General features: G+C 33.2%; 2 protein-coding genes and 1 pseudogene across 2 annotated transcripts; 1 reads left to right on the top strand and 2 right to left on the bottom strand.

Moving 5' to 3' along the window:
* Nucleotides 1–7,428: 7,428 nt before the first annotated feature.
* Nucleotides 7,429–8,805, bottom strand: LOC120201015. The gene is made up of 4 exons (XM_039201714.1): nucleotides 8,673–8,805; nucleotides 8,449–8,563; nucleotides 8,060–8,294; nucleotides 7,429–7,540 (listed from the first exon to the last, which is right to left on the bottom strand). The coding sequence occupies exons 1-4, from the start codon at nucleotides 8,789–8,791 to the stop codon at nucleotides 7,503–7,505; spliced, it is 507 nt and encodes a 168-aa protein (XP_039057645.1). The 5' UTR covers nucleotides 8,792–8,805; the 3' UTR covers nucleotides 7,429–7,502.
* A 10,679-nt stretch (nucleotides 8,806–19,484) lies between these two features.
* On the bottom strand, nucleotides 19,485–21,658 carry LOC120201041 (F-box protein PP2-B11-like). The gene is made up of 3 exons (XM_039201734.1): nucleotides 21,312–21,658; nucleotides 20,081–20,199; nucleotides 19,485–19,956 (listed from the first exon to the last, which is right to left on the bottom strand). The coding sequence occupies exons 1-3, from the start codon at nucleotides 21,585–21,587 to the stop codon at nucleotides 19,554–19,556; spliced, it is 798 nt and encodes a 265-aa protein (XP_039057665.1). The 5' UTR covers nucleotides 21,588–21,658; the 3' UTR covers nucleotides 19,485–19,553.
* A 2,542-nt stretch (nucleotides 21,659–24,200) lies between these two features.
* LOC120201040 lies at nucleotides 24,201–27,943 on the top strand (annotated as a pseudogene).
* Nucleotides 27,944–52,919: the final 24,976 nt, after the last annotated feature.

Here is a 52,919-nt window from a genome sequence, read left to right as displayed (position 1 = left end):
GTTTCATAATAAATACAGCATATTGAAGAAGAAAAAAAAAGGCTAATGGAGCTGAGCAGGGGCAAAATCTAGTACACAAATGATCTGGTTGATTTGGTGGAGTAGGGTACTTGAAAAATACATTGATTAAGGTATTGCTTTAATTATTTTTCGAGATAATGTTAATGTTATAATAATAAGAAGATTGTAAGAAGTATAGTGTGATTTTTTTAGGGAAGACGCCAAGAACATCCTCTGTTTTCGGAAAGTTGTCGAATTCAGATTAGATCAAAACAACAACAATACAATGGGGTAGGGATAGGGTAGTAGGTTGGTCCAACGCCAGGTTACGAGCAGCTTCCGTGGAAGACCTCTGACATTTAGAATATTACAAATAAAGATAAAATGCAATGCATGTATAAATAAATAAATAAATAAATACATAGTTGAAACAGTCTTCATATGAGTGTACATATGTGCGTCTGTAATGGGAATTAATCCCTGCAAATAAATCCCTGCGTAAAAAGCTGACAGAAACGTAAGATCCGACTAAAATTAAAAAGAAGAAACAATAAGAGAAAGATACACAGAAGTCAACGATAGCAAGCAACGAGAAGAAAATAAGGGCAAATGGGTTAAAACCTAAATTATGGCAACACTTCTCCGCTATCCTAGTTCTAAGCCTTCATAAATTCCAATGACAGAAACATATAAAAAAGTAGAAGTCATGGGAATTTTTACAAAGGCATTAAAAGAAGACAAATATGATACACCCTATAGATGTGACCCGCACTAATCGGTTACCCTGGTCTTAAGTCTCCATACTTTCCTATCTGAGGTCAAGTCCTCGGTAAGGGCTAAATCCTTCAAATCAGTTCTCAAGCAGTCTTCCCACTTCCGCCTTGGTCGTCCTCTCCTTCTGGCACCGTCGACTGTAATCGACTCTACCCTCCTGACCGCATCCGACGGTTGTCGCCTAAGGACATGCCCAAACCACCGTAGTCTTCCCTCCCTCAATTTTTCGGCTACAGGCACAACCCCCAAGGACATCCTAATAGCAGAGTTTGATGTCATGTCCCACAGAGTCCTACCACATGCCCATCTAAGCATTCTCATTTCTGCAGCTTCCATCCTCCTTACATGATCCTTCTTGATTGCCCAACATTCTGATCCATATACTAGCGCTGGTCTTATTGTCATTCTATAAAATTTTCCCTTAAGTTTTAGAGGCACCTTCTTGTCACACAAAACTCTGGTAGCAACCCTCCACTTTAGTAATCCCGCATTTACACGATGTGTAACGTCATCATCCACACCCCCATCTTTATGTATCATAGACCCTAGGTACTTGAAACAATCTTTTGAGGGAAGAACGTGTCCTTCTATGCATACCTATACATCTTCATCGTTTTGGTTCCCATTGAAGTTTGAACATAAATACTCTGTCTTTGCAATATTGATCCTTAGACCTTTTTCTTCCAAAGCAATCTTCCAGGTAGCCAGTCTACTATTTAGCTCAGTTTTTGTTTCTGCAACTAGTACAATGTCGTCAACGAAAAACATACACCATGGAACACCGTCTGGTGTCGCACCAAATATGTCGTCCATAATCAAGGCGAAGATGTAAGGGCTAAGAGCCGACCCTTGGTGGAGTCCGATTTTCACCGGGAATGCTTCAGTATCGCCAATTGTAGTCCTGACGTATGTAGTAGATCTAGAGTACATATTACGAATCACTCGGATATAAGCAGTTGGGATCCGTCTCGTTTCCAAGGTCTTCCAGATCGTATCTCGGGGAACGCTATCATACGCCTTCTCAAGGTCAATGAACGCCATGTGTAGATCTCTATTTTTTCCCTATATTTCTCCATAAGCTGTCGAAGTAGATGAATCACCTCCGTAGTAGACCTGCCTGTCATAAAGCCAAATTGGTTTTCCGAAACCCTAGTAACATGTCTCAACCTAGCTTCTATCACCCTTTCCCATAGCTTCATGGTATGACTGAGTAGTTTAATACCTCTGTAGTTGCCACAACGTTGGGGATCTCCTTTATTCTTATATATTGGTATCACCGTAGACTCTCTCCACTCCTCTGGCATCTTGGCAGTCTCTAAATTAATATTAAAGATATTGGTCAACCACTTTACTCCCTCTTCTCCTACGGCCAACCACACAGTGATAGGAATTTGATCTGGTCCAACAGCTTTGTCCCTCCCTATCTTTCTAAGAGCCATTTTGACTTCCTCAAACCCAATCCTACTTGTAAGGCATTCATTGGACGTAGTATGATGGCCGGCTGACCCATCAACGGTAATATCTCTACAGGGAGATGCATCGTCATTAAATAAGCCAAAGAAGTAACTACCCCAAACCCTCTTAATATCATGATCTTTCACTAAAAGAACACCATTGTTGTCCTTAATAAACCTAATGCTACCTAGATCCTTTTTCCTATTCTCTCTGAATTTTGCTAGCCTAAAGATGTCGTTTTGTCCTTCCTTGGTGTCTAATTTCTTGTATTTTTTCTCGTATGCCTTATCCTTTGCTTTAGCCACCGTTTTTCATAACACTGTAGAAACAATTCAGCTCAAATGATATGTTTTTATAGAATAATGTTTGATTGAGTCTCATGATTATTAAAAGTTATAAATTAATTTTTCGACTATTAGGCATTATTTTATTAAGTCATTCGATTATTAAAAATAACAAAATTATCATTCAACTATTCATTATTTTAAACTCATCCTTTTTGTTGGAATTACTAAAGCTCTAATGAACAATCGAAAATGTGCCAAAAGGGATAAATTAGCCTTTTAAAAACTTAGGTGTAGAAAGAACAAAGATAAAAAAAAATTACGCAACGATCTATAATAGTTCAACTTTTATATCTATTATTTTAACTTCACACTAAAGATTTTTTAAAATTTTTTGTTAATTTATTCTTTTTTTATACTCATGTATAATCTTTACAAATCTCCATCTCTTCGAAGGATAAAAAACATGTAAACAATAAATTCTAATAAGATGTGTTTACAAAAATTTAACTCACAAAATTTTTCAATTTTCTTTTAAGTTTTTACTAAAATTTTTATATATTAATTTACTTCTTTTAACTATTTGATTTAATGGGTTTGACTCAACAAATATTAACATCAATTTATCATTAGTTGATCATTAAATAAATATATTTGAAATTTTTTAAAGCTTCAAGATTTAAATTATCAAAAAAAAAATTAAAAGTGTAATTGAGATCTAATATTATTTATGAAAAAATTTAAAATTAAACAAGAAAATAATAGGAAAAACAAATGAGAAGATCTAGAATATTGATATCACGTGTAATTGTTTTAATGCTAGCATGTATAGGCTTCTTGCGTAACTCGTTTTTCATATCCCTTCTTTTTCGTAGAAAAACAATAGTAGACCACTTGCCTTTTCTTTCATTTATATGTATATATATATGGTTTAGGGTTGAGGTGGGAGATTTTACCATTTTTTTAAACCAAATGTCGAGTCTTTGATCTACTCATTAGTTTTTAACGGATTAAATAAGGATTGAAAATATTTTTTTATTAGTTTAGAGTGAATATAAGATGGTATCTATTTAAAGATTCAATTATTTGATATTGAACGCTCCTATCATTATGGTACTTGAACTTAAGACCTAAAATAGTAATAATAATTCCTCAACAACTGAGGTCGCTTGGTTCGTGCAGGATTGAAAATATATATATATATATTTGAGTAATTCTTACCTAGGGGAGAGGAAGAATAATTTTTGCTCCAAATGGATATTGAACTTACAATCATGGATGTGTCAACTGAGAGTATTTAACCGCATGATCTAGAGATTTTTGACAATTGAAAATATTTTAAATAAAATATTTTTTTAATAATTTATATCTAAGGGAAGGAGGAATGAGAACTTTACTCTTAATGAGCATTGAACCACAACTTAAAATAGATAAAAAAATTCAATTGAGAACATTTTTTTAAAATGAAAGATGCAATAAGAGTAGTATGGTGTGGCAAAAGGACGTTCATATCATTTGGTCCGATGGGAATTAAATACAAAAGAAGAAAGTTGAGGCTTGAGAGTGACCATTCTTTATTACCCAATCTACCACTACCAAAGGATAATTTAAATACTATATATGAGATCATGAGAGAGATGGGAACCGACTTAATATTCACAGAGATGGGTTTTCACCAACAACGCAACATGAATTGCTTCTCCTTTTAAATAAAATATTAAATAAATATTTCAGATAAAATACTATTTAAGTCACTAAATTTAAAATTGTATTAATTAAGTTTTTGACTAATGAAATCTTTCTGAATTCACTTGTGTGGCTCCAACTATATGATAATAATAATTGATTCCGCCAACCATTTGAACTTAAAGATTTGGATCTACAAAGATTATTGAGAAATTTCAAAAGAGTGTGACTATCACAAGACTTGAATTAAAAGTTACTTCAGTAATATCAATATAAGTATCTTGGTGCTTAAAGTATCTTGTATCTAATAAAGCAAATTTTCCTACAACTATTTTCCTTTTCGTGTAATGATAATTTAGAGCTATTCTGATAGCTCTATAATGAATACGAGAATAATATGTTTCAACCCATTTGATTGGGAAATCAGGAGGAATTTCCATTGATGCGTTTCATTTCTAGCCAAGTGTCATAGGTCTTTCTTCGTTTCTTCTTTTGTTAGAGGTCAATCAATTGATCTCACCATGTTAAAGTATAATAAATTAATTCAATTACTGTCAATTTTATCCTTTTTTTTATTCGGAATAATTGCGGCAATCGAAAATATGATCTACTCTATTTTCCCAATTGAGATATGCCTCTGGATTCATCAAATTTCTAAGGGGGCCTTATTGTACTCTGACCTTAGAATTTTTATCCGACTTGCGTCATGTAATGTCGACTAAAGATATTTGTGTTGAGTCACATAAGATAGTGGTCATTTTGGAATAAAAGCAATCTAAGAATGTTTTTGAAATTTATAGTTTCTTAGGATTAATTAGGTACTATTATAGATTCATGGAGGATTTTTCCATTTAAGATTAGGGAGGTTTTTTTAATGAGGAACTTGAGGTGGTGTACTTTGTTATGTCCTTAATACAAAGTATCCTATTTCAAAAAAAAAAAGTTATTAAGAAAGAATGCACCTCTGAAATAGATTGAAAAGCAATTAACATTCGAGAAGCTAAAATCTATATTAAATAACTTATTTATTTTAATCAGAGTCGGAGAAAGATTATGTTATATACAATGATGCTTCTCACACTGATCTCAATTGCGTGTCAATGTAGAATGATAAGGTGGTTGCATATGCATCTAAACAGCTGAAACCATATGAGTGTAATTCTCACACGCATAATTTGAAACTAATAATCGTATTGTTTGTACTTAAGATCCAGTGAGAAATGTTATAACTACACTGATAATAAGAGTTTCAAGATTATATAAAAATATTGGGAAAAGTAAGAAAAACAAAAATATCATTATAATAATATATTTTTAATATTTAAAAGAATGGTTTTTCAATATATTTTCAATTAAGTTGATGTCCAATTAATCGGTGACACTAATTTTATCGAGCTAACGAGAAGGTTATACATATATATATATTACTTTGATAAAATGTCAAATGGGCGTTGAGTTGTGGTAAATGATTTAAATTAATTTTGAGTTGATTGTTGCTTATAAATATTGGATTTAGGCATTTAAAAATAGCATATAAAGTGAAAATAATTTGGACTTTTTACATGAAGAAAATAGATCAAGGTATTGAGTTTAATGGTTTTTAAAAATTCAATTTATCCCGTTTAAATTCAAATTATACCAATTAATCTGATTTAATTAAAATTTCAAATCAATTAAATGTAAATAAATCAATTCGATGCAATTTAATTTTATTATACCAAAATCTTAGAAGGCTGGAAGCCCAAACATTACAAAATATCAATTGAAAATCTTAAGGTATAATTATATTATTTTTTACATCAGATCAAGTATTTTTTTTATTTTAAATTCAAACACAATCCAACTCGAATGTATCTTATAAAAATTTAGACTCAATAGGATAGAATTGAATCAGAACTCGTAAAGTTTGAATCCCGTACCTAGGGATGCACAAAAAATCCGAATATCCGATTTTGCGAAAAAAATATCCGAAACCGGATTTGGGAAAAACCGGTTTTTTTTAACCGGATCGGATTTTTTTAAACCGGTTATTTTAACCAGTTTGGAAAAAAAAACCTAGACCGGTTTTTTTACCGGATAAAAAACCAGTTTTTATCCGAAAAAAACCGGTCTGGATTTAAAAAACTAGCCGTTAATATAGCCATTGGGGGTTTTGTGACCGTTTTTGCTTTAAAAAATTACATTTTACCACCCTAAACATGTATAAATAAGTTGGAGTTTTTAAACTTTATTTCAATTATCGTAAACTTTGTTTCAATTATCGAACTTGAAGTTTTTAAGTATTTCAATTTATCGAACTTAGAAGTTTTTAAGTATTTGAATTTATCAAACTTGGAAGTATTTAAGTATTTCAATTATCGTAAACTTTGTTGCAATTGATGACGATGTAATTTTAATAATATTAAAATCGGTTTTTTATAACCGTTTTTTTAAAAAAACCGGTTTTTTAAAAACCGAAACTAGTTACACCGGTTAGGATATCCGGCCCTCCAAACCGGTTAGAAACCGAGCCGGTTATTTTATAAACCGGTTTTTTTTCTTTAAGAAAAAACCGGATCGAATAAAAACCGATCCGGATCGGATTGAAATCCGACTTTTGTGCAACCCTACCCGTACCCATCCTTAATATATGCACAAACTCAAAATGCCTTAAACAAGTTATATGGACGAGGAATCTTAGAACGCAACCTCATCAGACAAAGGACGTCCACCAACCAATCACTATAAGGTTACGTAAAAGGAGAAGTTATACATACTGATAATATAAACATAGAAAAGATTGAGACTCTAATCATCATTAACAAAGCAGTAAACATTTGTTAACATCAGTTGACATCATCATCAATGCCAATCTACTATTCCGCCGAAAGTCGTCGAGCCGACCCCTTCCCATACTTCGCCATATCCAACTTCCTCACTGTCCACACCTTCCATCTCACAGTCCCACCACCCACTCCCATTTGCATCTGTCACCACATTCCACAACTTTTACAAACAAGCAAACCTTTCTAGGACTCGACACCTCATGTCTAATGGGAATGCCAAAATGAATATGAAAATAAACCTCTCCTAAGGTCCTCTAATTACACGTCCAAACATAGAAAAAGTTAAACATAAACCTATATGCAATACTCAACATGCGTCGGCAAAGGCTCTATCTGATTAATTGAATAAAATTTAGAACATTGGAGCATACTTATTACTTACAGTGATTATAATGGGGTTTTGATTCCTTGTTGCTTGTAGAACACTCCTTTTTTCCTCTTTTCTTCATGTTTTGTGGATTGTCTTCCTCTCCTAGAACTAGAAAAGGCTTCGTGCTCTGGGTTTTTCATCTATACCTGGTAATCCACACAGTTTCATCTATACATCATTAAAACTCTTCATTTTATAATTGTCTAACAATTTTGTTAGAAACATATTCGAGCATAAGTGTAAACTATAATACTTCGTATATATGAAAAACAGAAAAATATTGATCAGATCAAGATCAAATATCTAACACTCAAGGATAGACGCAAAATTTTAGGTTAGAAAGAAAACAAATTACCAATAGAAAATATAAAAAAATAACATTTAAATTACATGATAATTTAAAACTTTTAGTAATATAATTGTCTCCGCGAATCCCCCTCTCTATCCCTGCTAACACTAATTTTCGAGTCTAGATAACACGGTCATATTCCAGCAAGAATAATCAAATAATAAACTCACGAGTAAGTGACATCTTAAGCTAATTAACCTATCCTTGTTAAAAAAATTTCAAGCTCTAGATTTGTTCATGTCCATTTCACTAGCAAATGAAAATCAAAGGTTGTTCTCTAAGAAACAAGAAAAAGGAAGAACACATCATTGAATACCTTCAAATGGATTCCGTCTTTTTCTTGAATTCTCTGGATTTTCTTCTTCACCAATAACACTTGAACTTAATGTAGAACCTATTTTCTGAGAGTTATCTTGCTTGAACTGCTCGAAAACAACTTTATTAATAGCATCATCTTTCTCTGCTTCATCTTCTTTCCTTCTTCCATTCTGCTTATCAATGGATTTCCCTTCATTTGGGGACAATAACGATGAAAAGGGTCTTGATTTCTCCTACCAAAATTTGGGCATTATAATAAGTTTGAACTAATTACTCCATAGATGTTCCAAGTCTTGGTCATCAAGAAATTCGATATAATCAAGAAAATTTAAAAAAAAATCCATTTTCTGGGAAACCCAAATTAAGAAAATAAAAGGGGAAAAATACCTGAACAGTTTTGGGAACACCAGAACGTGTGGGTAGCTTTTGGTTTAGAAAATCTGATAATGACGCAAGCTTGTGCGAAGCTTTGTGACCCAGATCTTTTTTTGCTTCCTTAGAACTAATTTTATATACAATTTTTACCCCAAAACGAAAAATGGGGTAAATTAATCTCAAACTTAAAAAATATATATTAGAGAGAGATAGGACTGGTTTTGAGTTGTGCTTACGGATGGGAAGAACGTGAGAGAAATGATGAAGCAATAGAGTACTGTCCAAAACCCCGTGTTGGAGTTTGCTTTGATTTCATTTTTTCTTCGCTTCTTCTTCTTCTTCCTTCTTTTCCCATGTTTAATTGCTAGAATTTTTGAATTTGATCTCTCATAGTTGTGGTCGGTAAATTATCTGATTTTCTTTTTCTGGGTTTTAGCGCCCAAAATTTTAAACTTTTTCATTCCCGGTAAAAAAAAAATTTGTAGAGTAATGCTAAAAAAAAATTGGATTATAATTTTCAGCTAATTTACGGCGTGATCGGTTTAACAATTATCTGGTTTTAATTTAAAATATTATTTAATTCTAATTTAAAATTTATATAGTCGATAAAAAGGGAAATTGTGTTATAAAATTGTTTAATTTAAGGTTAAGAAACGATAGAAAATGAGTGCAACTGAAAATGTAATAAAAAGTATAACAATTTTATTGCAACTTAAAATGTTAATTTTTTCTATCATTTTTTGTTCAACCAAAAATATTAGGAAAAATTAATATTTCGGTTCATCCTTTATATGGTATTGTGTATAGGTTGAGTGTTTGAGCTCCGTGACCCAAGCCTCATCCTTCTTGTTGTATTTTGAATGGAATTGTGAGGTGGATATGCATGAGATAGATGGTTGTAGATATGCATGAGATAGATGGCTAGATAACATTGATGACATTGGTGATATTGCTTCTTTGACATACTCATTGGCATGCTAATGTTATGAATGCATGTAGTATAATATAGATATTGTGCGGTGGGAAACTTGCGAGCTTAGCATTCAGAATGTGTTTATATTCGCAAATTACATGTTATGAGGAGTGTGATGTGACAACAAATCATCAGATTAGTCTCAATGGAGTACCATAGTAGTAACATCCTCAATATCGGGTTAGTGACTAAATTGTAAAACTTTAGAATTTGGTGACTAAAGTATAATAATTAAATAGTTTAAGGACTTATATGGGAAAGGTTGTATAGGATCAAATTGTAAAGAATGAGGAATAGAAGGGCACAAAGGTCATTTGATAGCAAGATAATTATTGGGTTAGGGTGTTAAATTAACCCACGTGGAAGTGAAGGAACCAAAAACAAGTTTCCAGAGTTCTCATCTTCTTCATCTTTCTTTATACGTGAGAACCAAGCCAAATGTGAGATTTCTTGTTATTTAATTTCTTGTTGAATTTAAGGTTGGTTTATGATCATTAGATGACACTTAAGCTTAAGGAAAGTTTAATTTGTCTTAAAATGACAAGATGAAGGGTGTAGGAAGGATTAAAGATGAGGGGTTCTTAAATGGAATTTTGGTAGAGAAGTAGTAATTATATTTCAAGATCAAATTTAACTTTTCATCAACCCAATTAAGAGATATGAAGTGTTAGAATTGAATTTAGAACAAGTAGAAAATTTGGTAGGAATCTTGAATTTCATATGGAGGATGAGAATTTGAGGATAAAGATGTATTAAGTTATTAGAAATTTGTATATATATGTATACCTGAGTTAAGTGGGTGAAAGGGGTTCAAACATAAAGTGTTTGAGTTGGAATAAAGTAATTTTCGTGCTTAAAATGTGATTTTGGGCAAGGGGGTATCGATACCCATTCAACAGGTATCGATACCTCAATAGTAAAATTAAAGAAGAAATTCAAGGGGTACCGATACCTTGAAGAACAATATCGATACCCTCTTTGAACGACAATTTATCGAATATAATTTAGGTACTGATACCTTAAGGGAGGTATCGATACCTGGGTGATATCAAATGTAAATTCGGGGTATCGGTACCCTCAGCTAGGGTAGTACCGATACTCTATAGCAGGTATCGATACCTCTTCAAATGGAAATTGAAAATATATTTTTCCTTTAGTATAAGAAATTAAAGATTAGAGTATAACAGTTAGAATACTGATTTATATATCAATGTATGATTATGTAGATATTGAACGTAGCCCTATTCCGGAACAATCGAAGAATTAGTGTAACATCCTCAATACCGGGTTAGTGATCAAATTGTAAAGTTTCAAAATTTGGTGACTAGAGTAGAACCATGGATTAGTTCAATGATTTATTTGGAAATAAATTATTAAAGTTGTTGGTAATTATTAAATGAAGTAAAGGGTAAAATGGTCAATTGACAAGGAAAGATATTTTCTCCCCTTTATTAGGAGATTAACACGTGGGGGAGAGGAAGATAAAAACTCTCTTCTTCTTCACTTGCTTTCTTCTTCTCCAACGTGCCCAAGCTAGGCAAAGGTGAGTTTCTTTATTTGTTGATTATTAGCTGAAATTTAAGGTTGAGTTTTGATTATTAGGTGATAATTAAGCATAAAAAGAGCTTAAATTATCTTGAAATAATAAGATGAAGAGAATAGAGGGGATTAAAGAAAAGAGAGGAATAAGTGAAATCTTGAAAGAGGGTTTTTTAATGAGGTTTTAGAGTGAATTTGACTTGTCATCAATCTAATTAACATGTATGAAGTAACATGTTAAAATTTGGGTATGATTCTTGAATTTTTTAAGGAGAATAGGATATGGAGGTTAAAGAAGTGATTATTGAGTATAAATGAGGGCAAATATGTATATGTAAGTAAAGAATATGAAAGGGGATGAAATATGAAGCATTTGAGTTGAATTAAATGGATTTTCGGGCTTAAAATGCAAATTATGTGCAAGGTGTATCGATGCACATTCAATGTGCATCGATGCACTCTTTAAAAAAGAAACATCGAATGCAAATGGTGCATCGATGCATAAGGAGTGCATCGATGCATCCCTTTAAAATGAAAACATCGAAGGTAATTTGTGTATCGATGCATGGGTAGTGCATCGATGCACATGTTAAAGAATGCATCGATGCACTGTAGCATGCATCAATGCACTTCAAGGGGAAATTGAAATAGACATTTCTTCTGGTCTAAGAAATGATAGATTAGATTATAACAATGGGATACTGATATGTATCAATGTAAAATTATGTAGATATCGAACACGAACAAGTTTCGGGTTGTGTATCAAGTTAAGATTCAATCGAAAGAGAAGAAATCATAAAGTGGATTGAAACTTAGTGAGGCCAAGGTGAGTGCACATTATTTAGTATATGATGTTAAATGGAAAATAAGACTTATGATAAGTCTATTTCCAATAGTAAAATGCATGAATTAATAGAGGTATGTGTTTGTTATGATTTATATGTGTGCATGAGTATATGTGTTATTGATATGATTATATGATCATAGGATGTAAACTATGTGATAAGTGACTATATGGAATTATATGAGAACAAGAGACGACAATGATTTACATGTCATATGAAAACCAGAGAAGTGTTATAAGCAAAGTGACATATATGTGATAAATGAATTATATGAAAAGTGAGATAAACAAAGTATGGTCGATATAGGGTAATATAAGAATAGCTCATATGTTATATGATAAATATGGAACCATATAGGAACATTAATTGGGTACTTGATAATAAGTCATAAGGTTATATGCATAGGTAATATAAGTTATAAGATGAGAATATATATGACATCAAATAAGTTATGAGATAAGTTATATGACATTGATATATAGGGATGGCAACTCAACCCGAATCCGACGGGTTCCGACCCGACCCGACCCGATCGGGTCGGATTTTTTTAAAAAAATTTCGGGTTCGGGTCGGGTCGGGTTTAGGGTGAAAAAAATCCGACCCGACCCGAAAAATATATATAATTTTATCCTATATATTTAGGGATAATTACAATAATGTCCCTCCATATATAATTTTTTTCAATTAAGTCACTGTTTTCATTGAATAATTTTTTTTATTATTATTTCGGGTCGGGTCGGGTCGGGTTTTAAGTCATATATTCGGGTCGGGTCGGGTCGGGTGAAACCTTAATTTCGTCGGGTCGGGTCACGGGTGAAAAACCCTTTCTTCTCGGGTCGGTCGGGTGGCCCAAAAACCCGACCCGACCCATTGCCATCCCTATTGATATATAGGCTAAATGAAAGTATACACATGAATACATATATAAGTTTATATGTTATTTTATATGCTATGGGATATACCCATGAACATATGTGATGTGATATATGTTATGAGAAATGACCCATGTGACTAAGTGTGAATTGATATAAGTATGTGATATGAAGTTATGGGTATATGTGTTATATGTTATTATATGTGACATGATATATATAAGTTTATGTGATATAAAAGTGTATATGTGAAATAACATGATAGGTGATAAAACCGTGAGCCTATATGATTATGTGTTATATGTTACATGTTATGACATGCAAGTTACATGAACAAATGAGAAATGATATAAGTCATATGAAACGATCTACGTGAATACATGCACTTGTGATACATGTGATATGATATGAGATATATGGTTACACATACATGTGGTATGTGACAGAAGAGAAATAACAAGTGATATGAAATGTTATAAATGATAATGCTCATGTTATATGATATGAGAGCTAGGGGTATAGTTGGCATGCCAAGAGTCGAGGGTTTACCTATGTCTTTCGAGACATATGGACAGTTTACCGAGGATCTTTATGACCTCTGGATAGTTACCGAGGATCTTTATGACCTCTGGATAGTTACCGAGGATCTTTGTGACCTCTGGATAGGTCATTCAGGACATTTATACAAGCTGTGGTGACAGCATAGTGGTGCACAACCTCAATAGACTCACGTATCTACAGTTCTCACATGTGTACCATGGGCTAATAAAGAGATAATATTAATAAACTGGATATGATGATATGTTTGTTTCCTTATAAAATGTTATGTGTGATATATGATGGTACAAATGGTAATTATAAGATTATATGATAAAAGGAATCAATGATAGTGATAAGAATGAAGATGATGATATAGTTGCTTGTGTGTTTGATTTACGATAGTATATATGTTTTGCATAACATGATATATATATATATATATATATATTATATGGTATACGTGAGTACATGTTAAGGTATATGTGAATGAGTATAATTGATTGACATGATGATATAATAATAAGTCTATCAGATATATAATATGGACATAAAAGATCATAGGAACATGAGATAAGAGATATGAATGATAATGACATATATGTATGTATGTGTTTGTTACATATAACAGTATATGAGTTGTAAGAAATGATTACTAGTAAATGTTTAAATTATATGTTTATTGCCTCACTAAGTCATAGACTTAGCGTGTGATTGTTTCACACGTAGGTTACAGAAGTGAGAAGAGTAAAGAGAAATATGGAGCAAGACATGTCAGTTCTCCTTACCGAAGGTCAGATCAGAAGAAATATGAATAATATGTATGTTAACAACTAAAGTTTTAGTTGGCATGTATTCAAAATAATGTATTGTATAAGCTCTGAATAGTTTTGTAAATGTTTTGAATAAGTTATGTGTTATAAAAGTTTTAAATTATTCACTAATTTTGTACAAGCAAAAGTTTTGAAAAGTCAATGTGATACCTCGGACTCGGATCCGGGTCGGATATGGGTTGGGGGTGTTACAATTAGAACGGTTGAGAGATAGAGAAAGTGCTAGAATCAAGCAAGGCTAAGGTGAGTGCATACCCTAGATAGAGTTGTATGGAGACAAGACTTGCGATAAGTCTATCTCTTATAGTTGAATTTATGATTTTATATTCATGTACATGTACATGCATATATATATATATATATATATATTATGGTTATAATGATTTCATGCATAATTCATCCATGCCTTAATATGATATTATATAAATAAATTTCGTTATAAGAGAAATAATCTAGGTATGTGAAATAATGAAAGTGATCATATGTGTGTATATGAAGTGAATTATGTGCTTATATGAGAAGTGATAAAAGAGATATGAAAATGAGAAATGTATTCATAATTAAGCCCATGTTATATGATATGAGAGCTGTAGGTATAATTGGCATGCCAAGAGTCGAGGGATTATCAATGGTCCTTCGGGACATAGTGGTCGTTCGGGACAAATATTTAGTGCCCCTAGTGGGAATTTATTCGAGCTATGGTGACAACATTCGTGCATAACCTCAGTGTACTCATGTGCCTTCTGTTCTCAATAATATACATGGGCATCTAAAGATAAATTGAATGAAAATTATTATAAGAAGTTAAAGTTCAATTATGCAAATCATAATTATATATATGTCATAGTTTATTAAATACATGCACATTGCAACATTATTATGGATTGATAGTATTGCATGTTCATGAATCTATTGTTATATGTTCATTTTATGCCTCATTAAGTCTGTGACTTAGCGTGTAAGTGATTTACACGTAGGTACCAAGAAACCAGAAGATCAGAATTAGGAGTGGCAAGGACAACATCACTACTAGAAGATCAGATCAGAAGTAATTAGCAAAGTATGTGTTTTGTTGTATTTAATATGTTGGCATGTAAACAATTTGTTAATTACGAATGCTCTGATCGATTTTGTATTGTTCTGGTCAAACTTTTGTAAGTTAACAACTTTTATTTTAATGAAAGTTCAAAATTTCCATTGATTTTCTTTAAGAGTCACAGTTTGAAAAGTCAATGTGACACCTCGGACTCGTATCCGGGTCGGGTACGAGTTGGGCTATTACAATAGTACATTGATGACAACTTAGTGGGCATGTAGAGGTTATGATTTAAAAATGGATAAATTTGTAATATTTCATTTATTTATTGAGTTTTTAAATTGAGGGTCTTGTTTTGTAAATTATAATGTTTTATACTTGATGTTAATATTAAAATGGATATGGTTTTAAAAGAAAAAATGATTAGTCATTTCGGTGATTTCGTGTGACACTCGAATTTATGGGATTGGAGTGTTACACATAACCTCTACATGCCCACTAAGTAGTCATCATTGTACTTAGGTACTCCTCAAAGACTTCTCTGATGATATTGTTATCCTATCACGCTCTATGTAACCTATAACCTATGAATAAAAACATATTCCGAACGTTGAGCTAATAAGCTCAGTTCCACATAATAACTCTATTATGTTATATGCATCCATAACATAAGTATGCTAACACATAATATTACAACAACACAAGAATGAGGTTCATGTCTTATGTGCATCAAACACTCATCTATAACACACAATAGACATCATATGTAGTCTGAGGTCACCATAGCATCACAAAACTCACACCCACTAATTAATACAAATGATCTCCTAGTCTCAACATAACTTGCGAGTATATATCATGGATAACATAAATGCATCAAGTATACAACAACATGTAAGCATCATGGTTAGTCCATGGTCAAATAATATCATGTAACTCACACCTCTCTAGCCTACAGAAAGGTACTCTAGATAAGATCTAAGTCGCACAATATCAACATCTTACATCCAAATGGCACTCACTACCAAGTACCTAGGGTAGGGGTGAGTATTCGATCGAGTTGAGTCGAGTTAAAAAATTTCGTGTTAACAAGTCATATTTTGTAACTCAAACTTAACTTGAAATTTTTTCAAGTTGAGTCGAGTTATTCGAGTTTCTATACAAATTTTATTATAATTATTTATATTATTATTGTAAGGATTAATTCTAATTTTTAAATTTTCTCTAATCATATAAGAGATATATATTTCTTCGTATTCTTTAAACAATATAATATTATTTAATATATCAAATATAATCTAAAATTATAAATATATTTACAATATTATATTTTAAAATAAGATATTTTGAGGGTAAAGTATTGTTGAGAATATAAAAGATTCAAGGAATTTATAGGAAGAAAGAATTTGCAAACAATTGCAATCAAAAGATTAAATTGAGTAAAATGCAAAGTTAAGGGGCTAAATAAGAAAGGGGGTATATTTTTTTTTTGTAAAAAATAAGAATTGAAGTTACATAGGTATTCTAGTGGTATAGGAGAATGTGATTCAAATTTGGTTAAAAATGGACTTAAAATGAATGATGAATTGAAGAAATGAAATCATGAAAAATTGAGGGACTAAATTTAAAAATAAAAAATTGTTATCAAAAAGAGAAATTGAAAGAACATATGTATTCTACGATGGTTTAGGATCACACGGTTCAAATTTGGTAAAGAATGGACTTAAGATGAATTAGATATTGAAGGAGTAAGGAAATCATGGCGTAAGTCGCAAAACTGTAAAATAGTCAACTAAAATTTCCATTATTCGAGTAACACAAAATTTACAAATTCCAACTCGACTCGAACTCGAAAACTGAATTAATAATTCGAGTTGACTTGTATAAATCGAAATTTAAAAAATTTGATTTTTCGAGTCGATTTTTGCTCACCCCTAACCTAGGGTGAGATTTAGGTCACACGGTATCAGAAACATACACCAACTAGTCTACTCCTTTAGAGTATTATGGATGTGTCTGGGTCACACAATATCAAAACGACATACGAATAGCATTTTAAATGCCTTAACACGACTCTTAGGATATCTATATAACCCTTCTAATACATCTACCATACATAATAGATGGTCGTCATAAACAAGTAACTCAGATGTTCTCGCCATTTCCCGAGTGTCAAACAAAGACATAAGTCTTATGGATTTTTACCTCATAAGATTCTTATGATTATCGTGCATAACACATTATCATCATAATAATGTTATCGAGTATTCATTATCAAGCTCTCACTATAGAGCTAAACGTCTCATCGTATATCATTAATATTCTCATTATTAGTCATTCATATTATTATTCGATGTTCATTAATATTCTCGTTATTAATCGATTATAGAAATTCTAGACTCATCACTCAAGTCTTGTTTCACTATTCAATTACATTGCTACTCAAGCTCTCACGCAAGAGTTACACGCTTGACTATACTTTAATAACCATCGCATACTACCGGGTTCTTATCATTAACTATTACTCTCAAGTTAAATGCTCGATCTCAATTGTTATTATACTTCTCGCTCTCGAGTCTATTTGACATTTCAAAGTTCACTAATCAATCCTCACAAATAATATTAATACTTCTGCACAGGTACCGATGCTAGCCTATACAATATTGATACTTCCCCTTGAGTATCGATAACTAAAATAACCTCAAAGTTCATTAAACAACCTTTAGTAATGATAACAAGCCTTTAGTATAGATACCTAATCTTTAGTATAGATATCAGTTTATCGAGTATGGATACCAAGTCCCCGATATAGATATCAGTTCATCCGGTATGAGTACCAATTCATCTACTATATATACCAAACCTCCAGTATATATACCAAGTATTCAGTATTTATGTCCCCGACTCATTTATACAATTAAACTTTTAATTTTATCAATTACAACAATGAGCTTTAATTTTACATTCAATTATATCACTCTATCGTTAAATCAGTAATAGAACGATGAAATGACTCACAATTAATGACATGTCACACCAAAACAATTTAAATACGTCATAATAAACATTTTATCAAACAAACTTGTATAATAAGTTAAAATTCAATAAAATCACGATAAAATAATTATAATTTACACAATTACACTATGGTATCCTAACACACGTTAATTCTCAAATTAACTGATTTAATATGTTAATCCAATCCATTTTTTGTTTTATTTCCGTTGTTGGAAAAAATTACTCATTACTTTTCGAGTCAGTTTTGATGGTTAAATGGAATTATTTAATTAAAATAAAATTAAAAGTTAAAAATTTGATTCTTATGTTTATATAAATATTAAATTGGTTAGTAATTAATAAAAAATATGCAATAAGAATCAAATGTTAAAAGTAATTAACAGCATGATATACTCATATACCCAAAAAATAATACAAACACAATATCAATACATGATCTTAAAAACATATAAAAGCAACAAACACGATTCAAACGACTTTATTGGTTAAGAAATTGTTGTTATTCCTTGAGGTTTCGAATTCAAATACCATTATTATTATTCCTTAAAGTTTCGGATTCAAACACTATATATGCAAGAGCATGAGCGTACAATGCCATGATTAAAAATCTTTAAAAATATACAATCTTATATTCACCTTAAATTAATTAAATTTCATAGGAAGCATACTTCCAGTGTAAGCCTGCAACTATCGCAAAGAATAACATAAAACGGCTGTAATTTTTTACCTTTGTATTTTCTGTTAATGATCTATTTTCGCTCCTAAAATTTTTATAAATTCGTCCCTCCTAAAATTTTATAAGTTCGCTTCCGCTGCGTCCGTCCCTGCATGTGATTCACTTTAAGGACCATCATAATCATTCTAGACCACACGTCATGGAAAAATAACTAAAACATGACGCAACATCAATGTCACAAGATTTATATATTACAGATTATTATCGTATCAAAATTTATAAATATAAAATACCTTCAATAGGACTCATAATACAAAATATATGAACACAACATAAATATACTATTTGCCTAGTCTCATTCTTTCATTAAAAGATTAATACTGAATTTTTGCCTACCAAGTATTAGTGGGATACTATATAATCAATCTAAAGTAAAAGAATCCATGCTCTAGCCGACCGGCTTATTTGCATCTACTGACAAGCTATCTAGTAGATAAATTGAAGGTTTCAGTTTCTCAAACAAACCCCAAACAAAAATCTCAAACTCTGAATCACCTCTATAACCATAGTATACCCTAGGTTCTCTAACATAGGCATACTATATTTTTTCCCCAAGTTTTTCCATGTGTTCAGCCATACCCAAGTTAGAATATGTGCCGGATATGGTAATTTAGGAAAAGTGAAGAGTTCGGATAACACGAATATACCACATTAGCAAATATTCCCACTAAATATGTTGTATATGTCTCAAACAATAATGTTTATCACACATAGTATGGAATTCTTTTCTATCTACTATCTTTAGGCCTAATATCGATTCCTTCGATAATGAGTCCCTTTTTAGGGGTATAATTATCAACCTCTCTTAAACTACAAGCAGCTTTCCCATCATCTCCATGTTCATTGAAGAACTCACCCAACTTAACCTCCATCCACCCATCCTCTCTCTCACGAGAAAATTGAGGAATATTTGTTGAAGGGTCTAGGAATATACGAAAAGTTCGCCCAGCATCACTTTCTCCTAACTCGACATGCAGGTCTACAGGTTTTTTCTCAAATCCATATCTTGATGATGCAAATTTATAAACAAGGTAAGCTACATAAGTTGTGTTAGGAGACAAATTTTTAGTCTCTATTGTTCCCTTCACATCTAGCCACCAAACTTCTTTGAGCACAGCCACTTCCGAGAACCTATAAACGAGTCAACATGCATTATTTATCGTGAAATAAAATTGTGATCTCATGACAGTGTAACATAGCAAGATAACTATTAGCTTTTGAATCAAATAGGAAGAGAACACAAAACTAGACAAACCTAGACTCAGGCAGATGTTTCCATCTCCAGTACCTTGGCGAGTTTGCCCAAGCAATTGAAAGACGTCGAGCCCCCAACATATAACATTTCTTTCCAGTTGCTTTGTCGAGGCCAAAACTCTGTATCAAGTCATTCAACATACTAATGTTATAGATACATCAAGCAAGGAAAGGATTAAAACTGGGTAGAATATGTAATTCAACTGGTTTGGGTTCATAACTCAAGAACTTAGCTTCCTTTACATATCTCAGTAAAATCCAATTAGAATCATCGAAAAATGTTATATTGAGAAAACCTATATTGTTCACCTTATTTTATCCACTCAAATTTCTCTGCTGAACTAGTGTGGCTTTGCTACTTATTCCATAACACCATTACTCCCTGCATGTATTTCCTAAATGAGGATTCCACAACATTGGCCTCTCATTCATGGATGATCAAGTCACTCGAGAATCAAATCAAGGCAGCATATGCAATTGGTTAATTCTAAAAGTACACTCCCAACAAATTCTCAAGAACTTACAACTAATTCCATAACAAATTATCGACATTACAGATTTTGTATAAAACTAGAAACACAACAAACAAATGCATATAGTCCAGGCGAACTGTGGCGGAGGTTGTCACCTCAGACTTTTCATTCTTTTCTTTTAGTATAAAGGAGGCCGGAAATTGGGGTTAAGGGAAAGGATTGTAGATGTTTCACATTCAAATCCAGGTATATTGGATACCACTTCTTAAGTGTGAGCTATGCTAAAAAAACTCGATGTGCATTGATCTAACTATCTAAGTAAACTCGATGTCTAATATTTCCTATGTTATTAGTCTTAGCAGGCTTATCCTTTCTCACAGTTCTCTTTCCTGACTGACCAGAATTCCACTCATCCAAACATTTATATAGACTGCCCGTCATTTTTCCTACAATTTGCAAAACCAAATCATTTGACTAAATTTAATCTTCAAACTTTCCAAGAAAATTCCCAGTTTGAAACTGATCAAACATAAAGCAGACCAGACAACTTGGGTTCCAACAAAGAACAACACTAAAGCTAAATTCTCCATAGTTGAAAAAGTCAATTTCTAAAATAAATAAACACCCAATAAATAGATTAATACTGATTTATACACTGGGCTACTCTAATTTCATCTAAAGAAAACTACCCAAATTTGAAAGGAAAAAAACCCATTTCATCAGAAAAATTGAAAACAAAAAGTAAGATAAAAGTTTTACCATGGTACCGTTGTCAATAACAATGGGGTTGTTGCAAAGATGGAAATAAAGCTGAGTCTTGGACATGGAAGAAGTCAACTGCATGGAAGATGAAGAGGATGAGACGATATCATAACAATCATGGGGAAGAAATTTGCCCCAAATGGTATCTGAATCAGCGGCTGATCTGAAGACTGGAGAGACAAGCTTTGATCTGCAAACATCTGTTGGGGATGTTAAGGAAAGTATGTAAGAAATACACTCTTCTGGTAATATGTTGGTAATATCTGATTTCATCGTTCTTGTTTACGCCTTCCTGCTTCTCACTTTCATTTCCCAATTTGCTACCAATTTTCGACTTCTTAGATTTTACCGTCTGTTTTTATTTTGTATAAAATACTTAAACAGTCTCCTGATTATGTAACGTTTTTTATAAATAAATTAGGATACTACACCTTTTTTTTTATATCTCAACTATCACTTATATTTCGTTTTAGTCATTAATTATTTTTTAAAATCATATAATATTACGTTTTAATTTCATTTTAGTCACTCACAATTAAGGATTGACAATTGTCGAGTTGAGTAGGGTTTTTGACCAACCCGATCGAGCCTAAATAATATACACCCTTCACTCGAAACTCGACCCGAGTTTAGGGTGACTTCACCCGACTCAAAATTTGGTTCGCCTTTTGATATAAAACTTGAATCCGACACAATCTGGCTCGACACTAATATATTTATAAAAATTCTTAATTTTATTCGGTAAAATAGAAATTTAATTTAAAAAATAATATAGAGAGGGTATTATTATAAAATGGCTGTCCCTTGTTCCCATATGTAATGGGGTAAGGGGGAGGTAAGATAGTAGGCTGCCCCCAACACTAGGTTGAGAGCAGCTTCCGTAGGAGACATCCAAATTATGAAATGCCCTCCATGGGACTCGATCCCACGACCTCAAGGTTAAGAACTTTGTGCTCTACCAACTGAGCTGGATGGGGCATAAAGAGGGTATTATTATAATTATCCCTAAATATATAAGGTATAATTACATCATTTTTTGGGTCAGGTATTTTTTACCCTAAATCCAAACCCAACCGACACGAACTTATCCTCTAAAAAATCTGATTTGACTCAAACTCAAACCTGATATTTTAAAAAAAATGATCCAATAAGATCGGGTCAAGTCGAAACTCGTCGGATTCGAGTATCATGTTCATCCCCACTTACCGTTAAAATTAATAAAACTATTGACACAACATTTTTTTAATGATGACGTGATATTGTCTTATGATAACATATCAATACATCGTCAATTTTTTAACGGTGAGTGACCAAATTAAAATCAAAACTAAACGTTAGATATAATTTAAAAATATTTTTAAATTGGGTGGACACAAATAAAATTTTAGAGTCAACGCCATCAGTAAAATAAGTAATTAATTGAAAAAAATTCAGATTTCAAGGTGATTACGTACTCACCCTCAACCTTCAATAAATCCGCCACTGTCAATTATGATCATGTATGTACTTACTGGTTATTATCATGTCTACTAGCATACTTACGTTTATGAGATACAAATTACTTTTTTGTATGACATTATTTTACTAACAACTTTTAGTAAAAGAAAAATAGTGGTGACATCGCATTATTAACTTGTAGTATAATTTAGTTATATTAGTACTGAAGAATTAGTTTGAATAAATGAGTAAAAAAGTATTAATAGGAATTACATATATAGATATAACGTGTGTGAAAGAAACTAATTAGGTAATTTGTTTAAAATAGTTGGAATTATTACAATAAAAGTATGTGCTTATTATTCATAGATGAAGGGTTGTTTTGGTTTTTTACTGCGAGAATAAATCTAAATTAAAATCTAGATGCCATATTGGTAAGGAGCTTTCGAATCCAATTTTCATATAAAATTTTGTACTATTGAGGTCTCAGTTTGACCACTCCATGATTATAGGTCATTTTGACAAGCCTAATATAAATGTAAACGTTTTACGTATAAGTGTTAATTTAAATAGTACTATTTGGGTCAACAATCTTTAGATTAAGCGGTTAAAAACTTAGAAGTTTTCGGTTAATATTTTTTTAAAGGAAAAAACGTGTTGTAAATGTATGCAGAGTTATTAGAAATCAAAAAATGAAAAAATAATATAAAAATAGATGAAAAATAAAGAATACTAACGATTATTAATGCCGTTGAGGACTAACAAAACTAAAGAAAAAGGATAAGCGGCTCTCGAAAAAAAAAACTACCACAAAAACCCTAAAAGAACTGCACAAAATCATAAAGATCAAAATTTTTGTGACTTTTAATTAATTTGTTAACTATTTTATCAGTTAATATGAATATTTTTGATTTTGTTGGCCAAAGAATCGAGGCGATTTTTTTCTGGGAAATGTAATTATTGAAAAATTAATTTGAGAGCTAGACAATTGTTCTAATGTATTTGGGACTCGTGGTGGTAAAATGATAAATTCCAAAAATACGATAAATAATTAAAACTCAAAACGTAAATATGATGGATTTCATATATTTTTTGTTTAATTTACATGACGAGTTTTACTTTTTTTATTATATTTTATAGAACTCATCGTTAAAATACGTTAAGTTTAATGTATTTTTATATATATTATAACAATTGATTTAGTTCTTAAACTAATTTTTTACGTCTATAATTTTCCACACAAAATGTTTCCAAATTTTATTGAATATTTTCCAACTATAATGCATCACATCCGTGTATTTTCTTTAAAAGATTTCCATTATTTTTCAATTGCATCAAAGCCGTCAGATTTACAATCCAACGGTCAACTGGATGGCATAGGGCAACCTGCACAACGCAGATGCGAAGAATAAACAAGTAAAATTCTGGAAAACCATGTGAATGTGTGATTATCTATTATAGTGTCCAAATTCAGATACTTCGCGTTGCGGCTTCAGTTCCCCCAGTACTAGACTCTTCTTCTAAGTTTCACTTCTACGCTCTCTTCTCTTCTCCACCATCCATAAAAAATGCAGTACAAAAACCTGGGCAGATCAGGTTTGAAGGTGAGTCAACTATCTTACGGAGCATGGGTCACTTTCGGTAACCAACTCGATGTCAAAGAAGCCAAGTCACTTCTCCAGTGCTGTAAAGAAAACGGGGTCAACTTTTTCGATAACGCCGAGGTTTATGTCAATGGCCGAGCCGAGGAGATCATGGGTCAGGCTATTAGGGAACTTGGGTGGAAACGATCGGATGTCGTGGTTTTCACCAAGATCTTCTGGGGTGGTCCAGGGCCTAATGACAAGGGTTTGTCTAGGAAACATATTGTGGAAGGAACTAAGGCCTCGTTGAAGAGGCTTGATATGGATTATGTTGATGTGATCTATTGTCATAGATTGGCTCATTTCAAGATCCGTTTTTTTAAATTTGATTTTCGGGGTTTGATATTGATATTGGTATTTTCGTTTCTGTTCTTGATTTTATGTTTTTCATTTGATTAGTTCATTTTATACAATTTTTCTTGCTTTTGGATATTTGATTTGATGCTGTTGATGTTTTGATTTGAAGTTACATAAAAAATATTATTTATAGAAGATTTTTGGATTATGTATTATAGACTAAGAGGATTTAATCTTATTGATTTATTTTTGTAAATATTCTTGAAGATGTTTGACATTTAGTGTTTCTGGGTCTTAATTTGGCTTCCTTTTTTTTATAAGAAAAAACGTGACTTGTTTGTTGAGGAACTCTAATGTGTATGTGTTGACGGGTAAAGTGATCAACAACCGCGAAGGGTGGTATAAGGTTGAACAAGGGTGGCTCCGGTAGTAATTCCGGCAGCTTTAGAGATGATGATGGTTTATGGTGGAGGATGATGCTTGCCCTCTGCTCGTCATGGAATGTGTATTTATAATGCCTTAGATGTGTGTCGGTTGATCACTTTACCGGTCAACAGTATGGTTTTTTGGGATATAGACTTATTTACTTAGTTCAATGTTTCATATGTGGGATAGTGTATACTCTCTACAATGTGTAGCTGTCTAAGCTCTTTGCTGAGTCTTTGCAGATGGAATTCGGGTTTACTTCTGTATGGTTTCTCTGATTAGTTGTTGGAGTGTAAGTTGGCCGACTTTTCTACTATCTGAGAAACTTAACATGGAGTTCATTGTTTTGATGTTTGATTACAGGCCAGACGCCTATACTCCAATTGAGGAGACAGTGAGGGCAATGAATTATGTGATCGATAAGGGCTGGGCATTTTATTGGGGGACAAGTGAATGGTCTGCACAACAGATTACGGAAGCATGGGGAGTAGCTGAGAGGTTGGACTTGGTAGGCCCAATCGTGGAGCAGCCGGAGTATAATTTATTGACTAGGCACAAGGTGAGTGGTCGGTTGGAACTCTGAATACCCAATATCCACTATTTCTACCTTTTAATTGTTTGTGAACTTTGTTTCGGCAATCATACATGTAATAGAATTCTCAGTATTATTTGGTTTGTGCCATAAAAACTTTCACTTGCCCGAATTTTCTGTTTTTAAGGGGGAATTTTTCTTTCATGTTTCCTTCGGGACTAACAGGTTTTTCACACCCTTCTCTGTATGTCTGAAGGTTGAATCCGAGTACCTTCCTCTGTACACCAACTATGGCCTAGGTCTTACCACATGGAGTCCTCTTGCATCTGGAGTGCTTACTGGAAAATACAGAAAAGGAACAGTACCTCCTGACAGTCGGTTTGCGTTAGAAAATTTCAAAGTAAGAATTCACTAAATATTTGATTTCTTACTCTTGATTTTGCATTTTTATTGATCTTTTTGCCTCAATCTTGAGTGTTGAACATAACCATCTGTAGTCATTTAGGTTCCTTTGTCCTTATTTGTAGAAATTATTTTTAAAAGATTGATTTTAGGCTATGATTCAGTATGTCTTTTGGTTCTTAGGAATCTAACATCTTGTCGATGCATCCATGGTTGTAATAAATATCATTTCTGGTGTTGGCATCCAAAAACGGAACAGAAAGATCAACACTCAACTGTATAGTGCTAGTTGCATGTGCCGATATTATTCTCCAAGCAGACTTAACTTTCCATTTTTAGTCCTAAAATTTGTCAGTTACAATCTTTAGAGATGACTGAAACTTACCCAGCTTAACTTAGCTGCAAGCATTTTTGTATTATATTTGATAATGTAGCTTTTGTTCTTCTTTATGCACTACTAGTTTTAACCTCCTTCCCTGTCGGTCACGAGTAAGCGACTAAACTATGTGTTTTCTTGTGTAGAATCTTGCTAACCGATCACTAGTTGATTATGTATTGAAGAAAGTCAATGGACTGAAGCCAATTTGCTGATGAACTTGGTGTGCCTTTAGCCCAACTAGCAATTGCATGGTGTGCTGCAAATCCTAATGTATCATCGGTTATTACTGGTTCTACAAAGGAATCTCAGGTTAGTATTTTATGTATCTTTTATCATTTTATTTCATATTTTGTTGGACCGCTATGGATCCGATGAATTTACTTCCCTGTGAGATTCTTCATGGAAGCAGTTGAAATGTTGAATACTCATTTTTTTAGTAGTATGATATTATAAAATTTGGCTGTTTGTACATGTGCATTTACTTGAAATGTCTATATATGTTTGATATAGGAACACACTAGATGATGACGTTGAAAATACTGGTAATGTAATGAAAGAGTTACAGATTAATCTGGGATTATATAGATGTTTGCATACTTGACAATAGGTGACACGATTGCAACCTATGCTGCCCAGCACTTCATTTTAATTTAAGTATCCTTGTCCTACACTCATGTTTAACACATTTTCGGTATTAGTGTGGGGCTATGATCCTCAGAGGACCCTCCAAATACATGGAAAAACATGGAAAAAAGTTGAACATTGCAGTGTTGGGCACATAGCTGGACTTGAAAATAACTCCATTGTTGTAGTAACAAGATTGCAATTTACCTTTCATCCGGGGCGGTGACATATTCATTAAGGTCTGTAGATCTTTTGCCTTTATGCCCAGCTTTTCAGAATACATGGATAACAACCTCATTTTGGTGTCTTTTTTGCCACCAGGCTAAGACATTTTCGGAAGAACGCATGTATGAACTTTTAAATTGACGGAAATATTATTTTCTATAGTTTCTATAAGTTCCAATTTAATGTTTCATCATTGTCTTCTTTCTTGTCTTTTCTTCTTGTCACATGTTTGTGATTCTTGCTTCATTTAATTAATGGATTGATTGTATATGATAGGCTAGTTACAGTTGGCTAAGCTATTTTAGAATAATTATTAGAGAAATAATTCAGTTAGCTACTCGGCTATAGAATTAGGAGTGTTGCCATACGGTGCAACATGGGTTTCAATTACTGCTACTGCTAAATATTCTTCTATACAAGCTGAACTATATGTTTTTTTTTTTCATCCAGGTTCAAGAGAACATGAAAGCACTTGATGTGATCCCGTTACTAACTCCTGCTGTCATGGAGAAGATCGAGGCCGTTGTTCAAAGCAAGCCAAAGCATCTGGATTCATACAGGTAGATGCCGGATGCCTGCTGCTTCGTTAGCACTTCATTGCTGTAGCAGTCTTTTAGAGCTTATAGTTATGCCCGACGTGTCGTACTTGTTTTGGTGAGATGGTGTACTTTTAAGATTGGAACTTTGGTTGTGTTCCTTATTACAATGGTCCAGAGGGAGATGAAATGAATCTGGAAGTGGTTTGTGAGTGCTGATGAATTGTGAATGCTTTACAATTGAACTCTGTTTTATTTTATTTTATAATATCCGTTTTGATTTGAATGATCGTGGATCATTTAGCAACCATGATGATTACTCTCCAGGACGGACAGAAAGGGTGCGGGCGGGGGCCTTACAAATTTCAAATTAATATATATTTTACATATTTTATTTATATTTTTAATTGATAATATATTTTTGTCTCCATAGAATTTTATAAGTACGTCCACCTAGCATGAGATCCTTCGTCCTCGATTACTCTAACCCACTCAAATTCTTTTATGATCGGGTTGGAGTAGGCATGGACAGATGCAAAATTTTATGTCAGAAGAGTAAACTTGTAAAATTTGAAAACTCCTCATAAAATTTCAGGAGGCGAAAATAAATTTAATACAAAAGTATAAAAATATTTAAAATATATAGTAATTATGTATGTGTTAATTTTTAGGGGCGATAATATAAGGGATCAAAATCGATCTTTTTTGAATTGGTGATCAAAATGAAACGGATCGAAAATATAAGAGATTACCCATGTAGTTTACCCTGTAATATGATAATATATAGATTGAACTGTGATTGTGATTGAAATTAAATTTATTTATTTTATAGAAAAATAAAATAGTAAATATCTAATGATCCAATAATCAAAATGAAAGTTAAGTGACGTGTGCGATAACATTTCACGATACAGAACCTTATTATTCATCCTATTATCTCAATTGGTCCGAAATAAAATAAGAAATTCTCTTCAAAATTTAAGAATTTCAATGATATGTTGTCTTCTATTTCTTTAGTTATTATCCTATCCAAAAAATCACGAATAAAGCCTTAATTCTTCTGTTTGAGCTGGAAGAGAATGCAAAAATATTTCTTGAATATCCAAAGTTGTAATTTAGTTTCTTATAATTCAATGAGCATTTTTTAATTCATAAAAAAATTAAGATAATATAATCTTTACATAAAGGTAACCTCATCCAACTATCAAGTATTAAGATATGTTTAAGTCGTGATTGATTCCCATGAGAGATTCTCAACATGTCAAAAGATTCTGTTTTTTTTAAATCTTCAAATTTTCAAACTCAAATACATGCAAAATTCTTGGGTTATTCCTTAAAGTAAATACTTTCATACATACTTCATTCGATTGATCTACACCATATTGTATTCTCATAAGATGATACATTGAGCATAAAGATAATTGTAATCATATACATATAAAATAACAATAATACAACGTCAATCCTTAAACTTTATCTCTAAAATATTTATTCTTCGGTAGTCGAAGCCTAAAGATCTATGAACTAACCCTTCTTTGGAAAATCAAACAGACAAACAATCTTTCATTTTTTTTTGTCTCTTGAAAGTTTTTCTATTCAAGTACAAAAGTAAAAACATCTTAAAAATTCAGTGACCACTAATATAATTTACCCATTGGAAAATCTTAAACCATCTTTTTCTATTAAGAGTTGACCATCCAGCTCAGTTGGTAGAGCACAAGGTTCTTAACCTTGAGGTCGTGGGATCGAGTCTCATGGAGGGCATTTCATAATTTGGAAGTCTTCTACGGAAGCTGCTCTCAATCTAGTGTTGGGGGCATCCTACTATCTTACCTCCCTTTTACCCCATTACATATGGGAACAAGGGACAACCATTTTTAAACATACATGCATGGTTTATATGACTTGTATTGTTGGATTTTTTTACCATTTATAACAAATACAGATACATACGCCACAATAATGTTCTAATTTAATTTTTTAAATTATTTCCTTAATAAATAAATAATGTTAACAACAATCATATATGAATATAATTTGCTGGCTTTGACATGTGAGCGTCAATAAAAAAATTTAGGGTAAACTATACATTTAGTAACCAAACTATTACTTTTGTTCCACTTTGATACTCAAACTTTACTCTTTTCATAATCATACCTTGATACCCGTTTTAATAATTTAACAGAATAACTGACGTGCCAATTTTTTTCAATAATGACATGACATTATCTTATGGTTAGACATCAACACGAAACCTAAACTAAACATTATGTATAATTTTGAAAATATAATAAAGTTTAGGTACCAAAATGGAATAAAGATAATAGTTTAGGTACTAAATGTGTAGTTTACTCAAAAATTTAAGGTACGGTTCATACCATAAATGAAAACTTGCTTCCATATAAAGTATAACTAAATCAATAAAAAAAAATAATAATATAATATGATAAAACTAATATGAAATGAATTTATGAATATTTCTTTTATTGGAATTTATTGTTATAGACTTATCAAATTAAGAATTTGGATATAGTATAGATGGCATACTTATCAAGATTGAAATATTAGGGGTGGTAAGGTGTATAACTTTAAAACAAAGAGTCCTAAAAAAGAAATTAAACCATAAATATTAAGTGATTAAGGGTTTAATTTCACTAATTTTAAAATTTAAAAGTGTCACCCCCAATTTAGGGGCTAAATTTTAATAATTTTAAGTATCGAATTAAAGTCGTAACAAAGGAGAAATTGAGGATCAAATTGTAAATTTTTAAAAGTTTACGGCGTGATTTTGGAACTTGTGGGATATTCAGGGACTTGAACCCATATTATCCTATTTTTAATGGGCAGTGAAAAAATAAACCCCTCGATCGTCTTCTTCAGTTTGAAACATAAACCTAAAATTCTAGAAATCTTTTTTTTACACCTTCGTCGCCCCATCGCCGATCTGATTCATCTAACCACCGTGTCATGCACCGTTGACACCTCAGCATCGTCATGACCTCGAGATCAAAACCAGTCTAGCTGTTCATCGTTTCTCTCTTCAAGTTGTCGTGGAGGTTCGTTTGAAGGCTCGTAGGAGATGCATGCTACCGAAAATTTGTTTTTGAGTTTCGTTGTCGATAAGCCGACGGTGTTCGACATTGCCACCCCCAATAGGAGCGCCATTGACAGGTGAACAAAACCCAGTCGGGTTTTCGTCCCTCGTCATTGCCTCCGCCAGAAACCGCCTGGGTAAGCTTCGGGTCACTTTCGTTTAATTTCTCTCTATAGTTTAACTGGTTTTGGGTTGATTTTTGTGTTGTTTTCGGCAAGTGTTTGAACAGGAAGTAAACGGGTGATCACCCTGACCTCTGTTACTGCATCACGTGCCTCCACCGCGTGTGGGGCTTCCTTCCCAGCTGAGAATTATGGAAAGATGAGTCAACTCGGTCGAGTTGACCGAGTCAACTCGTGAGTCAACACGTTAAATCTACTCGGACAGAGTCAACCTGAACCGTTGAATTTAACACAACCCGTTGACTTTGACCAGACCCGTTGACTTTGGACAGAGTTGACTGTTGACCTGTCAGACCGTTGACTTTGACCGGTATGATAATTGACCGTTGACTTTGACCCAAAAAGTCAAAATTTTCCAAAAAGTCATATTCTATGTTTTTCGACGTCCTGAGTCTGAATCCGAAGTCTATTTTTCCAAATTCGCACCCGGTAAGTCGTTTTTCAGTGATTTATCTTCAGATTCAAATTAGTTTTTCGATTAAGTTCATTTTCTGACGTAAATTCGGTTGCTATGTATCTGATGAATTATTGGATGTTGAATTCAAGTTCTAGAGTGATCGAATGGATTTTAAAGGGTCGATCGATATGGCAAAAAAACTGAGGTAATACTCTACTACCTTTTGTATGCTTTTCGGAACACATTCAAAAAATGGTAAATGCATGAATGGAAACGATTAGTCCATTAGGTGTATATAACTATCATTGAACTCAGACATAAATTGAAATAAAGACAGAACACTGTATAAGACTCTGACGGTTCGAAAAAGAAATTGGTATACCGATAAAAAATAAATCTCATTTTAATGATTTAATCAGTAAATCAATCAATCAATCTTAGAACTCATAAATTCTGATTAATCTCGTTAAAGGTTAAATGTTGGGAATAATTGGATAAGAAATTACCAAAAATAGCACTATGGGGGTAAAATTACAAAAATACCCTTATGGGGTAAAATTACGAAAACATCATTGAGTTGTAAAAATGGTATGTATTGATCCTGATAGTGGAATTACCCTGAGAATATGTATTATGACCCGAAAAACTTTATGACGCACCTGTTAATTCCTATTTTATCTAGAAAATATGTTTTAATCAATTTTAAACCTCATAGAAAGCACAAGGCCTATAAACTTTGATTCCGGATTAAACACTTGAAGCCTAAGTTATCATAAGTAATGCCATTGACAAAATTGAATGAAATGATGATAATACCCTTAAAGTGTTTAAAGGATAATGGATGACTATGATAATAGAGATGACCTAAGGACTTACATTATGATCCACTTAAATCTTGGAATCACCGATTAAATTCCTGATTTATTTGGAATTCCCCTGAAGTGTAATTTGTTTCGAAGCACATCCAAGCTATGGAATAACTAAATACCCTTAGCTCTGAAATGAACAAATCAACCTCGAATACCAAAATGACTATATTATATGACCAAGTTGAACTAAGTGGAAGTATTGTATGTATCCGAATTGTGGAAATGATCGAATTACTTTGGAAACTCCGAAGTGACCGAGATAGACTTGATTACTAAATGACCTAAGTACCCTCAATGACCTAGGATTTAGTGAGTGACTTGGATAATTCTGGAAACGCTGATGAACTCTCATGATGTATCGTCCCTTTGGATTATAAACCATGAATCAAGTACGTCGACATTTCTTGATATCATTGCAATACAAAAGTAAAATAAATACCAGTGGAAATTCCTGTTCGCCTCCCTAAGATCCATTCAGCGAAGATTCTAAAGATGGCCAGTTCGACAAAAGTTGTCAGTATTAAAGTGCAAAGACCCTTGAAGTGCAATGATTTGACCGGTTGTCAGGTATCACAGTGCTCAGAGTTGTTCAGTTCGAGTCAACTCGATATCCTGATAAATCGAAATGAATCTTAAATACCATGAATCATCGTTATTTCCCTTATTGGATTAAATTATTAATAATTTTCCAAGAACCAAATGTCTAAAATGCCTCGATTTGCCTGAATAATGGGAACACTCATGTTATGTCTAAATCCTTAATAATTATGATGTAAAGATTCTAAATGTCTTCTTGATACTCAAATGCCTATGAAAAACTTATGAATACAGTATGATCTTGATAAATCATTTTTCTGATTGAATGATGAATCATTTAGCTACTTTATATTTGCCTTTCATTTTGGTTGACCCGGGAGCTTGATTACGATCTACACAAGCATCCATTAAAGACATATACCATACTAAATGTTAGTATATTTTCTAACATTTATACTTTAATAATAATCAAAGGTACTATTATTTTGATTTCCATAACATTTTCAACCTATCCTACAATTCTAGGCTCACTAGTATCGGTACCCCTACCATGGTATCGATACTACTATACTATGGTATCGATAATCCATTACAATATCGATACCATTTCTGCATTCTGACTCAATGGTATCGATACCTTCTCCTTAGTATCAATACCCCCTCAGTATCGATATTGTTCAGCTGATTTCATCCAAATTAAGCCTATATTATCGGTATTATTCTATCAGTACCGATACCTTTACCCAACTTTTCCATATTTCAACCCGATTCTTACCCAAATTTGGTTAAATTTCCTTATATTTACACCCAACAATACCATTAAACTATTCTTTACTTATCCCAACTAACTTCCCTTCATTTAACTTCTTATAACATCTCAAATTTCCAAAAAAACAATTCTACCCAAGAATCATACCACCTTTTCTAACTTGTTCTTAATCCCATCCAATGTTCTAATCTCTTATTTACTTCTTTGACAAATCAAATATACTAATAAACATCAGTAAAAACTCATATCCTAACATTTCAATCAAAAACCCATTTTCTTCAATCTCAATTATTTCAACCATCTCCTAGTTTTAATCTTACTTAACTCTTCATTAAGCTTCCATAATACTCAATGTTCCAACAACAACCCAGAAACAAGAGGAAGAGCTGGTTAAATTAAATCTTACCTTGGGCTATGGAGGATGATCCTTGTACAGGGAAGAAGAAAAGATATAACTCTAATGGTTTAACTTTCCCCTTTTTCTTCCTAAATCCCTAACAAGGAATGAATTTTAAATTCATTTCTCCTTAAAGGACCTAATTACCCTATATATTCATTCATTTATACAAACTGAGTCTTCAAATTTTAAATCTTTTCAATAAAGTCACTGACCTGATATTTAGGATATTACAATTCTCCCCCTTAAGAAAATTCGTCCTCGAATTTAAAGACTTTATGCTTTACCACACATTTCAACTAGAGTAATCGTTTAGTTACGCGGTTTCTTGATTTCTCTTGTCCAAACTGTAATACTTCCTTCCAAAGCGATACTTTCAGAAAAACTTTATCACATTCTTTTTATTAAATCACTTTTCTCTTTAGATCAACATAAGACTTTTGTCAATCTGAAGCGATCTTAGAAATCATCTCTAGTAACTTTCATTTTATAATCCATTTCTCTATTAATGAATCGAGATTGATTGAAACAATTTAGAAGATACTTGATTAGGGATGGCAAACGGGTACAGTTTCGTGGATTCCGCACCGCATCCGCTCCAATTGGAGCAGGGATGGGTATAATTTTAGCGGGTAGTGGGCGGGTGTGGATTTATAAAGTGGTACCCGTCGTGGGTGGTGGGTGGGTAATGGGTTTGAGACCTTACCCGCCCCGCATCCACCCGCATCCGCCCGCCCCACATCCGCCCACCCAGCTAAATATCTATTAAATTTTGGACCATTATGAATTTAGGTGTAATTTTAGAGACTAATTTATAAATTTTAATATTGTCTAATATATAACGTATAATTTATCCAAATATTAAGGATATTTAGTATTTAATCTGGTCTTTAATTAGGGAAATATTCGGCTCTTTGATTAAACCCATAATCTCATTAACCACGTCACTTTTCATGTTCTTTAACCCATGTTGCCCATCCAAACACAAATTAGTCGTACTATAAGCATTAACATCAAAAACAACAGTTTCCATGTTCTTTAGCCCCTCAAAGCCCATATTAGGCGCACTATGAGCATTAACATCGAAAGCAACACAACAATCCAACTCTGCTACTACATGCTCCCTACAATTGTCTCCATAACATTCGTAGAGCTACTCCTCTGACAAATTGAAGCATGCGCTGCTACCCCATCACGAACTGTCTGGGAACCAATTCCAACATCCCATTAGTTTGCTGTCAGGGGGTTTAGATAGGTATGTCGCTAGTGGGTAGTGGGTGTGGGGATGAATTTGAAAATGTACCCGTGTGGGCGGGTGTGGATTTGAAAATTTGTACCCACCATGGATGGTGGGCGGGTGGTGGATTGAAAAATATTAGGTGAGTATGGGGATGGGGGAGGGGGTATCCGCACCCGACCCGCCCGTTTGCCATCCCTATACTTGATGTTCAGCTTTTTCCCTAATAGTACGTCAGACATTTTACTAAAATTTTCGTGGTGGCTCTTTCCAAACCAGGCCACCCAACTGACTCTTTAAATCTTGGTTCCTCTTGTTTCCACCTGAATGTATAGTCAACGAACTTAATGCCTCAACAAGAATATCTTTCTAAATTGTTAATAGTCGGGAATACAAAGTCTCCCACGATAATACGAACATCCGTCGAACCTGACCTCAAAAGTCTTTAATCTATTCATTTTCTACTTATAAAATTATTATTAAGAATTTTTCATCTTTCCTTTATAATTCTATTATTAGATCTAATAAAACATTAGTGTTATCTTTAATTCAACGCTAATTACACATCCATAGTTCACAAAACTATAAAAGGTTCTGAGCAAGTACCTTCACAACAAACATTGGCCTTTCCTGGAAGATAATCAATGATCACTTCATACACCTTTAAAGGTTCTGTCCATTTTTTCTGTCTCAGGTTCACTCTCTTAAACTCCACTAGTATTTTAGGCTTTTGTAATTAGCACAACTCTAGCACCACTCACTATACAGATAATGATGTCAAATCATTTAAGGCAACTCAACTATTACCAACTCTAAATCATGCGTAGCTAATTCCTTTTGCGAGTCCTTAACTTTATCGAGGCATATGCCATAACCTTACCTTTGTGCATAAGCACACTTCCTAAACCGTTGATAGATGCATCAGTAAAACCACATAATCCTTGCCCAACTCAAGCTGTAAAACACTGGTGTCTCTATTACAATCCTCTTTAGCATTTCAAAACTCTCATGATCCTTTTTCGTTCTACAAAAGACATATTTCTTTAAAAACTTGGTTAGAAGCAAAGCTAACGTCGAAAAGTTTTTCACTTACCTTCGATAGTAACCAGCAAGCCCTCAAAGAAATCTGAACTTCAGGGTCATTCTTTGGGAGTTTCCAATTACTACAACATGAGTTTTCTTAGGATCTCTTCTTATACCGTATACCAAAACAACCTGGCTAAAGAAAGCCATCTCTGCTAACCAGAATTTCACATTGGTATAGTTTGGCATACAAGTTCTTCTCTCGAAGAGTCTTATTTAACTATCAAAATCTATGCATAACAACATAGGTTTATATTTCCTTTCGCTAGTAACACAAATATTTTCCAAGATAAAATACTCGGACTGATAAAATTTTGATCAATCAACTCTTATAATTGAGCCCCTAATTCTCTTGGCTTGCATAAGTCATTTGATATGAAATCAGAAAAACATTTTCAATACCTTAATAACCATCCACTTTGAATTCCACCTCTCGACCTGGAGGTAACCCCAAGAATTTATCTAAAAAGACATCTATAAATTCCCAATTTTTTAAAATTATCTGATAATTCTTCTTTAATTAATTGAGTATCTATCACGTTAACAAAAAAAGCTATATATATATATATATATATATATATATATATATATATATATATATATATATATATATATATATATATATATATATATATATATCTTTCTGACATCATTTTCTTCACCATCATTATCGATATCACCTTGAGTGATGATTTTACTTTATCTCCAAAAACTATAATTTCCATACCCTCTATATTTTTCTGAACTAATCGTCTTTGGAGACAAACAACTTATACTCAATATGATTTTAACTCATCAAATGACAATTCCATCAAATTCACCTAGAACATAGCCCCGTGAATCTTTATTAAATGTTTATTATCTGTCCAACTCACACTTGTACCATGACCCACTAGGGTTTACCGTTATCATCTTAATCGAGATTAAGTTGAATAAAATACTTTTATTTTAAAATTTTTCATTTCCTTCTTGAGGTCATCCGTGTAACTTTTCCGGATCCATTTCAAATATTCTCGTGCGGTTGAAACATTTTCTATCTCAACTATGAAAGTCTAATTATCCACCTCATTTAATAAGAAGACAACTTTATAGCAATAACTTCATAACCGTTAATGCTAAAAATTACACTAGTAAAGAAATTTACTCTTTTTCCTATCATTATGAACTTGACAATTTTCCAAGTTCTCAAGAATTAATCTCGATTTTAAATAATAATTTATTGAAGTATGAAATGGGCAGAAAATCATTTTCACAAATTACCTTCTACAAATAACTCTATTAGATTTATAAAACTTAACATTTATTCTTAATAAACTTATAACCAGTTGATCCACTAATAACTCCTCTTTCTATAAACTTTTAGCAGTCAATGTATTAACCGCTTAATCATTCCCTCAATTATTTAAGCTTACATGAAGAAAGCTCAGAATCATCTCTAGATTCGAAAATATCCTCTAGATCCTCATCTGATTCAATTTCTCTTGGGTCGATTTTTATCTCGACCTTCTTTACAATATCATTTACTTTCTTACCTTTGTCCTTAGTTTTCGACATCTATTAGGACATACATAATAATAACACTTAATTTAATAAGGAGTGATATCAATCACACTCTATTTGACACCATATCAGTAGTTTTGACAATCTTAATGACATGTAATCCTTTTTCTCAATTCAATTAAACTTGATTTCGGTCGAGAATCGACTAAACCTGTAGCTCTGATACCAATAATGTAACACCTTTCTCCCGAATACCTTTCCATACACGAGATATAGATGTCACATCACTTTTCAAGCATTTCCCCATTTGAAAACCCGTAAAATTTTATCTTGAAATTTAAAACCAAAAACTTTTGTATACAACAAGAAAATAGTCGTTGAAACCTATTACCAAAGTTATCACTTTAAATACATTCTAGAGCATATTTTCTTAATTTTGATTACATGTCAGTATTTTTTTTTCAAATTAACATGATTGCCCTACTGTTACTGATGAGAGTCAACCTTAGATTGATGATAGCTGCTCCTACTCCAGTACCCAACTTGTCTTTGCTGTTACTTACGCGTGAAATCAACACACGTTAAGTATATACTTAGTGAGACATAATATTGTAAAGAATCTACAAATTATACATAAGTATCTCATGACTATTTAATGAAGAACTAAATCGCATACTCCATAAGGATCAGATAAATCATTCTCAGTTAAACCAGCTTTTTCTTTCATACAATCATCGAAATCATTCTTAGTAATCCTAGCATATCTTTCCTTCTGTTTATTTTTCCCAATTATTCTTTATTTGCCCTATGTACGTTAAATGAGAAAGTACTGTACATGTATTGCACCCCTTTATCTTTTATAATTATCATGAGTGACACCTTATATACCATTAATATACCGCTATGTACTTTCATTTGTGGCATCCTCTCATGCCAATTATGCAGTGTTCTTTATCTAACTTGTATTAGTGGCATCTTTATGCCAAAATGTATCATTAGGCATTAGTCTTTTATCCTAAAGGCATTAAATGCACTCTTCTAACTTGCATTATCGGCACATTTCTTCCAAATGCACAATTAGACATTTAGTCTTTTATTTTAGAATAGTTTCTACTCTAATAAATTTTCATAATATCAATTAACTCTTTTAATTTATTATAAACCCTATAATTTTTTACTCGTAGTGCTAACATGGTAATTTACCAACTTTCTAGTCATGATCATTTTATTAAGATGCACACGTAGTGCCTATACAGTCGTTCATCAACCTATTCTTCCTTGGGTTGCATACATAGTGGCTGTACGGTTGTTCATCAATATATGATGAATTCCCTGAGTTGCACACATAGTGCATGTACAGTTGTTCATCAACATATGATGAATTCCGTTAGTTCCACATATAGTGCCTGTACGATTGTTCATCAACATATGATGAATTCCATGGGTTGCACACATAGTGCCTGTACGATAGTTCATCAACATATGATGAATTATGTGAGTTGCACACATAGTGCCTGTACAGTTTTTCATTAACATATGATAAATTCTGTGAGTTGCACACATAGTGCCTGTACGGTTTTTCATCAACATATGATAAATTCTGTGAGTTGCACACATTGTGCCTGTATGGTTGTTCATCACTATATGATGAATTCCGTGGGTTGCACACATAGTGCCTGCACGGTTGTTCATCAACATATGATGAATTTTGTGGGTTGCACACATAGTGCTTGTACGATTGTTCATCAACATATGATGAACTTCGTGGGTTGCACACATAGTGCCTGTACGGTTGTTCATCAACATATGATGAATTTCGTGAGTTGCACACATAGTGCTTGTATGGGTTTTCATTAACATATGATGAATTTCGTGGGTTGCACACATAGTGCATGTACGGTTGTTCATCAACATATGATGAATTCTGTGAGTTGCTCACATAGTGCCTGTATGGTTATTCATAAACATATGATGAATTGCGTGGGTTTCACACATAGTGTCTGTAGAGTTGTTCATCAACATATGATGAATTCCATGAGTTGCACACATACTACCATTTGGTAATCACCATACATATATTAAGAAATCATACATCTATGACTATCATCACATATATGTACATAATAAATGCACTCATCTGGCTTGCCTTGCTATTATATCCAAAACACACGTCTGACTACTCAGCTACTTTATATTTGCCTTTTATTTTACTTGACCCGAGAGCTTGATTACGATCTACACAAGCATCCATTAAAGACATATACCATACTAAATGTTAGTATATTTCCTAAAATTTATACTTTAATAATAATCAAAGGTACTATTATTTAGATTTCCATAACACTTTCAGCCTATCCTACAATTCTAGGCTCACTAGTATCGGTACCCTTACCATGGTATCGATACTACTATACTATGGTATCGATACTCCTATACTATGGTATCGATACTCCATTATAATACTGATACCATTTATGCATTATGATTCAATGGTATCGATACCTTCTCCATAGTTTCGATACCCCCTCAGTATCGATACTGATTGAATCAGTATGATACTATTTAGCTGATTTCATCCAAATTTAGCCTATAGTCTTTTTACTGTTCTATCAGTACCGATACCCTTACCCAACGTTTCCATTTTTCAACCTGATTCTTACCCAAATTTGGTCAAATTTCCTTATTTACACCCAACAATACCATTAAACTCTTCTTTACTTATCTCAACTAACTTCCCTTCATTTAACTTCTTATAACATCTCAAATTTCCAAAGAACAATTCTACCCAAGAATCATACCACTTTTTCTAACATGTTCTTAATCCTATCCAATGTTTCTAATCTCTTATTTACTTCTTTGACAAGTAAAATATGCTAATAAACATCAGTAAAAACTCATATCCTATCATATAAATCAAAAACCTATTTTCTTCAATCTCAATTATTTCAACCATCTCCTAGTTTTAATCTTACTTAACCCTTCCTTAAGCTTCCATAATACTCAATGTTCCAACAACAACCCAAAAATAAGAGGAAGAGTTGGTTAAATTAAATCTTACCTTTGGCTATGGAGGATGGTCCTTGGACGGGGAATAAGAAAAAAGATAACTCTAATGGTTTAACTTTCCCCTTTTTCTTCCTAAATCCCTAATAAGAAATAAATTTTAAATTAATTTCTCCTTAGAGGACCTAATTACCCTCTATATTCATTCATTTATACAAATTGAGTCTTCAAATTTTAAATCTTTTCAATAAAGTCAATGACATGATATTTAGGGTATTACAATACGGGTGGAGGGCAGTTATATGGTTTATTTCATTGTCATGTTTACGAGATTTTATTGGATCACGAGTAATATATTATGATTTACTGTTAAATCTGATTTCTACTGGATACTGTATGGGTAGGATTATGGAGTGTGGAGGTTTAGCTTTGATCAAGCTGGAAAATAATTATGGGCCTAAGGTAACCTTTGGGTAGGCTCTGAGGCCCCGAGAAACTTTCTTGGGTAGGCTCTCAGGCCCCAAGGCATTCCCTTAGGGTGGCTCCCTTTGCTGTGTGCTTAGGGTAAGTCTTTATAGATACAGTTCTATGGAACTGCATAACGGTGTTTGGTTGGAGTGTTCTAATATAGTTTTAAAAATATGTTTTAATATGTTACTATTTTAAAAAAGATTTATATCTTTTCACTGGTTTTGGTTGGAATACTCTAGACATCCCTTTCCAATCCCCTGAAAGCATGGTACTCTGAATGTTTCCTATGAACTGAAATCTTCATGGCTTTTACTTGAAGAAATACAGTGGAACCACAACTCATCCTGAAAGCCTATAGACATCTGAATCAACAAGAAAATGTTAAGGCTTTCCATTTATCTGTATGTTCTTCAGCATCATCTGGTAGTTCGGTATTTGCGAGCTTCTCAAAGCTCACTCTATTACTCACTATTTTAGGTTAAAAAGATTGAACCAATGCAACTATCGACATTAGTAAAGGAGTTCCATAGATGTTGCTTGCGGAGTATGGTGCATGTGTTTAGGGGGCATGTATGTGATATTCTATTTTTATATCCGAGTTTGAAACATGTATGATTTTAGTTCTGTCTGTAATATATGAATGGTTTTCTGAACTTGTATTTTAAATTATAAATTATTTTATGATTTTACACGTTTTAAAAGATATTTTTAATTTTTTACGGGATTTTTACTGTGGGTCGCTTCGGTATCCCTAATGTGAACCTTGGATTGGATCGGGTCACCCGCATCGATCTTTGGGTGTTATATTTAGTGGTATTAGAGCCAGGTTGAGTCAAATTGTCTAGGTAGATCGATCGATCGAATGTTATAGGATGTCTGGTCAGTACATTCCCCTAGGCTATAACCGTACTTCTCAAAGTCGGAACTCCAAGGTCGAGTCCCTCTTTATAACCAGTTAACCTAAGTTTCCTATCCGTTAGGGCTTGACCTATGCTTAAAGGAATACCAATAATGTTTGTCTAAATTTTGTAAAGTGCCTCACGAGTAATGTGAGAGTTACTCATCCGAGAAATTTTGACCCGACTCTAGAATTGAAATTGGGATATGTTATCGCTCTATGAATCTAACCTCGTAACCAAGGTCAAATTGATTTCACAAAGATGATTATGTTCAAATTCTTTTATTGGGATGAGGGAGAGTTTTGGCGAGAATATACATTCAGCTGGTTAAGGATTAGTAAAGGACATGTACCTCTGCAAAAACTACTTGAAGATAAAGAAAAATTGCTGAAAGCTTCACTTGCGCATTTTTGTGACTTGAGTGAATTTCGAGGACAAAATTCTTTTAAGAGGAGGAGAATTGTCACATCATAATTTAGGTTCTAAATTTTAATAATTTTAAGTATCAAATTAAAGTCGTAATAAGGGAGAAATTAAGGATCAAATTGTAAATTTTTAAAAGTTTACAGCGTGATTTTGGAACTTATGGGAAATTCAAGGACTTGAACCTGAATTATCCTATTTTTAATGGACAGTGAAAAACTAAACCCCCTGATCATCTTGTCATGCACTGTCTACACCATCAGCATCGTCGTGACCTTGAGATCAAAACCAGTATAGCCTTTTATCGTTTATCCCTGCCAATTGTCGTGGAGGTCTGTTTGAAGGCTCGTCGGAGATGCATGCTGCCGAAAATTTGTTTTTGAGTTTCATTGTCGATAAGCCGACGGTATTAGGCACTGCCACCCCCAATAGGAGTTCCATAGAAAGGTGAACAAAACCTAGTCAGGTTTGTCATCCCTCGTCGTTGCCTCCATTGCCAACCGCCTGGGTAAGCTTTCGGTCACTTTCGTTTAATTTCTCTATATGATTTAGCTATTTTTGGCTTGATTTTTGTGTTATTTTTGACAAGTGTCTGAACAGGGAGTAAATGATTGATCACCCCGACCTCTTTTTCCACCGTACGTGCCGCCACGTGCCTTCACCGCACGTGGGGCTTCCTTCCTAATCGAGAATTCTGGAAAGCTGAGTCAACTCGGTCGAGTTGATCGAGTCAGCCGAGTCAACTCGTGAGTTAACCTATTCAGTAAACTCAGACAGAGTTAACCTGACCCGTTGACTTTGGCTAGAGTTGACTGTTGACGGTCAAACAATTAACTTTGATGGGTCTGACCGTTGACTGTTGACTTTGACCCAAAAAGTCAAATTTTTCGAAAAGTCTTATTTTATGTTTTTCGATGTATTGAGTCCAAATCTGAAGTCAGTTTTGCCAAATTTGTACATGGTAAGCCATTTTTCAGTGATTTTTCTTCATATTCAAATGGGTTTTTCAATTAAGTTTAGTTTCTGACGTAAATTCGGTTGCTATGTATCCGAGGAATTATTAGATTTTGAATTCAAGTTCGAGAGTGATCGAATGGAGTTTAAAGGCTCGATCGATATAGCATGAAAATTGAGGTAATACCCTACACATTTTGTATGCTTTTTGGAGCTCATTGATAAATGGTAAATGCATGAATTGAAATGATTGGTCCATTAGGTGTATTTAACTATTATTGGACTCAAACAAAAATTGGAATAAAAACATAACACTGTATAAGGCTTTGATGGATCGAAAAAGAAATTGGTAGATCGATCAGAAATGAATCTCAGTTTAATGATTTAGTCAGTAAATCAATCTATCTCATAACTCGTAAATTCTGATTAATCAAGTTAAAGGTTAAACGTTGGGAATAATTGGATAAGAAATTATCAAAAATAACACTATGGGGTAAAATTATGAAAATACCCTTATGGGGTAAAATTACAAAAAACATCCTTGAGTTGTAAAAATGGTATGTATTGATCATGATCGTGAAATTACCCTGAGAACATGTATTACGACCCGATAAAATTTATGATGCACCTGTTAATTCCTAATTTATCTGGAAAATATGTTTTAATCAGTTTTAAACCTTAGAGATAGAACAAGGCCTATAAACTTCGATTCTTGATTAAACACTTGAAGTCTAAGTTATCAGAAGTAATGCCACTGAAAAAATTGAATGAAATGATGATAATACCCTTAAAATGTAAAAAGGACTATGGATGACTATGATAATGGAGACGACATGAGGACTTATATTATGATCCACTTGAATCATGGAATCACCGATTAAATTCCTGATTTATTTAGAATGCCCATGAAGTGTAATATATTTCAAAGCACATCCATTCTCTGGAATAACTAAATACCCTCGGCTCTGAAATGAACATATCAACCTCGAATACCAAAATGACTATATTTTATGACAACGTTGAACAAAGTGGAAGTACTGTATGTATCCGAATTATTGAAACGATCAAATTACTTTGAAAACTCCAAAGTGATTGGGATAGACTTGATTACTAAAGACCTAAGTACTCTAAATGACCTAGGATTTAGTGAGTAACTTGGATAAGTCTGGAAACACTGATGAACTCTCATGATGTACTGTCCTTAAGGGTTATGAACCATAAATCAAGCACATTGACATTTATTGATATTATTGCAATACATAAGTAAAATAAATACTATTGGAATTTCCTCTTTGTCTCCCTAAGATCCATTTAGCGAAGATTTTAATGATGATAAGTTCAAAAAAAAGTTGTCAATATTAAAGTGCAAATACCCTTGCAGTGCAACGATTTGACCAGTGTTCAAGTCAAGTCAACTTGATATCTTGATAAATCGACATGAATCTTAAATACCATGAATCATCGTTATTTCCCTTATTGGATTAAATTATTAATAATTCTCTAAGAACCAAATGTCTAAAATGCCCAGATTTACCTGAATAATGGTAACACTCATGTTATGTCTAAATCCTCAATAATTCTGATGTAAAAGATTCTGAATGTCTTCTTGATACTCAAATGCCTACAAAAAACTTATGAATACTGTGTGATCTGGATAATTCATTTTTCCGATTGAATGATGAATGAGTTAGCTATCAAACTTCCCCCTTGTATAGGGATCTTGATTATAAAATCCTATTAAACTACAGAAGTTTCATGGTTCCCTACCTGGTAAATACCAAGTATCTCTGAATAGTATATGAATCCTCTAGTGTGTTTCGTATGTGCTATACGACTGTTTTATCTACTTTGAAATATGTTTCACTAAAAATTATGATTTACTGGTTGATGGTTTATGGACTATGACTGAATGACACATGATATTAGAATATTTGTTTTCACTTGAAAGTATGATTATGCCGAATACGAATCATGGAAATTATTGTTTTATTGAAACATTTTTTGGGTAGGCTGGAGAATGGAGGTTCAGCTCTGATCAAGCTGGTAAATCTTTACGGACCTACGATGACCCTTGAGTAAGCTCTGAGGCCCCGAGATCTTTCTTTGGTAGGCTCTCAGGCCTATGATGCTCCCTTAGGTTGGTTCCTTATATCTAATGGGTATACGGTAAGCCCTATGGATACAGTTCTGGGGAACTGCATAGGGTGTACGGGTTAAGGATAGTTATATGTTTTATTTCATTGTCACATTTACGAGATTTTACTGGATCACGATCCAAATATTAAGATTTATTGTTAAATCTGATTTCTACTGGATATTGTATGGGTAGGATTCTGGAGTATGGAGGTTCTGCTCTGATCAAGCTAGTAAATCCTTACGGACCTAAGGTATCCCTTGGGTAGGCTCAGAGGCCCCGGGAAACTTTTTTGGGTAGACTCTCGGGCCCCAAGGTATTCCCTTAGGGTGGCTCCATTTGTTGTGTGCTTAGGGTAAGTCTTTATGGATGCAGTTCTGGGGACCTTCATAACGGTGTTCGGTTAGAGGGTTCTAATATGGTTTTAAAAATATGTTTTAAACTGTTACTGTTTTAAAAATATTTATATCTTTTCACTGGTTTTGGTTGGAACACACTAGACATCCCTTTCCAATCCCCTGAAAGTATGATACTCTGAATGTTTCCTATGAACTAAAATCTTCATGGCTTTTACTTGAAGAAATATAGTGGAACCGCACCTCATCCTGAAAACCTATAGACATCTGAATCAACAAGAAAATGTTAAGGCTTTCCATTTATTTGCATGTTATTCAGTATCATCTGGTAGTTCTGTATTACTGAGCTTCCCAAGGCTCACTCTGTTACTCACTATTTCAGGTTAAAAAGATTGAACCAGTGTAACAATCGACATCAGTAAAGAAGTTCCACCGGCGTTGCTTGCGGAGTACGGTGCATGTTTTTAGGAGGCATGTAGGTGATATTATATTTTTATATCCAAGTTTGAAACGTGTATGATTTTAGTTATGTCTATAATATATGAATGGTTTTCCGAACTTGTATTTTAAATTATAAATTATTTTATGATTTTACATGTTTTAAAAGAAATTTTATAAATCTTTACTGTGGGTCGTTCCAGTGGCCCTAATGTGTGGATCGGATCAGGTCACCCACATCGGTTTGTGGGTGTTACAAAAGGTCTTTAAAAGTAATTAAACCAAACAATTTGGAGTAAAGACTTAATTCCATTAATTTTAAAATTGATAGTGTCCTAAATAATAATTATACCAAAAAAATTAGTAGGGACAAGGGCTTAATTGCAATGGTTTCAAAGCTACCAGGAGCTTATAAGATAATTAGACCATCAAAGTTGGGGCCCATGCCCTTCTACCTATAACTTGGGTCTGCCCCTATTTCAGGGATGGTACGATAGTAAGATATTGATTTAAAAATAGGGACAAACACATGATTTTATATTAGAAGGTCAATTTACAAAATTTTGGAGGATGGAAATAGATTATTAATATAAACTATAAAATTATAACTAAAATAAATGAGAAATTGAAATGTTTAGAGAGAACAATCCCTTGGTCAACCTCCATTAGTCATCTAAAAATAAATATTCAGTATTATTATTTAATCTGATCTTTTTGCTTTGAGCTATTTGTCTGTTCGGATATTGGATTAATTATCCGTATAGAAATTGAAATTTATTTAGAATTGAATTACCTTTGTTTTTCTACGCAGAAAAATGGAAGAATTGAAATCTCATATAAAGAGGTTATGGGAAATTCAGTGAAATTTCTATTCTATCTATTGAAAGAGAGATTATTGATTTGGAAGTTGCAGTTAAGATTAAAACAAGAGTGGGTCAAGAGTAAGATGGTTTTTCCATTTATTTGCTTCGGCTAAACCAAGAATCAATTCTATTTCTTCCATCAAGTTGACCTCTCTGATCTACATTCCACATATAACAACATAACATTGGAGGTGAGTGCTTTCATTTTAAACTTAGCCACCAACAAATCACTTTGTTGCAAGTTTAGTTTTTGGACCAACATGTTTGGAATTTTAATAACTTTGGTTACTGGACTTTACAAAATTCTAGCTAAAATCCTAGGTAATCTTTGCTCAGAATCTATTATAACCAAAAATAAATTTGCTTTCATTCCCAAGATATAAATCCTTGATTACAACTTCAATTTCGATTCTTGTCAATGATGTTTTTACAGATAAATTTAATATCTTGAGAGGTCTTCGTCAATGATGTCAATTATCAACTCTCATGTTCTACATTATTGGCGAGTCGTTGAATTTTATGTCAATAAGGTTGTGTAAGTGAATTTTTTTGGAGTCTCTATTTGACGTCGTAACTCCCCTATTTGTATTTCACACCTTTCAATTTGTGGATGATTTAATGATTTTATAAAGACCAAACCCTTAATGTTCAAAGGGTATTACGAGTGTTCGAACTCATTTTGGTGTCGTGTTTAAATTTGAAGAGGAGCAGAATGTTTGGAATAAACATTGGTGAGCAAAGTCTGAACGGATAGGCTAATTCCATTGGGTGCTCCATTGGTTCACCTCTTTCGGAATACAGGGGGTTTCCCCTTGGACTTAAAAGGAATTCCAAAGTACCATGAGAACCAGTTGTCGACACCGTTTTTCACCCGGGCTGGGAAAAACAAGTACCGACTTAGGTTTTTGTTCTTTCTTTGAAAAAATTTTGAAATGTGAGGAGTCACCACCAATCATTTTAAGGTACGATCGAAACACCATAAATATCGGGTGATTTTAATAAAACATTTTACTTTTATCAAAATACCAATGTAGTCTCTCATTTTCGTCCGGGACTTATTTTGAAAATATTTTTGAAAAAATATAATATATAGTTTTTTTAAAAATCGGTTTTGAAAACATATATAATATGGTTTTGAAAACACATTTTTAAAAACATATAATATATAGTTTAAAAAAACGGTTTTTTGAAAATGTATATAATATAATTTTGAAAACATATTTTGAATATATATATGTATATAGTTTTTAAAAACGGTTTTTGAAAACATATATAATATATATAATTTTTGAAAACATATTTTTGAAAATATAATATATGTTATATAGTTTTTATTATTATTTATATTATTATTTATTATATTATATTAGATAATTTATTTATTTAATTTCATTTTTAACATGTCTAATTCAGTCAAAGTGCAGCCCAACCGAGCAAGCAGTCTGACCCAACAAACCAGTTAGGTTAGGGGCTTGACCTAGCCCAAAATTAACAAATTCGGGTTCTGTATCAAGCAAGAGTGCCGTACAGGGAGCGCGCGTGGAGGCCATGCGCCTGATCAGTTCGAGAACCGGCCGGATTTCTCGACTTCTGAAACTGCAAGAACGTGAAATTAGAGCAAAATCCGAACAACAACGACGTGCCGAAAAATCGGCTACACCCAATGCCCCGAGATATTTGGGACCATAATGACCGGTTACAAGGCTATGAAAGACCCCCCCGGCCAGGCAACGAAGAAGAGAACAACACAAAAATCATCACCGAGAAAAGCATTGAAACAACAAAAAAAGCATCAAGCAAAGAAAAACGTTTCGCATACTACAAAAAAAAAACAAGATTCAACCTCGGTTTTAGCTTGGAGGAGGGAAATAGTCGTCGAAGTTAGAAAAGTGGTCATCGGGAAAGGTAAAAATTGTAATTTTAGTGTAGATCTTCACCAATCGGGGGGTTTTCATGGTATTTTGAGGTTGGATTTGGTTTTGGGGTATTGAGAGGAAGGTTTCGGGGTAGTTTTAGGTTTTTTGGCCACCAGTGGTAGTGGTCGGAGCGACGGTTTGGCACCGACGGGTGGCCGGTCATCGACCGGCTAAGGATTGACTGAGAGCATTTTGGGAGAGGGGGATTTTTTTTAGAATTGGGTTAAAATGATTTTTTTTGGTTTTAAGGGCTATTTATAGGGAGGGCCTTTGTGTAATTACCAAATAATTAAATTATTTCTGCAATCCCTTTAGTTTTGATGTGTAATTCATTTTGGTCACCTGTTATAAATTTGCCCTTGAATTTTGAATTTATTCAATTTAATCTATTTTTGAATTTATTCAATTTAATCTATGTTTAAATTTCATATATTTTACAAATTGACCCCTCCTAACTTTTTTTTGCATCTTTCAAATATCAATTTGGTCTTTAATTTTAAATTTTTTAGTTAAATCATTTTAATTTAAAGTTTTTAATTTTATATTTCTCTATTTAATTTTTTTTGCTTTAATATTTAACACTGATTTGATTTATATTTTTAGGTCAATTTTAAATTCTTCAATGGGAAGTAATTTGGATCGAACTTTTAAATTTTAATTTGACTTTTAATTTTCGCCATTAAGACAACCGATAAATTAAATTAGTATTGAAAGGGCATTACAGTGATACTAATCCTTCCCTGACTGTAATCGACTCCTGATCATATTCAATTATGGTAAAAGTGGAGATTTGGTAAAATGGTAAATTAAGGTATCCGATGAACCTAATTTTAAATGATCGATGGTGGCTCCATCACATCAATTTAAGTAAAAGCTCGATTTCGGGCCCATTCGAAGGACGATTACGATAGTCTGGTGACTCTGCTAGGGAAAAGTATGCGAGTCAGGCCAAAAATAATTTATGGTTATCTTCTTAAGTGAAAATTGTAAGTTTAAATTTTAATTTTTCTTTTCGATTCTTCTTATTTACCTTTGATTAGTTTTCCAAATAAATAGTTGTACTGATGTTTCTTCAATGATTTCAACTTTTCAAAAATTCATCTCAGGCTCTATACCTGAGCTCCAAACCCTTTTTAAATGAAGGTGAAAGTGACATCTTCGTGGGAATTTATTCTCCGTATAAGCCTAACAAGTAACCTTCGGGATTCATATACTTTATGTCTTCGTGTGAATTTATTCTCCGTACAGACATAAGGGAATGTATCCTCTTGAGTTTAACTTGGTCCACATGTGCTTGTAATGGGTTTAGGACTGAGGGTCTGGCAAGCACAAGGGGACACCGATAAGGAGAACTCGTGTACATTTTTTAGAACCTAAACCGGGATACTGCAAGGAATTAATGCCCACCTCCAAACTTCATTTCAAAACCTAGGCTGCTTGAGTTATTTCCTACTTTATTTTCTGTTCAAGGCATGCAAATTAGAAATATATGCGGTTAGGATTTGTTCAGAAAATTAACATGCGGGATAGAAATCATGTATGGGTAAGAAAAAGCATGTGGGGGTAAATATCATGTGGGGTAGGAATTCTTTATTTTTTTATCATTTCGATTATTATTTTTATGTTACTAATATGTTTCCTTTCATTTTTGTTCTTTTTTTCTGATCATTTGCATCTTTTAAAGAGGTGTTGATCTGCAAAAAGTGTTTGTTAAAACTCAAATAATATGCATTAATGGACAAAGTGGTTGTAATGCAAGAGGTAAAAAATGTAGAGGTCCGACTATGGTCAGAGAAGACTTAGAATGAAAAGGGGGACAATCTACAAAGTAACTATGTGTCAGATCTGGTTGCTATGCTTCTATTAACCTTAAACATAACGATATTCAAGAGTTGTGGAGTATTTGGGATAGCTGAAAAAATGACAGGAAACAATGATTCTACCAGCGTTACGGTGATATTGCATATGTGCTCTATGTCAAGATTGATGAATCTTTGATTCGAGCCTTAGTGAAATTTTGGAATCCGAGTTACAACTGCTTTACATTCAACCAAGAAGACATAGTACCCACAATCGAGGAATACACTACTCTATTGCATTGTGAAGGAATCTGATTGGATCGAGCCTACACCAAATATATCAAAAGTCAGCCTTTCAAGAATGGGTTGGCAAAGGTTGCAGGGGTAGATGAAAAATGGGTAATTGACCGGATTCAACATAAAGGCAAGGGAGAAGAAATTGCTTGGACTCACATCAAGAAATTAATGAAGAATAATCCTGATGAATGGAAGATTATTGCCCTTTTTGCATTGGGTATCTATGGCCTGGTTATCTTCCCAAAAACTTTGGGATAGATCGAGATAGTTGTGGTGGAACTGTTTGAACAACTACCTAAGTGAGTGAACCCTACGCCAATAATTTTAGCCGAAACTTTTCGCTCACTAAACCATTGCTGAAGAACTGGTGGATGACAATTTATAGGGTGTAGACAAATTCTTCAGGTTTGGATTCATAGTCATTTTTGAAAGACTGATAGGATTTCTTATTGCCGATTCAACACCACTTACTCACCTTTAGAGGATTTCCTTACACAAAAGTGGCGATAAGGCATTCTGAAAAAGAAATGGTTAAATGTATTCATGCACTTTGAAGATAAGGACATTGTATGGAGAGCCCCTTGGATGACTCATAGTGACCTCCTTTATCAATGTAGAGACTCAAGAATCATAATGTTACTTGGGTTATTGGGAGGAGTTGGCTATTCTCTGCTTTTGGGACTTTAGAAGTATGGGGCACGGTAGTTTGTCCCAGTTACACATGAGATATAGTTGCTAAAGATGTAGCTGAGTCATGGAAGAAAATATTTCGCACAAATGTCGTAGCTGCTAAAGACATGCTTACTCCGAATTATATAGAATGGAGGAAGCTAAGGAAGAATGACACTGTAGCCATACCAGATCATGAAGATACTCAGACCATATAAGAGCATCTTAAACCTGTTCCCTATGAATTGGAAATAGCCAAGAAGGAATTCGAAACTGAAAAGGAGGAGTTGAAACAATGACTAAGGGAACACGAAACTGAAAGATTCCAATGGAAGCTAGATGCCGATACTAAAAAGAATGATAAATCTATAAAAAGGCCATATTTAGGGCCTCTTCACTTAAGTTATTGACTATCTAAGAGCTCATGTAGGATTATATAGATGTATTTAGTAGCATATAGTTGCATGTGGTGGAAATATGTTTTGTCATGGTATTTTATTTTGTAAGGGATGTTGCGTTATGGGGAAGGTGATTTGTTTGATAATGTGCAGGATTTGGGAGCAAGGATAAGCAAAAGGGAATTATTGTGACATGATGAGACAGATGAGCAGAATGTAAATGCCAAATCGAATGACATTTCGGAAGCGAACCAGAATAAAGAAGATATTTTTATGAGCCAGCTGTCTTTGTCTTCACGTGCCCTCAACCGCTAGTCACCTGGTAGGAGACATCAACCACATGAGTCGCTTGATTCTGTCGGGACCACTCCCAGCTACAATCTGCCTAGGAAGGGACCATGCCCAGCTGTCCTAGAGGG

The sequence above is a fragment of the Hibiscus syriacus genome, unplaced genomic scaffold (assembly GCF_006381635.1).
Source record: "Hibiscus syriacus cultivar Baekdansim isolate YM2019G1 unplaced genomic scaffold, ASM638163v2 tig00006753_pilon, whole genome shotgun sequence".
NCBI classification, from domain to species: domain Eukaryota; kingdom Viridiplantae; phylum Streptophyta; class Magnoliopsida; order Malvales; family Malvaceae; genus Hibiscus; species Hibiscus syriacus.
Note: the sequence above shows the minus strand (reverse complement) of the source record. Positions and strands in the feature narration are given on the sequence as shown.

Excerpts from the sequence above, each read along its gene's own strand:
- LOC120201015 (XM_039201714.1), bottom strand. The coding sequence starts at position 8,791 with ATGGGAAAAGAAGGAAGAAGAAGAAGAAGCGAAGAAAAAATGAAATCA. Across the intron at positions 8,564-8,672 it reads CTCTCACGTTCTTCCCATCC|TTCTAAGGAAGCAAAAAAAG; the intron begins GTAAGCACAACT and ends ATATAAAATTAG. Across the intron at positions 8,295-8,448 it reads GTGTTCCCAAAACTGTTCAG|GAGAAATCAAGACCCTTTTC; the intron begins GTATTTTTCCCC and ends AAATTTTGGTAG.
- LOC120201041 (XM_039201734.1), bottom strand. The coding sequence starts at position 21,587 with ATGAAATCAGATATTACCAACATATTACCAGAAGAGTGTATTTCTTAC. Across the intron at positions 20,200-21,311 it reads TTATTGACAACGGTACCATG|AGTTTTGGCCTCGACAAAGC; the intron begins GTAAAACTTTTA and ends GACTTGATACAG. Across the intron at positions 19,957-20,080 it reads AAACATCTGCCTGAGTCTAG|GTTCTCGGAAGTGGCTGTGC; the intron begins GTTTGTCTAGTT and ends ACTCGTTTATAG.